General features: G+C 46.0%; 3 protein-coding genes across 5 annotated transcripts; 1 reads left to right on the top strand and 2 right to left on the bottom strand.

Moving 5' to 3' along the window:
• Positions 1–8482: 8482 nt before the first annotated feature.
• Positions 8483–18958, bottom strand: LOC120300647. Of its 2 annotated transcripts, XM_039326942.1 has the most exons (6): positions 18589–18958; positions 17356–17497; positions 16634–16694; positions 13747–13834; positions 10564–10982; positions 8483–9069 (listed from the first exon to the last, which is right to left on the bottom strand). In XM_039326942.1, the coding sequence occupies exons 2-6, from the start codon at positions 17460–17462 to the stop codon at positions 8662–8664; spliced, it is 1083 nt and encodes a 360-aa protein (XP_039182876.1). In that variant the 5' UTR covers positions 17463–17497; positions 18589–18958; the 3' UTR covers positions 8483–8661. The 2 variants fall into 2 exon arrangements, with proteins under 2 accessions (XP_039182876.1, XP_039182877.1); XM_039326943.1 differs by lacking the exon at positions 17356–17497.
• Positions 18959–21957: 2999 nt separating this feature from the next.
• On the bottom strand, positions 21958–33334 carry ZGPAT (zinc finger CCCH-type and G-patch domain containing). 2 transcript variants are annotated; one of them, XM_039326952.1, is made up of 8 exons: positions 33005–33334; positions 32360–32471; positions 31140–31894; positions 29490–29623; positions 28272–28430; positions 26015–26146; positions 24515–24932; positions 21958–22547 (listed from the first exon to the last, which is right to left on the bottom strand). In XM_039326952.1, exons 3-8 carry the CDS (start codon positions 31751–31753, stop codon positions 22409–22411), a joined length of 1596 nt encoding a protein of 531 aa, XP_039182886.1. In that variant the 5' UTR covers positions 31754–31894; positions 32360–32471; positions 33005–33334; the 3' UTR covers positions 21958–22408. The 2 variants fall into 2 exon arrangements, with proteins under 2 accessions (XP_039182886.1, XP_039182885.1); XM_039326951.1 differs by lacking the exon at positions 32360–32471.
• A 207-nt stretch (positions 33335–33541) lies between these two features.
• On the top strand, positions 33542–57861 carry ARFRP1 (ADP ribosylation factor related protein 1). Its single transcript, XM_039326956.1, has 8 exons — positions 33542–33698; positions 37846–37945; positions 38937–39024; positions 41306–41388; positions 43140–43221; positions 44512–44582; positions 52008–52108; positions 57145–57861. Exons 2-8 carry the CDS (start codon positions 37853–37855, stop codon positions 57230–57232), a joined length of 606 nt encoding a protein of 201 aa, XP_039182890.1. The 5' UTR covers positions 33542–33698; positions 37846–37852; the 3' UTR covers positions 57233–57861.
• Positions 57862–70095: the final 12234 nt, after the last annotated feature.

Raw genomic sequence — 70095 nt, forward strand, 5'->3', positions numbered from 1 at the left:
ACGGCTTAACGATCTAATTGCACCTGCCACCTAGAAGCAGATTGCCTATAGATGCAGACTTTATAGGGACAAACATAATAAACTACGGTGCACATTTATTCAGAGCACGGTAAAATTAAAAGAGATAGTTGTATAAATGTATTAGCAATTCATACGTAATTGAATAATATTTGCATTACATATAAAATTGTAGCCTTTTTATTTTCACGGGTAGTTCTTGACTTACAGTCATTCGTTTAGTGACCTTTTGAAGTTAGAAGGGCACTGAAAAAAAGCAACTTATGACCATTTTTCACACTTACGACCATTGCAGCCTCCCCGTGGTTAGTGAGAATTCGGTTGCTTGGCAACTGACCTGCATTTACGACGGTTGCGACCTTCTAACAAGCAAAATCAACGGGGAAGCCAGATTCACTTAGCAACCCGTGTTACTGACTTCACAACGGTGGTGATTCATTTAACAACCGTGTCAAGAAAGGTCGTAAAATAGGGCAAAATTTCACTGAATAACTGTCTTGCTTAACGACAGAAATGGGCTCAATTGCAGTCATAAGTCAAGGACAGCCTATAGTAGCCCTTTCCTAGGGATCTACAGTTTCCACCCACCCAGCCCTACATCAGCCATTTTCTATCTTTTTTTAGGGATAAGGTCACAACGATTTAAATGACCCAGAATTCTTACAATTGCTTAAGTTCTGCAAATTACTGTTAGAAGGTGCTACATTTGTGGTGGGTACCTTGTTAATTTTAATGTTTTCATATTCTTGGTTTTATGGTATTGTAAACCACCAGGAGTCCTTTTGGATAGTGAGATAGGCGGCATATCAGTAGTGGCATTCAGCCGGTTCACACCGGTTTGGCAGAACCGGTAGCTAATTTTTTGTTGACTTCGGCGAACCGGCTGAAGCCCTAGCCCCTTTTTGGCAAGGCCCAGAACAGACCGCCAGAAGTGCGTGGATGCAACTTCTGGAAGTCCATTCTGGGCCTCAGAGGCCTGGGGGAGCACTCCCAGGCCCAGAACGGCCCACCGGAAATGTGTGGATGTCACTTCCGGAAGTCCATTCTGAGCTGGGGAGGCCCACCAGGCCGAAAACGGCCCACCGGAAGTGCGTAGATGCCACATCTGGAAGTCCATTCTGGGCCTCAGAGGCCTGGGGGAGCACTCCCAGGCCCAGAACGGCCCACTGGAAATGCGTGGGTGCCACTTCCGGAAGTCTGTTCTGAGCCAGGGAGGCCTGCCAGACCCAGAACGGCCCACCGGAAGTGCGTAGACGCCATTTCCAGAAATCTATTCTGGGCCTCAGAGGCCTGGGGGAGCACTCCTAGGCCCAGAACAGCCCACCGGAAATGCGTGGATGCCATTTCTGGATGTCTGTTCTGAGCCAGGAAGGCCTCCCAGGCCCAGAACGGTCCATTGGAAGTGCGTGGATGCCATTTCCGGAAGTCCGTTCTAGGTCTCAGAGGCCCAGGCCCAGAACAGACTTCCGGAAGCGGCATCCACACAGAGAACCAATTGTTCAGGTATTTGAATCCCACCACTGCGGCGTATAGATTGAATAATATATTTAATAACCGCATTTTGTTTGGTTTCTGTTTTCTTCAACCACAAAGCTCATCTCCAAAACATTCTTCTGTACAACAGAATATATTTAGCTGAATTAATTCAATTCCAAGTCTTCTTCACAAGAACACTTCTTTTTTTTTCTTCCATATATATATATTCCATATATGTTCTATATATTACTCAAACTCTCACGTCTGTAACCTTTAACTGGACAAAATGGCATATCATAGGATGAAACTTTTTGTACCTGAGGGTACCTCAAATGGGCTAACGTACAGAATTGCATCCCAAATGCATTCTGGTTTGTGAATAAAGGGCGACCAGAAACGGAGACCAAAACCATTTTAAGAAAATGTCTGTGGAGATTCTCAGTCATCCAGCTCCTGGTGATCCCAAAGGTGATTTTTCAAAAGGCAACTGGACTTCATTTTTTTCCTTGAAGACATTTCGCTTCTCATCCAAGAAGCTTCTTCAGTTCTGACTGAATGGAGGGAAGGATGGAAGGAAGGATTTATATTTGCAGTCATCTCGTTGTTAGTACTCTCTCTGAGAGCTGTTGAAGCCACTTGGAGATTTATCTGTGCCCTCAGGGTTTGGAATTTTAAGAAAATCAGCCAAGCTCTTTCACCCAGCCCAACTCACACCATAGGGTTGTTATTCTCAATAATTGGAGGTTTATTTTAGGGCAATTTTTCTCAACTTTAGCCACCTGAAGATGTTTGGACTTCAACTCCCAGAATTCCCCAGCCAGCATGGCTGGCTGGGGAATTCTGGGAGTTGAAGTCCACACATCTGCCAGTGACTAAGGTTGAGAAACAGTTTTAGGTGTTTAAGGCGCCCTCTGGTGGCAGGTGTCCCAAACTGCCTGCAGAATTTTCACTGTTCCTTTCCAGTTGATTTCTCCAGGTTTGGGATGCAGTCCCATAGCACCCCTGGATCAAATTAGAAGCCCTAAAATGGATTTAGAGTAGTGTGTCTCAACTTCAGCCGCTTTAAGATGGGTGGTCTTCAGTTCCCAGAATCCTCCAGCCAGACATCACTGGAAAATCCAAATCTTGATGCATAAAATCCTTTAAAGGGGACGTTCAGTGTCTTCAGTTGCACCTGGAAACAAACTTAGCCAGCAATGCAGCTGTCAAAGCAGAGATTTGGTATTTAATTCGTCAAGCTGCTTTTAAAACAAGCAATCTCTAGGGGTATATCAAGCTAAGCACGGTATAGAAGTCTCATAAATAAATAAATAAATAAGCACCACCAGGTGGCGCCAGATACCCTCAATGGATTAGCTCTGAATTTTTTTTTTATTATAATTCAGTAATTCTTAAGGACTACCTGTATTTATTCACTGTTTTATCTTTACCTTTTATCTTTATTTTTGTTTTATGCTGCCCAAAATTGCTTTGGGTGAGATGTGCAAGTTTTTAAGAAGAGACTGGACAGCCATTTGTCTGAAATGGTATAGGGTTTCCTGTCTGAGCAGGGGGTTGGACTAGATGACCTCCAAGGTCCCTTCCAACTTTATTATTATTATTATTATAGATAAATTCAAGAAAGTCCTCGACTTATGACTTATGACTGCAATTGAGCCACAAGCCCGTCTTTAAGTGAAGTGCTCCATTTTACGACCTTTCTTACTGCAGTCATTAAGTGAATCACTCGGCTGGTAGCCACACGGCTGCTAAGTGAATCTGGCTTGCCCTTTGACTCTGCCACCGTCATAAATGTGAGTCGATTGCCAAGTGTCTGAATTTTTTAATCACGTGACCCTGGGGAATGCCGCAACGGTCATAAGTGTGAAAGATGGTCACAACTTCGAATGGTCACTAAATGAATTGTTGTAAGTCGAGGATGACCTGTAAAGTAAAATAAATCCTTTTCTCCTCAGTCTAGTTGGCTGCTTCTTCAGCTTTTGAACTCCTGGGTGTCCTTTTTTGAGATTGCGGTGACTGCACAGTGTTGCTGGGAAAAAAAAACCCATGCCAAAAATACAGCTGTGCAGGTTATCGCATCTCCGCCTGCAAACTTTCCAGCACCGCAATTATCATTTGGCGCCCAAGTTTCACTCTGCGGTATTTGAGCTTAACATTCTCTTCCCCTTTTATCCCCCAAAATAATTTTTCAGCTTTTCAGCTGGCTGCTTCACCCTGCCTTCCCCCTCCAAGTCTCACTCAACTTTCCACCAGTCTGTAATTTAACATTTATTTGGGAAAAAAGCAATCACAATAGCACTTACATACCTCTTCACCATGCTTTACAGTCCTCTCTAAGCGGTTTACAGAGTCAGCATCTGGGTCCTCGTTTTTACCGACCTTGGAAGGACGGAAGGCGGAGTCAACCTTGAGTCGGCCAGGATCGAACTGCTGGCAGTGAGCAGAGTTAGCCTGAAACACTGCATTCTAATCACTGTGACACCACGACAAACGCACACAGTGGCGGGAAGCGCTGATTCTTTCTACTGATCAGAGCTGGCCGAGAAAACAAGCTTGTTGAAGCAGGTTTGGGAGCCACCGTTCTGAGCTACCCACTGGACTACACCCCCCCATCCTCCCCAGCCACCAGAGACAAGGAGGGCTGGTTCGAGATGGGATGATTGGCGGCCCAAATCACGGAGGCTACCAAAAGCAGAGCGACATATGTGTGTGGACAGTTTATCAGAAGCACGCAATCATTCTCGGGTCTGGTCACGCAGCAGTCAGTGGTTATGGCATGTCCTGCCTTTGGGATTTGAATTTTGTTGACCTCAAGCTTATAAGCTTACGTGTTAAAACAGTGGGAGCGAACCTATGGCACGCGTGCCAGAGGCGGCACTCCGAGCCCTCTCTGTGGGTACTTGCACCGTCGCCCCAGCCCCACCTCCCCCTGTGGCCCCCTCCTCACCAGCAGCCCCCCCCAGAGGAGAGTCACCCCTGAGCACAGCTCACGCGGAGTAGCTCAGCCAAGGACATGGCAGCTGGGCAGCGGGGGACAAGACTCCGCCCTCGTGCCCTGTCGCGCGCAGATGATGCTGCGGGGTGCAGGCGGAGGGCCTGGCCACCATGGCGCTGCTGGGCCACCTGGGCAATCGGTGGAGGCAGTGGGTGGCCCTGTGGACGGGCAGAGCTGGGGTAGGTTGGGAGCGGGTGGGACGGGGCGGAGTGGGAGTGGAGCGGGGGCAGGCGGGGCATTTTTGGGGCACTCGGTCTCTAAAACAGTGGTTCTCAACCTGTGGGTCGGGACCCCATTTGGGGTCGAATGACCATTTCACGGGGGTCGCCAAACAACGCAGTCCGCCATTTTTTTCCCCCTTTTCCTTAGCTGTGCTACTCCCTTTTATTCTATTGGCTTTTGAAAGCCAATAGAATAGACTCTCTTGAATAGAGTCTAATTCTATTGGCTTTCAAAAGCCAATAGGAATTGTCCAGGCTGTCTCTGCCCTGCTGAGCCCGCCAAAAATCCCATTCTGCAAACGGTGCTGCACCAGTTGAGTAGTCCTCGACTTATGACCGGTTGAGTAGTCCTCGACTTACGATCGGTTGGGGGTCGCGGCATTAAAAAGGTTGAGAACCACTGCTCTAAAAGGTTCGCCATCACTGTGTTAAGATAATACGCAGGTAGTCCTCGTTTTATGGCCACAATTGGAAGCAAAACATTTATGTTGCTAAGCAAGGCGGTTAGTGAGTTGCACCCAAGTCCTCGTCTTACAACAGTTCATCCCGTAACCGTTCAAAGTTACAACAGCCCTGAAAAAAAGGGACTTAATGACCGTTTTTCTCCCTTGTGACACTTGCAGCATCCTCCGTGGTCCCGTGATTTACATGCTCGACAACTGGTTCGTATTTATGACGGTTTGCAGCATTCCGGGACCTTCAGAGAGAATCGGGATCCATCTTAGTTGCTTGGATTGGACGTTTCTCATTTTTATTTACACCGGGGTGTATTTTAAGTATCACGTGATCCCCTTTTGCGATCTTCGGACCAGCCGAGTCAATGGGGAAGCCGGATTCACTTAACAACGGGTGACTCGTTGAGCAACCGCAGCGATTTCCTTAACGACGGTGGCCAGAAAAGTTGTAAAATGGGGCAAATGTCACTTAGCAAAGTAAAATCCCGGGCTGGTCATGAGTGGAGGACTACCTGTAGGCAACCGTTTTGTTAAGCAAATCACTGCACCTGTTAAATAAATCACATTGTTGTTAAGCACATCTAGCTTCCATTTATCGCAGTGGTTCTCAACCTTTTTAATGCCGCGACCCCCCAACTGGTTGTAAGTCTAGGACTACTCAACTGGTGCAGCACCGTTTGCAGAATGGGACTTTTGGCGGGCTCAGCAGGGCAGAGACAGCCTGGACAATTCCTATTGGCTTTTGAAAGCCAATAGAATTAGACTCTATTCAAGAGAGTCTATTCTATTGGCTTTCAAAAGCCAATAGAATAAAAGGGAGTAGCACAGCTAAGGAAAAGGGGAAAAAATGGCGGACTGCGTTGTTTGGCGACCCCCGTGAAATGGTTGTTTGACCCCAAATGGGGTCCCGACCCACAGATTGAGAACCACTGATTTATCGACTTCGTTCATTAGAAGCCAGCCAGGAAAGTTGCAGATGAAGATCACATGACCCTGGGATACTGCAAAAGCCGTAAGTCTCTTTTTTTCAGTCTTGTTGTAACTTTGAATGGTGCTAAACTCATGGTGGAACAGCTTGTGTCACAAATGAAGGTGAATATATGTGTCCCAGGATAATTTTTCTGGGATCCAATCTATGTCAGCCGATCACCGGGACTGGAAGTTTAATAATAATAATAATAAAATTGGAAGGGACTTTGGAGGTCATCTAATCCAACCCCCTGCTTAGGCAGGAAACCCTATACTATTTCAGACAAATGGCTGTCCAGTCTCTTCTTAAAAACCTCCAGTGTTGGAGCATTCACTACTTCTGGAGGCAGGTGGTTCCACTGGTTAATTGTTCTAACAGCCAGGAAGTTTCTCCTTAGTTCTAGGTTGCTTCTCTCCTTGATCAATTTCCATCCGTTGCTTCTTGTCCTGCCTTCAGGAGCTTTGGAGAATAGCTTGACTCCCTCTTCTTTGGGGCAGCCCCTGAGATACTAGAAGACCGCTATCATGTCCCCCCTCCTCCTTCTCTTCATTAAACTAGACATACCTAAGTCCAGCAACCGTTCTTTGTATGTTTTAGCCTCCAGTCCCCTGATCATCTTTGTTACTCCTCTCTTCACTCTTTCTAGAGTCTCAACATCTTTTTTACATCGTGGCGACCAAAACTGGATGCCGTATTCCAAGTGTGGCCTTACCAAGGCCTTGGAAAGCGGTATCAACACTTTGCGTAATCTTGATTCTATCCCTCTGTTAATGCAGCCTAGCACTGTGTTGGCTTTTTTTCCGCAGCTGCAGCACACAGCCGGCTCCTATTTAAGGGATTGTCCATTGTTTAGTTTTCCCAACATTTTGAATTGTGCTGGAGCCCATCCTCCGGCAACTTCTCTCCATTGGAAGAGAGGAGACCCAAACTCATTGGTCACCTCCCATTGCCATGAATGACATACATTCAATTTCCCAGCTACAAAGATTGTTGGCCGAGCAAGCACAAAAACAGCCAGGGAAATGATGGAAGGCTGGGAAAGGGGTCCCTTGTCAATCAACGGGAGTGCTGATGTAACCCCCCCTGCTTATCAAGGACTTAGGAACCAAGGCCTTGGCAGCACAAGGAAACAACAGCCAATCACCTGCCATCAACACACCAATCAATCAATAGGAAGGCGCCACCTAAATACGAAGCATAGAATAGCCCAAAGCACATATTCTGCTAGAGACAGAAGAAAAAGTCTGAAAGCTTGGAACTGGTGACCCAGATTGGATCCTGGAACGGCTTATCCTCAGAAGTTGTGGGTGCTTCTTCATCACCAGAAGGCAAGACAAGAAACAAAAGAGAATGGAAATGAATCAAGGAGAGAAGCAACCTGGAATGAAGGAGAAACTTCCTAACAGTGAGGACAATTAACCAGTGGAACAGCTGGCCTCCAGATGTTGTGGGTGCTTCATCACCGGAGCTTTTTAAGAAGAGACTGTCTGAAATGATATAGAGTCTCCTGCTTGAGCAGGGGGTTGGACTAGAAGACCTCCAATGTCCCTTTCCAGCTCTATTCTGAAAGATGCTTTGATTTGAGCTATACTTTCCAAAGCACCAGAAGGCAAGACAAGAAACAAAAGAGATGGAAAGGAATCAAGGAGAGAAGCAACCTGGAATTAAGGAGAAACTTCCTAACAGTGAGGACAATTAACCCATGGAATGGTTTGCCACCAGAAATTGTGGGCGCTCCATCACTGGAGGTTTTTAAGAAGAGACTGGACAGTCACTCATCTGAGATGGTATGGGTTCTCCTGCTTGAGCAGGGGGCTGGACTAGAAGACCTCCAAGATCCCTTCTTGAGCAGGGGGCTGGACTAGAAGACCTCCAAGATCTGATCTCTTCTCTTCTCTTCTCTTCTCTTCTCTTCTCTTCTCTTCTCTTCTCTTCTCTTCTCTTCTCTTCTATTCTACTCTACTCTACTCTACTCTACTCTATTCTATTCTATTCTACTCTACCCTACCCTACCCTACCCTACCCTACTCTACCCTACTCTACTCCACTCCACTCCTTCCAATTCCATTCCATATTTTCTATTCTATTCTATTCTATTCTATTCTATTCTATTCTATTCTATTCTATTCTATTCTATTCTATTCTAGTATCACCTCAATGTTTCTCTAGTATCATCTCAACCTATAGTCCTTGACCCATGCATAACTCCCATCTGGGTGGAATTAAGGAGAAACCTGGAATTAAGGAGAAACGTCCCGACAGTGAGGACAATTAACCAGTGGACCAGCTGGCCTCTAGAAGTTGTGGGTGCTTCATCACTGGAGGTTTTTAAGAAGAGACTAGACAATCACCTGACTGAGATGGTATAGGTTCTCCTGCTTGAGCAAGGGGCTGGACTAGAAGACCTCCAAGGTCCCTTCCAGCTCTATTCTGATTGATTGATTAATTGTAAGTTGAGGACTATCTGTATTCTTTTATGGGTTGGAACCCAGGGCCCGTGGACTCGTGAAAAGCCCTGACAAAGAGTCAGCTTTCCAGGTGTGATGTTCTACCTCTGCCTTGCCCCTGAAAGGTCACGTGGTCGATGCTTTCGTAGAAATTTTCAGTCACCGTATTCTTTTTGGCCTTTTTTGGTTTCTTCTTCCCCTTGTTCCAGTAAGTGTCCACAGGCTCATAAGCCGGCTCAGCCATTGGCTGGCTTGCAACCTCGGGCCAGGATTCGCACGGCACAGATTCATAGTAAGGCTCAGTAGCGGTGGAGAGCACTGAGGACTGGAAACTTGCAATGCCGTTGGATTCCTGATTGACTGTTATCCCCTGGGGATGGCCTGACTTCACCTCTGCTTGGGGGTCTCTCTCTTTGCCGGGCCTTTCAGAGCGTTCGCCTTTCTTCTTCTTTTTCTCTTTGCACACCACCGAGTACATTTCTTCGATCTGAAAAAGAAAGAGCCCAGGTAGTCCTCGTTTAGGGACGGTTAATTCTGGTCATTAAGTGAAACACTGCCATTTTATCATCTTGCTCCAGCCTTTTTGTTTTCGCTTTATGAACCTGCTGGAAATTTACACATCAGGGTGTTTCCTCAGCAAGGCTCTAGAGCACTGGGTCTCCAGATGAAGACTTGTGGACTTCAACTCCCAGAATTCCTCAGCCAGCCATGCTGACTAGGGAATTCTGGGAATTGAAGTCCACAAGTTCAAGTTGTCCACAAGTTCAACTCAGGGGCTGCCCCAAAGAAGAGGGAGTCAAGCTATTCTCCAAAGCGCCTGAAGGCAGGACAAGAAGCAACGGATGGAAACCAATTAAGGAGAGAAGCAACCTGGAACTAAGGAGAAACTTCCTGACAGTTAGAACAATTAACCAGTGGAACAACCTGCCTCCAGAAGTGGTGAATGCTCCAACACTGGAAGTTTTTAAGAAGAGACTGGACAGCCATTTGTCTGAAATGGTATAGGGTTTCCTGCCTGAGCAGGGGGCTGGACTAGATGACCTTCAAAGTCACTTCCAACTTCATCATCATCATCACTATTACTATTACTACTACTACTATTTATTATTATTATTATTATTGATCATCGCACAGTCAGCCAAATGTTCAGACTGGATTTGGCATTTTGTCTACCTATCGAGTCCTTACCCAGGACCTGGGATAGGCAGATGTGGATGTTTGATGGTATTACAGGTATCGTAGCAGGATGGAAGCAGTTCCTAGCAAGGCCTCCTTTTGCAATTGACTAATAGCGAATTTGTCAATGCCAATGGTGTTCAAGTGGTGCTCCAGTTGTTTTGGGATTGCACCCAAGGTGCTTATTACTATTGGTACTACTCTTGCTTGCTTTTGCCACAATCTTTCTATTTCTATTTATAGATCTTTGTATTTTGTTATCTTCTCCAGTTCTTTCTCGTCTATTCTGCTGTCTCCAGGCACTGCCACGTCCACTATCCAGACTTTTTTGTCTTTTTTATCGACAATTGTTAAGTCCGGGGTGTTATGTTGCAGGTGCTTGTCTGTTTGAATTCTGAAGTCCCAGAGCAATTTAACTTTATCATTTTCTATGACTTTCTATCATTATTATTATTAGTAGTATTAGTATTAGTATTGCTATTATTGCTACTGCTGCTACTGGTGCTGCTGCTGCTGCTGCTGCTGCTGCTACTACTACTACTACTACTACTACTACTACTACTATGTCCAGAATTCTTCAGCCAGCCGTTCTACAACAGAAACTTCAGGCTCAGTTGCGGTCATAAATCGAGGACCACTGGTCCATTGAATAAATGAATAAATAAATGATGACTGGTCCCTAAACTAAAGGCCATCAGGGGAGGACTAGTCCTACTCAGAGGGTGCTCAGGAGAGGAGATCTAACCGCCATTCTTGGACAGAACAAAAACATTTCTCTTGAAGGCCACTGAAAAACATCTCCTACCGCTTTCGTTGGTGGAGGAGGCCACATTTTGGCGGGAAGAGGCATCTCTTGAGGTTCCTCCATCTCCACCCAGGTTTGTTTGCCGTCGGTCTTCTTCATCCTCTTCTTCTTCATCTTCTTCTTCACAACACATGCATAGCTGGGTCCAGCTGCTTGTGCCTGGTAGCTCGGGACGTTCTCCGCTATCTTATCCGCTGCCGGATGACCGTTCTTGCTTTCTTCTCCCTCGACTTTCCTGGATTCACACGGGGTCTCCTCGCCTCGTTTTGGAAAGCTCAGATTGGAGTAGGTCATCCCAGGAGAAGGCGGGAGGGTGGAAGGAGGAGGAAACTGAGGAAGGATGAGGAAACTGCAGCCGCCCAACGTGCCGCCATCTTTGTTCGACGGGTGAGGGAGAGTCAGAGGGGCTGATCTAATGACTGCAAAGGGAAACACACGGAGGGTTTAGGACAGGGGTCTCCAAACTTGGCAACTTTAAGATTTGTGGACTTCGACTCCCAGAATTCCACAGCTAATCTATGCTGGTGGTGGTGGGGAATTCTGGGAATTGAAGTCCACAAAGTTAGCTGGCTAGGGAATTGTGGGAACTGGTCCCCAAGTCTTAAAGTTGACTGGCTGAGGAATTCTGGGAATCGAAGTCCCCAAGTCTTAAAGTTGGCTGGCTAAGGAATTCTGGGAATCGAAGTCCCCAAGTCTTAAAGTTGGGTGGCTGGAGAATTCTGGGAGTTGAAGTCCCCAGGTCTTAAAATTGGCTTGCTGAGGAATTCTGGGAACTGAAGTCCCCAAGTCTTAAAGTTGGCTTGCTGAGAAATTCTGGGAACTGAAGTCCCCAAGTCTTAAAGTTGGCTCGCTGGGGAATTCTGGGTGTTGAAGTCCCCAAGTCTTAAAGTTGGCTTGCTGAGAAATTCTGGGAACTGAAGTCCCCAAGTCTTAAAGTTGGCTCGCTGGGGACTTCTGGGTGTTGAAGTCCCCAAGTCTTAAAGTTGGGTGGCTGGAGAATTCTGGGAGTTGAAGTCCCCAAGTCTTAAAGTTGCCCAAGTTAGGAGACCCCTGATCTAGGACCAGCACATTTCGGGTCCCTAAAAAGGGTCTTTGGCTGCCTCAAAAGAACAACCTAAGACCTCATTTGAGGTTGAACAACCTGTTTATTTTTTTTTTTCTGCAGCCCTCATCCTAAAATGACTGGCTCTTGAGACGGGAAACCCACAACAATTAACAGAAACTTGGCCGAGTTTTTAAAAAGAAAAAATTCACACACACACACACACAAACATGCCAAAGGAACAGGAAACCCGCAACAATTGTAATAGAAATTTAACAAACTTTTTAAAACAAGCCCCCCCCTCTCTCTGACCTGTCCCCTCCTGCCCCCAATCCCAATAAAGATAGTCCTCAATTTAACAACCATCCGTTTAGTGCAGTGGTTCTCAACCTGTGGGTCGGGACCCCATTTGGGGTCGAACGACCATTTCACGTGGGTCGCCAAACAGCGCAGTCCGCCATTTTTTTCCCCCTTTTCCTTAGCTGTGCTACTCCCTTTTATTCTATTGGCTTTTGAAAGCCAATAGAATAGACTCTCTTGAATAGAGTCTAATTCTGTTGGCTTTCAAAAGCCAATAGGAATTGTCCAGGCTGTCTCTGCCCTGCTGAGCCCACCAAAAGTCCCATTCTGCAAACGATGCTGCACCAGTTGAGTAGTCCTCAACTTACGACCGGTTGAGTAGTCCTCGACCTACGACCGGTTGGGAGTCGCGGCATTAAAAAGGTTGAGAACCACTGGTTTAGTGACCGTTCAAAGGTACAATGGCACTGAAAAAAGGCAACTTATGACCGGTCCTCGCATTTATGATGCTTGCTGCATCCCCGTGGTCACATGAAGAAAATTCCGACGCTTGGCAACCGCACACATTTAGGACAGTTGCAGGGTCCTGAGTTCAAGTGTCGGTCCTTTTGTGACCTTCTCAGATGGCTTCCGATAAGTAAAGGGAAGGCTGGACAGCCAGATTCACTTAACGACCACGTGATGCACTGAACAACGGCAGTGATTTTCTTAACAACCCTGGCAAAAAGCTTGTACAATCGGGCGTGATTCGTTCAACAACTGCTTTGCTTAGCGAGAGAAATCCTATTCCAGCTACGGCCATAAAGTGAAGACCATTTGTAGGAAACCTGTTTCATGGAGAAACGAACTCGGGGAACTCCCAAAACTCTTCCCAAATTCTGATCTGCCTCTTGTCTTCTCTCCCTAACCCAGGGGTAGGCAACTTTGGCTCTTTTATGACTCATGGACTTCAACTCCCAGAATTCCTGAGCCAGCCACACTGAGGGAAAAGGGAGAGGTTTCCAAGCTGAGCCAGGCTGGCCTAGGAATTCTGGGAGTTGAAGTCCACAAGTCATAAAAGAGCCAAGGTTGCCTACCCCTGGCCTAGTCCATTGTTTCTCCATCTCAGCAACTTTAAGAAGTGTGGACTCCAACTCCCAGAATTCCTGAGCCAGCCACACTGAGGGAAAAGGGAGAGGTTTCCAAGCTGAGCCATACTGGCTCAGGAATTCTGGGAGCTGAAGTCCGCAAGTCATAAGAGAGCCAAAGTTGCCTAGCCCTGCCCAAATGCCTGAATTTTGATCACGTGACCGTGAGGAAAAAAATATTTAAATATTTAAATTAGGGGTCTTCAAATTTGGCTCTTTATGACTCGTGGACTTCAACTCCCAGAATTCCTGAGCCAGCCATGCTGAGGGGAAAGGGAGAGGTTTCCAAGCTGAGCCAGGCTGGCTTAGGAACTCTGGGAGTTGAAGTCCACAAGTCATGAACGGGCCATAGTTCCCCCACGCTGACTCAGGAATTCTGGGAGTTGAAGTCCACAAGTCTTAAAGTTGCCAAGATTGGCGACCTCTGGTCTAGGCCATGGGTAGGCAACCTTGGCTCTTTTATGACTCGTGGACTCCAACTCCCAGAATTCCTGAGCCAGCCACGCTGAGGGGAAAGGGAGAGGTTTCCAAGCTGAGCCATGCTGGCTCAGGAATTCTGGGAGTTGAAGTCCACCAGTCATGAGGGGGCCATAGTTCCCCCATGCTGGCTCAGGAATTCTGGGAGTTGAAGTCCACGAGTCATAAAAGAGCCAAGGTTGCCTACCCCTAACCACCCGCCCCCCGATTCTGAGAAGAAACCGTCCAGCTACTTACTTGCATCCCCTGAATCGCTCCCGCTGCTGGGCTGCAGGTTGGGAACTGAACCTCCGAGCGCCAAGGGTGCCATCGGTCCTGTCACAGCCTGCAAAATGACAAGGAAAGCCGGTGATGCAAGGCTCAGAAGCAGGAACCCTCAAGGGAGCCTTCCTGGGACTGGAATTCTGTGCGAACATGTCTCTGGGGTGCTTCCCCCTCTTATCTTTTCCTCTACAACCACAACCCAGTGAGGTAGGCTGGCCAGAGAAAGAGAGTTGGCTGGCTCAAATTTCCCCCGGGTGAGCTTCTATAAGTCTATGGGAGAATTAGAATCCAGATCTCTCTGCGCCTAATCTAGCATCTTCTTTCACTAAACCAGGCTCTATTTTGATCTGAGATAGGAGATAGGAGAGAGAGTGGTGGGATATAAGTAGACAATATAGGCAAATAGATGATATAGATCAGTGATGGTGAACCTTTTAGAGACCGAGTGCCCAAACTGCAACCTAAAACCCACTTATGTATTGTCAAGTGCAGGGTAGTGTGGCCCATTGTCTGGGCATGGCCAATTGGGTGGGCGTGGTTGCAATGTTAATGGAAGAACTGGGTGGGACTAAAAAGTTCAATCAATCAATTCCAACTTTGCGAGTTCTTTTTTTTTTCCACAAGAAGTTGAAATTAATTGATTGAACCTTTTTTTTTTTTTTTTTTTTTTTGCACAAGGTGGTGGAGTCCTAAAGCGAAAAGGTTTTATAAAACCCAGCTGAAGGCCTAGGACTGGGGCAACGGCGCGCGTGCCCACAGAGGGGGCTCCGAGTGCCGCCTCTGGCACCCGTGCCATAGGTTCGCCACCACTGATATTGATAGAAGATAGGTAGGTAAATGATAGATTGGTAGACAGATAATATATTATAGAAGAGATTGATAGATAATAACTATGAAATATTGAGAGACAGAAAGAATTAGAAAATAATAGAGATAGATATAATAGAAGATGGATGGATGGATGGATGGATGGATGGATGGATGGATGGATGGATGGATGGATAGATGGATATATGGATAGACGGATAGACAGATAGATAGATAGATAGATAGATAGATAGATAGATAGATAGATAGATAGAGATAGAGATAATAGATATCTAGATAGATATAATAGAGATGATGTAGATATAGATCGATGATAATTAGATAGCTATCAAAATACCAAGAAATAGAAAATAGATATGAGATAATTAGATAAAGATATAGATAATAGATATCTAGATAGATATAATATAGAGAGATATAGATACGATAGATCAATGATTAGATAGATAGATGATAGATAGATAGAAATGAGAGAGAGAGAGAGAGAGAGAGAGAGAGAGAGAGAAATGAGAGAGATAAATAAGAGAGAGATCAATAGAAGAATATTGTGAAGAGAGGGGGAAAGAGGACGGAAGATGTCTTCTGTCTCATATTTTCTCTATGTTTCTCAACCTTGGCTCCTTGAAGGTATCTGGACTCCAAACCCCAGAATTCCTCAGCTAGCCGCACACCTTCAAGTGGCCCAGGTTGAGAAAGATCACTATGGCAACAGCTGTGAGGTTGAGTGCAATAGCTGGAAAAAACAAAATGGTCACACAAGATAAAATCCTCTCTCTCTTTCTATTTTTTAAGCCTGCCCATGAGGGGGTCCAGAAGCATTCTTGTAAATAAAAACCATGCTAGAGACATACAGAACATAACACAGATATCACAGTCTTACAGAATAATAAGAGCTGGAAGGTCATCTAGTCCAGTGTTTCTCAACCTGTGGGTCGGGACCCCATTTGGGGTTGAACGACCATTTCACGGGGGTCGCCAAACAAGGCTGTCCGCCATTTTTTCCCCCTTTTCTTTGGCCACGCCTCTGGCAACCGGTGATGTATAAGTGGTTGGGGGTCACCACAACATGGGGAACTATATTATGGGGTCACGGCATTAGAAAGGTTGAGAACCACTGATCTAGTCCAACCCCCTGCTCAAGCAAGAGACTCTATATACCATTTTGGACAAATGGCCGTCCAGTCTGTTCTTAAAAACTTCCAGTGTTGGAACATTCACCGCTTCTGGAGGCAGGTTGTTCCACTGGTTAATTGTTCTCACTGGCAGGAAATTTCTCCTCAGTTCCAGGTTGCTTCTCTCCTTGGTTAGTTTCCATCCGTTGCTTCTTGTCCTGCCTTCAGGAACTTTGGAGAATAGCTTGACTCCCTCTTCTTTGGGGCAGCCCCTGAGATACTGGAACTCTGCTATCCTGTCCCCCCTCGTCCTTCTCTTCATTAAACTAGACATACCCAATTCCAGCAGCCTTTCCTTATATGCTTTGGCCTCCAGTCCCCTGATCAGCTTTGTTGTTCTTCTCTGCCTTCTTTCTAGAGTCTCAACATCTATTTTACATCGTGGTGACCAAAACTGGATGCAGGATTCCAAGTGTGGCCTTACCAAGGTGTTATAAAGTGGTATAAGGTATTCAGGTGATCTTGATTCTATCCCTCTGTTAACGCAGCCTAGCACTGTGTTGGCCTTTTTGGCAGCTGCAGCACACGGCTGGCTTATATTGCTGGGACAGTGCTTTGCAGCACCTGCCCCCAATTTATTCTGTTTTTTATATTTTATTATTCCAAAGTTTGTTTATCTGTCACGCTTAAATCAGGACAGGGACAGAGAATATTTTACTAAAGAGGATTCTAGCCCTCATGAACACCCAGAGAATGTAATAGAACAAGGGTCTTCCAACTTGGCCCTTTTATGACTTGTGGACTTCAACTCCCAGAATTCCTCAGCCAGCGTGCCTGGCTGAGGAATTCTGGGAGTTGAAGTCCACAAGTCATAAAAGGGCCAAGTTTGAAGACCCTTGTAATAGAAGATGTGCACTTACAACTTCATCAACCAACTCTTGTTCATCGTCATCCTGGGAAGGAAGGTCACTCTTATCTTTCCTAAATAATACAAAAAGAGGCAGAATTAATTGCCGGATAGTTTCATTGTTTAAATTCTCTACGTTTTTGTTATCCTAGTCCAGAAAATCAGACTGGAATATCTACTCAATTCAAGTGGACATTGCAACAACACATTCGCAAGACCCAAAATAGTTTTTCCCCATCTGGGCATTCTCCAGCCAACCTGACTTTTACAATACAAGAAGTCCTCGACTTACAGCTACAATGGAGCCCGCTATTTCTGCTGCTAAGCGAGACGGTGGTTAGGTGAATTTGGTCTCCCTTTACGACCTTTCTTGTCACAGTTGTTAAGGGAATCGTTGCAGTTATTAATTTAGTAACACGATTGCTAAAGGAATCCAGCTTTCCCCACTGATTTGCTTGTCAGAAGATCGCAAAAGGGGATCACATGACCCCGGGGCACTGCAACCGTCAGGAGTACAAGTCAGTTGCCAAGCATCCTGATTTTGATCACGTGACCCTGGGGATGCTGCAACGGTCGTAAGTGTGAAAAAGCACCATAAGTCACTTTTTTTCAGTGCCATTGTGACTTTGGACGGTCAGTAAGCAAGAGATTGTAAGTCAAGGACTAGTTTATGTGGTGCCACCCACTGCTGTGTACAATTGGGAGGTTCTGGCCAAAATTTGCTCCAGGGTTTACCTTTTGCAGACTGCACAGAAAGCCACAAAACAGGCAGAGAGCAGAGACAGCCCAGCGATGAAGAAGAGGAACCCGCCCACCGGTCCTTCCTCAAAGGCAGACGCCATAAACAGGAGGCTGCAAAGCTGCTTGTCACAGGAAACTGTGGACAAAGAGAAAAAACACCAGGCAAGCACTGAAATACAGGTAGTCGAATAGAATGGAGCTGGAAGGGACCTTGGAGGTCTTCTAGTCCAGCCCCCTGCTCAAGCAGGAGAACCTATACCATCTCAGACAGGTGACTGTCCAGTCTCTTCCTAAAAACCTCCAGTGATGGAGCACCCACGAGAATAGAATAGAATAGAAAATATAAAGTAGAATAGAATAGAATAGAATAGAATAGAATAGAAGAATAGAATAGAATAGAATAGAATAGAATAGAATAGAATAGAATAGAATAGAATAGAATAGAATAGAAAATATAGAGTAGAAGAATAGAATAGAATAGAATCTGGAAGGGACCTTGGAGGTCTTCTAGTCCAACCCCCTGCGCAGACAGGAAACCCTAGACCATTTCAGTCAAATGGCTGTCCAGTCTCTTCTTAAAAACTTCCAGTGTTGGAGCATTTACCGCTTCTGGAGGCAGGTTGTTCCACTGGTTAATTGTTCTCACTGTCAGGAAATTCCTCCTTAGTTCTAGGTTGCTTCTCTCCTTGATTAGTTTCCATCTGTTGCTTTTTGTCCTGCCTTCAGGCGCTTTGGAAAATAGCTTGGCTCCCTCTTCTTTGGGGCAGCCCCTGAGATATTGGAAGGCTGCTATCATATCCCCCCTCATCCTTCTCTTCATTAAACTAGAACTAGACCTACCCAATTCCTGCAGCCATTCTTCATATGTTTTAGCCTCCAGTCCTCTATAATCATCTTTGTTGCTCTTCTCTCTACTCTTTCTAGAGTCTCAACATCTTTTTTACATCATGGCGACCAAAACTGGATGCAGCATTCCAAATGTGGCCTTACTGAGGCTTTGTAAAGCGGTACTAGCACTTCACACAATCTTGATTTGATCCCTCTGTTAATGAAGCCTAGGATTGCCTTGGCTTTTTTGGCAGCTGCAGCACACGGCGGGCTCACATTTAAGGGATTGTGCACCAGGACTCCCAAGATCATAAACCCAACCTAGAAATGGACCAACGGGACTTCCCAGAAGTGAAGAAGACCCGCAGCCATCTTGTAGTGCTCAAAGAGGCAACTTACTTCACCGTTTAGGAGTAGCTGGGAGCCAAAGTCATGCTTGCGATCATGTCCTACTGGGGGATGGCCATTTCTCATAGAGTTTCTCCCAGGTGGACCTTCTCCTGGGCGTCCTTCAAGCCAGACCTCCAGCTTCTGCTTGCAGCTGCTCGCAGCTCTCTCTTGCACCGTTTTCCTGAGAAGGTGTGAAGAGCACCAGCCAAAACAGCGGCGCAGTCAAAGATAAGGGTTGGTTTCCTGCCTACGCCACGCAATTGCAAAGCTGCCTTTGGAAACCAAAAACTGAAAAACACAACAGATCTGGCCAGTAGGTGGGGAGTAAATCATATATACCTTGGAGAATGTCTGTGGAGATTCTCAAGTCATCCAGGTCAGGGTTGTCCCAAAGGAGCTTTTTCCACGAGGCAACTGGACTTTCTTTGTTTTTCCTTTGAAGACGTTTCGCTTCTCCATCCCAGAAGCTTCCTCAGCTCTGACTGGATGGTAGGGGAATGGAAGGATTTATACTCCTTGCAGACAGCTGGTCATTTGCCTTCTTTTAGAGGGTCGTTGAGGCCACCTGGAGGTTTACCTGTCACTTGAATAATGCAAATGGGTGTGGAGCCTTCTTGGAACTGTTGAAAGTGTTGAACTACAACACAGTCCTTTCAGCAGTACCTTGGAGGTCATCTAGTCCATCTCCCTGCTCAGGCAGGAAACCCTATTCCATTTGGGACAAATGGCTGTCCAGTCTCTTCTTAACAACGTCCAGTGTTGGAGCATTCACATCTTCTGGAGGCAGTTTGTTCCACGGGTTAATTGTTCTGTCAATTCTTCTCTCCTTGCTTAGTTTCCATCCGTTGCTTCCTGTCCTGCCTTCAGGCGCTTTGGAGAATAGTTTGACTCCCTCTTCTTTGGGCAGCCCCTGAGATATTGGAACACTGCTATCATGTGCCCCCTCCTCCTTCTCTTCATTAAACTAGACATACCCAATTCCAGCAACCATCAAGCTGTTCTCCAAAGTGCCTGAAGGCAGGACAAGAAGCAACAGATGGAAACGAAGAGAAGCAACCTGGAACTAAGGAGAAACTTCTTGACAGTTAGAACAATTAACCAATGGAACAACCTGCCTCCAGAAGCGGTGAATGCTCCAACACTGGAAGTTTTTAAGAAGAGACTGGACAGCCATTTGTCCAAAATGGTATAGGGTTACCTGCCTGAGCAGGGGGTTGGATTTGATGATCTCCAAGGTCCCTTCCAACTTTATTATTATTATTATTAAACTGAGGACCGATTCATGTTCCCAACCATTTTCATCAGCATCCGACTGTTGATGGGCTTTGTTCCTTCCATGTTGCCAATGTACATTAAAATAAAAAAAAGGAAGGAAAGTAGAAAAGTTCACCGGTGCATTATATTCAAAATGAGAATCTTCCCAATTGGGGAATGAGAACAGCGAAGAAAATTGTGGGGTTTTTTTTTTTCATCTCAAAACAACAAAAAACAAGAGGCCAAGAGGGTCTTTTTAGCAGTTGCGATGGGAATTTGAATTGCACAAACTGCTTGCTGAGATAAAAGGGGGCGAGGGGGGAAACCGCAGTGAGCTATTTTTTTTCCGCTCGAGACGATGCTCGAAAAGGAAACGTGCCCAGGAAACGCGCACCGCGATAACAAGAGTTGCTGCGGTGCGCGACTCCATCGTTGCTCTTTGGCTGCTGCCGATGCCCTTGCTGAGATCTAGCAGCTGCCTCGTTTGCAATAACAGAATGTATAGAGTCCTCGGCTTACATCGGTTCATTTAGCGACCATTTGAAGTTACGACAGCACTGAAAAAAAAAGGACTTCTGTCCGTTTTTCACACTTACTACTGCAACATCATGCGGTCTAAATTCAGACGTTTGGCATCTAGTTCGTATTTATGACGGTCGCCGTATCCTGGGGTCACGCGATCCCCTTTGGCAACTTTCTGACAGGCAAAGTCAATGGGGAAGCCAGATTCACTTTAATGACCCACTTTACAACTGTCATGACTTATGACCATAATGGGCAGGTTTTATTACGGTCGTACTTTCGAGGATTACCTGTAGCTGGAATCAACAGTTTTCAAGTGACCAGAAAGAACTGGTAGAGCCAGTTTGGTCAAGGGGTTAAGGCGCCAGGCTAGAAAACAGGTGAGGTGGCGAGTTCTAGTCCTGCCTTACCCATGAAAGCCAGCTGGGTGATTTTGGGCCAATCGCCAGGAGACAGTGAGTTCTAGTCCCGCCTTAGGATGAGTGTTGGCTGGGTTACTTTGGGCCAATCCAAGGGAGACGGTGAGTTCTAGTCCCGCCTTAGGGATGAAAGCCGGCTGGATGATTTTAGGCCAATCATTGGGAGACGTTGAGTTCTAGTCCCGCCTTAGGCACGAAAGCCGGCTGGATGATTTTAGGCCAATCACTGGGAGACGGTGAGTTCTAGTCCCGCCTTAGGGATGAAAACCGACTGGGTGATTTGAGGCCAATCATTGGGAGACGGTGAGTTCTAGTAGTCCCGTCTTAGAGATGAAAGCCGGCTGGGTGATTTGAGGCCAATCACTGGGAGACGGTGAGTTCTAGTAGTCCCGTCTTAGAGATGAAAGCCAGCTGGGTGATTGGGGGCCAATCACTGGGAGACGGTGAGTTCTAGTCCCGCCTTAGGGATGAAAGCCGGCTGGATGATTTTAGGCCAATCATTGGGAGACGGTGAGTTCTAGTCCCGCCTTAGGCATGAAAGCAAGCTGGGTGATTTTAGGCCAATCACTGGGAGACGGTGAGTTCTAGTCCCGCCTTAGGCATGAAAGCAAGCTGGGTGATTTTAGGCCAATCACTGGGAGACGGTGAGTTCTAGTCCCGCCTTAGATATGAAAACCGACTGGGTGATTTGGGGCCAATCACTGGGAGACGGTGAGTTCTAGTAGTCCCGTCTTAGAGATGAAAGCCAGCTGGGTGATTGGGGGCCAATCACTGGGAGATGGGGAGTTCTAGTCCCACCTTAGGCATGAAAGCCGGCTGGGTGATTTTAGTCCAATCACTGGGAGATGGTGAGTTCTAGTCTCACCTTAGGCACAAAAGTCGGCTGCGTGACTTTGGGCCGGTTCCCCCCCCCCTCTCTCAGCCCAACTCATCTCACAGGATTGCTGTTGTGGGGGAAAACTAGGAGGAGAAAGATACGTTTGGATTATGTTCACCACCTGGAGTTGTTTGTAAATAGTAAACAAATGACCAAATAACGGAAAAGAGGCCTGGCCCCTGGGGAAAGAGGTATTGTGTGTTGTGCCAGCTTGAAATGTGGCGCAATCTAAGGACTGCTTTCTGCAAGGAATATTGTTGCGCCTCCTGCTGGCCATGTAGATTAACATCAGTACAAAAAGCCCAAGGGTTTTTCCTCACTTTATTTCTCTCTGTTCTCCAGGCTAAGAGGGGAGAAAAAGAGGCCACCAAGCAGTCCCAGAGAAGTCAAGAACACTCCCCCCCCCCAAAAAATGGGCACAACCCAGCAAAGGGATGGGCAACTTTTAAACAGGGCTGGCTTAGGAATTCTGGGAGTTGAAGTCCACGGCTCGTAACACTGCCGCAATTGCTCACGCCCGTCACAGCGGAAAACCTTCCCCACCAACCACATCAGATCTGAATCTGCTGTGGATATTTGGGGAGGTTTTCTCTGAAGGGAAAAAGCAAAGTGGTCCACCTTCCGTGCCCCCCAGTTCAAATCCAACGGGAGAGAAGGGGATCCAAGAAGACAGGAACTAGTTTCCATGTAGCAGCTCCTCTGCAGCCATCTTGAACTGAAATAATCCCTTTTTCACAGGCACCTGAGGGGCAAAAACCTAGAACTCGGTCATCTTTTTGTGCGTGTCGGCTTTCTTCTGCTCTTGCTGCAGGCTCGCCTCCAAAACCCGCAGCTCGCCCAGCTTCTTGTGGGCCCCCGACAGCTTCTCTTCCAGCTTCGCTGTGGCCACCGTGTGCCTAGGAATCAAGAACAGAGAATCAGGAGCGGAAGGGCCATCTCTGGCTTACGACCGCTCGCTTTGCGCCTATTCAAAATGAGGACTTAAAAAAAACCCCGAGGACTCGTGACCTGGATTCGAACTGCTGACCAATGGGTCCCTCTGGGCTTCCCGCGAACCGAACTTCGGACGCTCGGCCACAGGGCTGCGTTTACGGCTGTGGGCAGCATCCCGTGCTCGTGCGGTTACATGTTATGATCGTTTTTTGCCCCCAAAACTGGAATTTATGGCTTTGGCAAAATTGTACCCGTCGCAAATCCTTGGTTTGCTTAATGACCGCAATGTTCACTTAACCACCATCGCAAAAATAAAAATAAAAAAATGTAGCAATAGCAATAGCCCTTAGACTTATATACCGCTTCACAGTGCTTTACAGCCCTCTCTGAGCGGTTTAGAGAGTCAGCCTATTTGTCCACAACGATCCGGGTCCTTGTTTTATATATCTTGCAAGGATGAAAGGCTGAGTCAGCCTTGAGCCGGTGAGAATCGAACTGCTGGCAGTCGGCAGAGTTAGCCTATAATACTGCATTCTAACCACTGCACCGCCACCCTCTCTCTCTCCCTTTCCTTCCTTCCTTCTTCCCTCCCTCCCTCCCTTCCCATTCCTTCCCTCCATCTTTCCTTTCCTTCCTTCTTTCCCTCCATCTCCTTTTCATCCCATCCCATCCTTTCCTCCTTCCTTCCCTCCCTTCGTTTTCCTTCCTTCCTTCCTTCTTTCCATCCCATCCCTTCCTTCCCTCCATTCTCCTTTCTTTCCATCCCATCCCATCCCTTTTTCCTTCCTCCTTCCTTACATCTTTTCTTTTCTTCCCTTCCTTCCCATCTCCTTCCTTCTTTCCATCCCATCCCTTCCTTTCCTCCTTCCTTCCCTCCCTTCTCCTTCCTTCTTTCCATCCCATCCCATCCCTTCTTCCTTCCTTCTCCTTCCTTACATCTTTCCTTTTCTTCCCTTCCTTCCCATCTCCTTCCTTCTTTCCATCCCTCCTTACTCCTTTCTTTTCTCCTTTCCTTTCCTCTCCCCTTCCTTCCTTTCCTCCATCTCCTTCTTTCCATCCTATCCCTTCCTCCTTCCCTCTCTTCCCTACTTCTTACTCCTTTCCTTTTCTTCTTCCTTCTCTCCCTCCCTTCTCTTCTCCTTTCCTTTCCTTTGTTTTCCTCTCCTTCCTTGTCCCCTCCCCTCCCTCTCTTATTTCACAACACCTACTGACCAAATTAGCTTCGCTCTCCGGTTTGCACAATATGCCAAATCACAAACCGGCTAGCCCGCAAAAACCTCCATCCCGGCGAGCGGCAAACAGAGTCCGCAGGTCGGGCGAATCCAACCTCTGGACCCAGGTCCGACCTGGCTAAGGGCCTACACCAGTGGTTCTCAACCTGTGGGTCGGGACCCCATTTGGGGTCGAACGACCATTTCACGGGGGTCGCCAAACAACGCAGTCCGCCATTTTTTTCCCCTTTTCCTTAGCTGTGCTACTCCCTTTTATTCTATTGGCTTTTGAAAGCCAATAGAATAGACTCTCTTGAATAGAGTCTAATTCTATTGGCTTTCAAAAGCCAATAGGAATTGTCCAGGCTGTCTCTGCCCTGCTGAGCCCGCCAAAAGTCCCATTCTGCAAACGGTGCTGCACCAGTTGAGTGGTCCTCGACTTACAACCGGTTGAGTAGTCCTCGACTTACAATCGGTTGGGGGGGTCGTAGCATTAAAAAGTTTGAGAACCACTGGCCTACACTAAAGGCAGAGACATGAGTGGCCCCCGCCACCAACCGTGGTATGGCTTTCCCGACCACGGACTCATGCACGCTTGCTTGGCCTACGTGGGACGACCCGGGAGACAGGTGTTAATCTGCCCCCACCCCGCCAGGATCAGCGGCGAAGAGCACGTCAGCCGGACGAGCCCTCTCCGCCGACGGAGGCGCTCTCCTTACCGCCCCACGTTGCGCGCCAAGGCCTCGCGGATCCCCCGTATGTCCCTCTGGGTCTGCTCGATTTTTTCCACGGTCTGGAAGAGGCGGACGCTGAGCGCCTTCTTGGTGGTCTTGCTGGCGTGGTAGAGCTCTTTGCTGGTCCTCTCCAGGGGGGGGAGCGTCCCTGCCAGCTGCCCATCAGCATCCTGGCCCTGAAGCTTCTCGTTCAGAAAATCAAAGACGTTACGCGGCTTCGGCTTCTGCTGCCGGAGCCGGGCCGCGTTCTTTCCTTTCGCCCTCCGTTTCCTGGCCTTGGATGGATCCGACTTCCCCTCCTTCTTCCTCTGCAGGATCTCCGCGCACTGGTCCAGCGATTTCCCCTTGGGGAGCACGACGGCCAATACCGGCTCAACCCTACCCTCTGAATTTTTGCCCAGACCTGCAAGGGTAAGAGGGAAGACAAGATGAAAAAAGCAGTTGAGACTCTAGAAAGAGTGCAGAGAAGAGCAACAAAGATGATTAGGAGACTGGAGGCTAAAACATACAAGGAACAGTTGCTGGAATTGGGCATGTCTAGTTTAATGAAGAGAAGGACGAGGGAGGGGGACAGGATAGCAGCCTTCCAGTATCTCAGGGGCTGCCCCAAAGAAGAGGGAGTCAAGCTATTCTCCAAAGCACCTAAAGGCAGGACCAGAAGCAACGGATGGAAATTGACCAAGGAGAGAAGCAACCTGGAACTAAGGAGAAACTTCCTGACAGTGAGAACAATTAACCAGTGGAACAACCTGCCTCCAGAAGCGGTGAATCCTCTAATACTGGAAGCTTTTAAGAAGAAACTGGACAGCCATTTGTCCGAAATGGTGTAGGGTTTCCTGCCTGAGCAGGGGGTTGGACTAGATGACCTCCAAGGTCCCTTCCAACTTTATTATTATTATTATTATTATTATTATTATTATTATTATTATTATTATTATTATTAATTTAGAACCAAATATTTTTTTAAAAAAATAGAAGGGGGTAATCTAGACATTGGGTATTTCTAGTTTAATGAAGAGAAGGACTAGACAGGCAACATGATAGCAGTCTTCCAAATTCCAATATCTCAGGGGCTGCCCCAAAGAAGAGGGAGTCAAGCTGTTCTCCAAAGCGCCTAAAGGCAGGACAAGAAGCAACCCATGGAAACTCATCAAGGAGAGAAGCAACCTGGAACTAAGGAGAAACTTCCTGACAGAGAGAACAATTAACCAGTGGAACAACCTGCCTCCAGAAGTGGTGAACGCTCCAACACTGGAAGTTTTTAAGAAGAGACTGGACAGCCATTTGTCCGAAATGGTATAGGGTTTCCTGCCTGAGCAGGGGGTTGGACTAGATGACCTCCAAGGTCCCTTCCAACTTTATTAGTATTATTATTAAGGGCGCGTGTGTGCAAGAAGAATCACAGCTGAGGCATCCATTGGAGGGGAGAGCGTCCCTGGGGGTGTACACCTTGTTTCTCTCTCCCTCTCCCAGACCCACACTTACCTTTACCAAGTTCGTAACCCATCTGAGCCATAAGTTTGGAGCCAATGCCGCGGGTGTGGGCTTCCCAGCTGCCGAAGGACGAAAGGCAAGTGGACGTCCCTTCTCCGTTCTCCGTGATGCTGCAATCAACGACTGGACACAGGAGGGAGAGAGAGATTAGAGGCAGAAAGCAGCATTCTGGGAGTTGAAGTCCATCCATCTTAATAGATGCCGACTGAGGAATTGTGGGAGTTGAAGTCCACCTATCTTAAAGCATGCTGACTGGGAATTCTGGGAGTTGATTTCCACCCATCTCAAAGGATACTGGCTTGGGAATTCTGGGAGTTGATTTCCACCCATCTTGAAGGATGCTGGCTGGGGAATTCTGGGAATTGATTCCCACCCATCTTAAAGCATGCTAGCTGAGGACTTCTGGGTGTTGAAGTCCACCTATCTTAAAGCATGCTGGCTGGGGAATTCTGGGAGTTGAAATCCTCCCATCTTAAAGGATGCTGGCCGGGGAATTCTGGGAGTTGATTTCCACCCATCTTAAAGCATGCTGGCTGGGGAATTCTGGGAATTGACTTCCACCCATCTTAAAGCATGCTGGCTGAGCAATTCTGGGAGTTGAAATCCTCCCATCTTAAAGGATGCTGACTGGGGACTTCTGGGAGTTGAAATCCTCCCATCTTAAAGCATGCCGGCTGGGGAATTGTGGGTGTTGACGTCATCAGTGCTAGAAGCAAGTGGGGTTTGTGGAGAGGAGGAGGAAGAGGATTGTGGGGTCCTTGGTGCTCTCTGAGCTTGGTGGTTTTCGGGTAGACGTTGCATGACCCAACTAGGTAACATCATCAGGGCTACGAGGGAGTGGGGTTTGCTCTCTGTTTATGTATAAGTGGCTGGCCCTGTCAATGTTGGTGGGAGTGTTCTCGGCGGTGCCTTGAGCAGGCTGTTGCTTATTGTTTGATTGTTTGACTGAGTTCTCTGCTTAAAGAAGTGGCTAGTTTTGCAAGTTCTCTGTTTCAGGCTAAAAATGCCCTCTGTGCATGAACAGAGAAGGTCAGCCTTTGGGCCCCACGTCCCAAGGGATCTGGTGCCCTTCCTCCGAAGACAAAACTCAAGCCACCTTGTAGAGCCTCAATGGCACCGTGTTTAGAATGCAGCACAGGCAGTCCTTGCCTTACGACAGTTTGTTTAGTGACCGTTCGAATTTACGACGGCACAGAAAAGTGACTTATGACCATTTCCCCCACTTACGACCACTGCAGCATTCTCCCCGTGGTCACGTGATCAAAATTCGGCCCCCTGGCAACTGATTCGTATTTATGACGGTCGCAAAGTCCTGGGATCATGTGATCCCCTTTTGCGACTTTCTGACAAGCGAAGTCGACGGGGGGGGGGGGGGGAATCCAGATTCGCTTTATAGCTTAACAACTGCAAGGGTTCACTGAACAAAGGGGGCACAACTCAGTTAACGACTGCCTTAGCAATGGCAATGTTGGGCTCCACTGTGGTCGTAAGTCGAGGACTCCCTGTAGGGTGGCCAAAGAGGGATTTGGAAGGTACAAGCAGCTGATTAGGAGCAAAACACAATCTTGCCCACATTGTGGAAAACCTTTTGGGGAAAGCATACAGTAGAAATGCCACCTTTGGTTATGTTTCCACCCATTTTTCTTCTAATTTCTTTATAACTGTAGCCTTGTTCACTTAATAATTCTATTTTGCATCGCTTTCTGGGCAACCGGTCAACTCTTTGCACCATGACTTTAATTTTATTACATTTTACAAGCTCACTAAAGGAAAGAACACAAAAAACCCCAGCCAACTGGATAGCAATCACATAACACTGACAAATGTCCTCCTCTCAGCTTCAATAACTGAATCCTGCTGTGATCTGATTGGCTCATGGCCCAAACAAGATGACACCCGATTGGCTCTCCAAACTCTCATGCTCATTGGCTACAATCCGATGAAGGAAAGCTACCTGAGATCAACCTAAGCAAGTTGTGTTTCCTTTTTCTGGTTATTTGGCTGTAACTTTTCATAGAACACAGTTCAGATAATTGAACAAACTTTGTTGCATTACATTCTTGATTAAATGATCTTTCCATTGATATAAAATTTTATGGTACTACCCCCCCCCCCAAAAGTGGTGTTATTAGCCATCAAACCTCAAAAATACACTTTTCCCAAAAGGTTTCCACAATTTTGGCCACCACTGCATGTGCAGTAACTACAGGGCACTGGAAAAGTCAAAAAAAGTTGGAGTATCTTTTACCTTTAGCGTACCCAGCGCTATCCAACTCATCGCCTTCGGACTCTGAGGAAGAAGAGGTCTCCTCACTACGGAGTGGAGGGATGACCCCGTCCCCTTCCACCATTGCCTCCTTCAGGAGCAGCGAGTCAAATTTCACCGTGTAGTAACCGTTGTCAATGTCTAAAAAAGGAGAATCGAGATTATTCATTTTATTTGCCTTCTGCCTTAATTATCGCTATAAATCACTCAAGGTGGTGTATATATATATGTATGTATGTATGTATGTATATATACATACATACAACCAAAGACCTACATACAAACACCCGCGAAAACCTCAGAAAACAAGTATGTATATACATATATACATGTGTGTGTAGGTCTTTGGTTATTCGGGTTTTCTCCCGCGTCAAATTGGAAGTGTCTTGGCGACGTTTCGACGAAGTCTCATTCGTCATCTTCAGGCTGGTGTTTTCGGCTTCATGCTTCTAGGAGCAATGTGTGATCGTAACTGTTTCTTCCTTTTAAATGCCAGTGGGGGTATGAACTGATTGGATGAGAGCTTGGCTGTGTTCTGATTGGATGGAGGTGTGTTCTGATTGGTTAGGAGCTTGGCTCCCGCCTACCAGCCATTTGGAAACCCGCCCTTATTGACAAACGAGTCCCTAACACAAAGAATGACACCAGACCCACACTCACAAATGCCACACAGGATGTCACCACCACACGTCCATGCAAAAAGCAAACCCAAACCAGTGTCCAAGGCTCTTCATACAATGAAACCCATAGGGCAGGGGTAGGCAACCTTGGCTCTTTCATGACTCGTGGACTTCAACTCCCAGAATTCCTGAGCCAGCATGGGGGAACTATGGCCCCCTCATGACTGGTGGACTTCAAGTCCCAGAATTCCTGAGCCAGCATGGGGGAACTATGGCCCCCTCATGACTCGTGGACTTCAACTCCCAGAATTCCTGAGCCAGCATGGGGGAACTATGGCCCCCTCATGACTCGTGGACTTCAACTCCCAGAATTCCTGAGCCAGCATGGGGGAACTATGGCCCCCTCATGACTGGTGGACTTCAACTCCCAGAATTCCTGAGCCAGCATGGCTCAGCTTGGAAACCTCTCCCTTTCCCCTCAGCGTGGCTGGCTCAGGAATTCTGGGAATTGAAGTCCACGAGTCATAAAAGAGCCAAGGTGGCCTACCCCTGCTCTAAGGCATGCCGAAATCAACCTCACCTGTGATTTTAGCAGCATACCAGATCCCATCCTGGTGCCTCGCCAGGCAGGCCGAACCCACAGCTAGACCACTGAGGTCCGGCTCTTCAAAGGGATGCAGTTCCTCAATGGATACCACCTGCCCGTGGGAAAACCTGCCAGGAAGAGAGAGTTTTGGTCATAAACACCTTGGTTTCAAAACACTACATCTTTATACGGGTAGTCCTCAACCACAACTGAGCCCAAAATCTTTGTTGCTAAGCAAGACACTTGTTAAGTGAATTTTTGCCCCATTTTGCCACCTTCCTTGCCCCCGTTAAGTGAACTCTTGCAGGTGCTAAGTTACTAGTTGTTGTTAAATAAATTTGGCTTCTCCCATTGAATCTGCGTGTCAGAAGGGGACAAAAGGGGGTCACGTGACTCCAGGACAGGGCAACCGTTGTAAATAACAGGTCTTATATTAATTTTTGCTCCAAAGGACCCATTAGGGCTTATTTTCTGGCTAGGGCTTATATTCGGGGGAATACGGTACTGAATGCGTCCCTCTGGCTGATAATATCTTAAGTGGAGCTTATTTTTAGGGGTGGGGCTTATATTGCAATCATCCTGAAAAATCATCTCCGGTTGGGTCTTAGTTTTTGGGGAAACATGGTATGTGTTGGTTGCCAAATGTCTGAATTTTGATCACGTGGCCAAATTGAGGACAACCTGTAGAGCAGTGGTTCTCAACCTGTGGGTCGGGACCCCATTTGGGGTCGAACGACCATTTCACGGGGGTCGCCAAACAACGCAGTCCGCCATTTTTTCCCCCCTTTTCCTTAGCTGTGCTACTCTCTTTTATTCTATTGGCTTTTGAAAGCCAATAGAATAGACTCGCTTGAATAGAGTCTAATTCTATTGGCTTTCCAAAGCCAATAGGAATTGTCCAGGCTGCCTCTGCCCTGCTGAGCCCGCCAAAAGTCCCATTCTGCAAACGGTGCTGCAAGTTGTCTGCAGTGAAGGCGAGCTGTCTGGAAGTTTCCACCCCTCCCTGCTGAGCAACTACTAAAAATGTAAGTAAAAGAGGGCCAGGGGTGGGAGGTGGGAGGCCGGTGGACGCAGGGAGGGTTGCTGGCGTGTGTGGGGCCCGGCGGGTGCCTTACCTCCCTTGGGCTGGGCCAGCTGATGGCCCAGCCGGTGGTCGGCCTGTGCCGTCTCTGCCGCTTGCCAGCTACGCCTTGGCCGGCACAGGGGGTGGCACCACACATGCGCGGCGCTCCCAGGCAGGGAAAGTCCTCAACATATAACCGGTTGGGTAGTCCTCGACTTATGACCGGTTGGGTAGTCCTTGACTTACGACCGGTTGGGGGGGGCGCGGCATTAAAAAGGTTGAGAACCACTGCTGTAGAGAGATGTCCCAAGCAGCAAAACAGTAGAACAGTAGTCTCATCATATAGATCAGGGGTCTTCAAACTCGGTCCTTTTATGACTTGTGGACTTCAACTCCCAGAATTCCTCAGCCAGTGTGGCACGCTGGCTGAGGAATTCTGGGAGTTGAAGTCCACAAGTCATACAAGGGCCAAGTTTGAAGACCCCTGATATAATTGTCCCCACAGGATGTTGCCTGCCTAACGAGACAAGTGCCTCTTGCATATATCAGGAACCCTACCCCTTACCAGTTGATCTACTTACCGGCAATTCTCTTTAAATCGACACTTGTCATCCAGGAAAAAGGGGCACGGCTTTAAAGACTTGTGAGTTGGGTAGAGGTAGAGCACTCTAACTCCGGGCCCTCCATCTTCCAAGCACTCACTACCTACGATCATAGCATTGTGGTACTCCAGGGTTCCCCAGGAACTGTAGTAAGGAGCTTTCACTTTCATTCCACTAGCTATTTCTTCCTCCTCCTCCTCCTCTTCCTCCTGTTCTTCCTCTTCATCACCCGTTCCATCTCCGTCCTCCTGCGTTGTGAATGGACCATCCTCTTCGTCTATTTGTGCAATGGCTTCCTTAAAAGCAGCATATTCGTCATCGGTGTTTGGATGGCCAGCTTCTCCAGGGCTCTGTTGAGGATGAGTGGATGAAGGCGTGGAAAGCACCTCCGGGTCCAAAGTTGAGCAAAGCTTGCTTTTTTTCACCGACAGGAGGCTGGCTTCAGTCAGTTCGATCAGCTGCCTTAAATCAGCCTGCAGCTGGATTAGATCAGCCTGTTGTGTTGGGTCCAGCCCAGCACCTAAAGCCAGGTCCACTTGCTCCAACTGAGCATTGTAAGTCTGAATGGCTGTTTCCAAGCTCTCCTCATCCATGGCTGGGCTCCTTCTTGGAGAATTCAGTTCATTTTCAGCTTAACAGGTAACCAAGAAATACAATATTTGTCCAACAATACGGGCTGCCCACTTTAGTTCATGGCTGGTGTTCGTTTGTTTTTTATATCCAAGCTTATCTCACTGCAAGAAACACAGATAATTTTATGTTTATACTAATTTGCAGTAAAAGCTTCAAACATGCTGTACAATGGCATCTAAGACCTTGAGTCGGTTACAAAGCAATATTACAGGTAGTTCTCAACTTACGACCACAATTGAGCTCAACATTTGCTAAGGGAGTTGCACCCCTTTATCCCTTTTGTCACATTTCTTAAGTATATCATGTAGTTTGTCAGCAAACCTGGCTTCCCCCACTGACTTTGCTTGTCGGAAGCCAGCTGGGAAGGTTAGAAATGATATCACATGACTCCAGGACAGTGCAACTGTCATAAGTACATGCCAGTTGCAAGCACCCAAATTTTGATCACCTGGCCATGAGGATGCTGCAATGGTCGTAATTGTGAGACCTGCTCCTGAGTCATTTTTTTTCAGCGCTGTTGTAGATCCAAGTGCTTACTAAACAAATGGCTGCAAGTCAAGAACTACCTGTATCAAAGAATTATGAAGACATCTGAAAAGCACCAAGGTATTTGTTCTGTCTTCTTAAAGAGGCAGGAAATTTGCAGTAAAATGTGCCCCCAGTGTTATGAATCCTGTCCTAAGGGGAACAAAAGACATGAAATGCCTTTTCAGGAAAGAAGGATCAACGTTTCAAAGAAAAACCAAGTTAGAAAATCCGATAGCATTTTTTTTTTGGTCAGAAATCAGGTTAAGAAAATCCAAATAGTGTCGATTAAAAACTGCAACCAAGGTATAACTCCCCCCCCTTCTTCTTCTTCTGCTACTGGTGCGCCTTTTAATGAACAGCCAGTGAAATAATTCCTGATATGAAGGGATTAAAAAGCATATTTTTAATTTCAGCACAGAAGCAACGGCAGTAAAAAAGAAGTGGCAACTCCAACTTGCCTCTGTGTAAGGAGAAAAAAATAGATGATTTTTTTTCTTTTATTGTTCTGGGCAGGGAGCTTGGGCTTCTGAGTCAGGCAGAAATTCAACCGGGAAAGCTCCAGCCCCCCCCCCAACAGGGATGGGTGGGAAGGATTTGCAAGCAGGGAGGAAGATGCCTCCTTCCAAGCTAGACCTTTCGTTTGCAGTTAACTCAGACCAGAAAGAGGGAAGTCTCAGCCCCACCGAAAGCACTGGACTCATCTCCCATCATCCACAGCCATATGGATCCCCTAGGATAGCGGACAATTGGCGTTGCAGTCCCGAGCTTCTGGACGGGGACCGACGGGAGACTTGCGAAAGCTCTCGCGCGCCACCCAAGCGAGGGAAAGCGATTCACCGGCACGACCTCCCCGCCCGAACGACGGCCAGCTTTTCCCCTTTTAGCCCCCGAGGACCGCCATGATGGTCGCGCCCCCGGCCCGAATCCACCTCCGCTTCCGGTCTTCTACAGAGGCTTCCATGACCATAGAGAGAAGCCGACCGGAAATGGCTCCGCCTCCCTCTTCTTTCCTTCCTTGTCCATGGTTCCTACCCGGCGAAGCCGACCGGAAATGGCCCCTCCTCTTTCTCTTCCCCCCCGCCTTGTTTATGGTTCGTGTCCGGCGAAGCCGACCGGAAGTGGCTCCGCCTCTCTCTTATTGCCTTCCCTGTCTATGGTTCCTGCCCGGCGGCGCGGGAGAGGGCGCGGCGTGGTGGCGCAAAGGCTCATGGGGATTGTGGTCCTTTACAGGCAGGGGAGGCCGTCGCCGGCGGGGACGGAGACTCCATTTCCCAGGCTACCCCTGCGCATGAGCAGGGGGGACTGAGGAAGAAGCCCATAAGGAAGGCGGCGAGCAGGAGCCGTTAACCGAATTCGCCCCCCTTTGTAAAGTGCCCGGTAAGTCTCTTCCAGTGCCGACCGGTGGGGAAGTCATCTGGGTGGGTTGGACCCAGAGGCGGCTTGTTGAGGTTCCTCGGGCAAAGGAACTCTGTGCATGCTCAGGGGCTCCCTTGACACTTCCCAGCAGACGTTGGGCGGCCCATACATTTACATAAATGATAACGATAATAGCAGAATATATCCTGCTGGGCTAATGTTTTATGTTCCCCTTCCAGTGGGATCTCCTGGTGGTGTCCTATCCAAATATTTATGGAGGGAGGTAACCTTCCCCTGTTTAGATGATCTCTTGGTTCTCCCACTATTGTGTAGCCGCTTTGTTGAAATAGGAATGTCGGGGGAGAGATTTCTATTCATGCTGCCTCAAAGATAGGATATAAATGTAAAACACTCTTCACATGCTCAGGAGCTCTCTTTGTCTTGGTATGGGGGGTACCTGCCTGGTATTCTAATGCATGGAGTGATGTGCCCTTTTCTAAAGGAAGTTGGAAGGATTCAGGCTCCGAATTCAGCCTAGCCCAGCTTCCCCTCTCCCAGCCACTGAAAGAAAAAAAAAAAGCTCTTTTTTTTCATTTTTGCAGGACCTAAATTTCAGTAAGTCAGGGTTCCCCCCATGCACAGACACCATTATTTGCTAACCTTCTGAGAAACTGCAACTTTAAAAAAAAGGAATAATGCATTATGCAAACAAAATTAGTTTATTAAAGTCTTAGGCCAGGACAAGCAATGTGTCCCATGTATGCTTTGTAACACTTATAAATCCATCTTGTTGTTGTTAGTTGCGAAGTCGTGTCCGACCCATCGCAACCCCATGGACCACGTTCCTCCAGGTCTTCCAGTCCTCTACCATCTTCTGGAGTCCATTTAAGCTCACGCCTACTGCTTCAGTGACTCCATCCAGCCACCTCCTTCTCTGTCGTCCCCTTCTTCTCTTGCCCTCCATCTTTCCCAACATCAGGCTCTTCTCCAGTGAGTCCTTCCTTCTCATTAGGTGGGCAAAGTCCTTGAGTTTCAACTTCAGGATCTGCCCTTCTAAAGAGCAGTCGGGTTGATCTCCTCCAGGACTGACCGGTTGGATCGCCTTGACGTCCAGGGGACTCGCAGGAGTCTTCTCCAGCAGCATAGTTCCAAGGCCTCAGTTCTTTGGCGCTCCGCTTTTCTTATGGTCCAGCTTTCACAGCCATGCATTGCAACTGGGAAAACCATGGCCTTGACTATACGGACTTTCGTTGGCAGGGTGATGTCTCTGCTTTTTAGTATGCTGTCTAGATTTGCCATAGCTTTCCTCCCCAGGAGCAAGCGTCTTTTAATTTCTTGGCTGCAGTCCCCATCTGTGGTGATCTTGGAGCCCATCTTAAAAAAAAGTAAAAGGTAGCTCCTTCCAGCTCTGATGACTTTGTAGACCAGCTTCACAACTTTAAGCTATCTTGAATTCAGCCTTCAAATGGATGCTAAAAAAAGGCCTGTTTGTAGTGTTCCAGCATCATGGGTTGGAAGCTGTTGATTCTGCCTTTCGGTTGTATTTTAATTATATTAGTTTACCATTTTGTTTGAAAACCAACTCTGACCAGTATACAATTGAAGTAGTGTAAACCCTAAGAAAGCAGACAAAACACAGATGGTCCTCAGCTGTAATTCCCTCTGGAATTATAGTTGTAAATTGTCATGGTCAATAAGCAGGTCATCACACGTCCACGCCTAATTTTAATAACCCTTTTTTGGCAGCAGTCATTAAGCAAATGCAATAGTTGTTAAGCAAATGCCAGAAGCCATTTTAAAAATGTCAAAAATTGCAGCTTCTCCGTAAAAACCCTCTTTTAAGGGTTCTAGATTAGAGGTACCCATCCTTTTGGGCACCAGGAACCGGTTCTGTGGAGACAGGTTTTTCCGTGGACCAAAGGGTGCATGATTTTGTATGCTGCCTGCATCCCACGGATGGGGCTTTGCTTGTTTGTGCGGACCAGTTGCTGGCATGCAGTGGTCCGGTGCACAGACCAGGGGTTGGGGACCCCTGCTATACCCTATACATTTATATTTTATGGCTCACGTAAGCCATCTCTTATCTTTAAACGCATCCTAAACACTTTCCCCCAAACAAATGCAACGTTTGTTTTCTAATCGTAGTAGAAGCTGAAAGTCAATGAGCATCTGAGCAGTGACGAACCTAAACGAACGCCGGCAGCGTCTCGCTTTCCAGACATAGGGGGAAAAAAAAGACTTTGAAATATATATAATTCCCCCTCTCTCCCCTCCAATTTCGACAAAACAACGTGGGCTGTGTTCAGATGCCGCATCTATGAAAGAAGCCACATCTTCTGGTTTAGAAAGCTGAATTATATTTTTTCATATACTGTGTAGGTGAGGCCTGCTACACAATAAGAAAACCACACCACCTGCCATGGGACCTTTTCTTCCCCATTAGGGTGCCGTTGTGGTTTTCCGCACCCTAAAGAGTGAGAAAGACACAATGATGAACTGAGTGATTAGCTGCATGCTGAGGGATTAAAATGTTAGGCTGGTTGTAACCATGAAGTATTTACAATTTAGCTCAACTGCTGATGACTGCCAGATCCATTCCTGCTGTTTTCTGAGCAGTGAGGCAACAATTGTGTTATTTCTGCTAAATCTGCTTTGCAAGGGAGATTCTAGCCTTGGGTTTTTCTTTTTCTTTTTTTTAATTAATTTTCTAATTTTACATTTAAATATTTGAAAAGCAATGTGGTGGCTGAGTTGGTCAACAATTCAATAACATACAAATATTCTTTACAATATCTTTTCTGATGGTTCCCTCCTGCTGATATGGGCCAACGCTTAGTTTTTCAAGGCCAGTTGAAAACTGGTAGCTGCTGCCACCTGTTGTACATGCTTCGATCATGTGTACGGTACTCTGGTTTTATACACATAACGTCTCCCTCAAGTTTGCACTTCACACTTAGTGGAAGGGTCCATGTAGCTTCCTTGACAGCAACGTAGAATTGGTTTTACTACCAATTTTTCTAGTGTGAAAAAGGTAGGCCTCTAAAATTACAGAAGAGATTATAGGCAGTCCTCCATTTATGACTGCAGTTGAGAACAGAATTTCCGTGGCAGAGGAAGGCAGTTGTTAAGTGAAAGGCACCCAATTTTACTACCTTTGTAAGTTGTGAGTTGTCAGTTATAATACCTGTATAATCACTTTGGACCAAGAAAGGCACCAGAAAGTGGGAGAATGTAAGTTCTAGTCCTGCTTTAGGCATGAAAGCCAGCTGGGTGACTTTAGGCCAATCACCAGGAGACGGTGAGTTCTAGTCCTGCCTCAGGCATGACAGCCGGCTGGGTGACTTTGGGCCAATCACCAGGAGATTGTGAGTTCTAGTTCTGCCTTAGATAGGAAAGCTAGCTGGGTGACTTTGGACCAATCACCAGGAGACGGTGAGTTCTAGTCCCGCCTTAGACATGAAAGCTGATTGTGTGACTTTGGGCCAATCACCAGGAGATTGTGAGTTCAAGTTCTGCCTTAGACATGAAAGCCGACTGAGTGACTTTGGCCCAGTCACCAGGACATGGTGAATTCTAGTCCCACCTTAGATGTGGTTGACAGTGGGATACAAATAAATAAATATAAAAGTAGCACAATACTCTGCTCACATAATATCTTAGAACAGTGGTTCTCAACCTGTGGGTCGGGACCCCATTTGGAGTCGAACGACCATTTCACGGGGGTCGCCAAACAACGCAGTCCGCCATTTTTTCCCCCTTTTCCTTAGCTGTGCTACTCCCTTTTATTCTGTTGGCTTTTGAAAGCCAATAGAATAGACTCTCTTGAATAGAGTCTAATTCTATTGGCTTTCAAAAGCCAATAGGAATTGTCCAGGCTGTCTCGCCCTGCTGAGCCCGCCAAAAGTCCCATTCTGCAAACGGTGCTGCAACACCAGTTGAGTAGTCCTCGACTTACGACCGGTTGGGGGTCGCGGCATTAAAAAGGTTGAGAACCACTGTCTTAGAAAGTCTTGGGAAAATAACCATCGCATCATTTGGTGAATCTCCAATAAGTCTCCGTTTCTTTTCATTTACGAGGAAAATTTCTGCCTAGGTTTGGACCAGGAAGCAGTATCAGGGAAAAACAGAGATTTTTTGGCTGACCAAATTTTGTCGTCTTTGTTTACAGGAGCACAATGTACACACTGCTTTCCGGGCTTTACAAGTATATGTTCCGGCGAGATGAATACTGCATCTTAATCCTGGGATTGGACAATGCTGGAAAAACGGTGTGTATCTAGGCTTGTTCGTAGGAACGGGAAAAATCTCCCCAGTTCCTCCCCTTCTCCGTGCTTGTGTTGGTTTATTCCTAGTCATAACTTCTGCAGAAGCTGTGAATGCTCCAACACTGGAAGTTTTTAAGAAGAGATTGGACATTCATTTGTCTGAAACGATATAGGGCAGGGGTAGGCAACCTTGGCTCTTTTATGACTCGTGGACTTCAACTCCCAGAATTCCTGAGCCAGCCATGCTGAGGAGAAATGGAGAGGTTGCCATGCTGAGCCAGGCTGGCTCAGGAATTCTGGGAGTTGAAGTCCACGAGTCATAAAAGAGCCTGGTATAGGGTTTCCTGCCTGAGTAGGGGATTGGACTAGATGACCACCAAGGTCCCTTCCAACTTTTATTATTATTATTGATCATTGCACAGTCAGCCAGATTTTCAGACTGGATTTGGCATTTTTGTCTGCCTATCGAGTCCTTCCCAAGGACCTGGGATAGGCAGATGTGGATGTTTGATGGTATCACAGATCTCGTCGCAGGATGGAAACAGTTCCTAATAAGGCCGCCTTTTGCAATTGACTCATGGCGAATTTGTCAATGCCGATGATGGTGTTCAAGTGGTGCTCCAGTTGTTTTGGGATTGCACCCAAGGAGCCTATTACTATTGGTACTACCCTTGCTTGTCTTTGCCACAATCTTTCTATTTCTATTTGTAGCTCTTTGTATTTTGTTACCTTTTCCAGTTCTTTATAATTATTCATTATTACTATTACTATTATTATTAAATGGTTATTAAATTATTCTTAATTTAACAATATTATTTAACTATTTATTATTATTAATAAATTGTTCTGAGACGACAAGGTTCCTTTTTGCTTAATCTCAAGGTCCTGAATTTGCAGTAGTTTTTTTTTTTCTCAGTTCCCCAGCAGTCAACAAATACAAACAACTTGAGTTTTGTTTTTTTCCTTTTCTTTCTTTTTTTTCTTCTTCCTCCAGACCTTTCTTGAACAGACGAAAATGAGATTCAACAAAACCTACAAAGGGATGAGTTTATCCAAAATCACAACCACTGTTGGTTTGAACAGTAAGTTGATCCCGATTGCGAGCGAATGCGAGTTAGTGATGTCAACATCGTGGATTGGCATTACACAAAGCTGAGGTGGTCACCCAACAGATGCTGAAGAGACAAAAATTTAACCCAGTCAATATGCATTCATATTGAGGGGGAATCTCTCTCAACTGTGGGGTCCTTGGTGCTCTCTGAGCTGGGTTGTTTTCTTGCAGACGTTTCATGACCAAACTAGAGAACATCATCAGTGCTAGAGGGGAGGGGAGTTTGTGGAGAGGAGGAGGTGGAAGAGGAATGTGAGGTCCTAAACCACTGGGTTGTTTTCTTGCAGACATTTAATTACCAAACTAGGGAACATCATCAGTGGTAGAAGGAGGAGGAATAGGACTGTGGGGTCCTTGGTGATCTCTCAGCGTGGTTGTTTTCTTGCAGTCATTTCATGACCCAACTAGGTAACATCATCAGTGCTAGAAGGAAGGAGGTTGGCATGCCCTGTCATTTTGTGCTTCCTTGACTAGACCAGGGGTAGGCAACCTTGGCTCTTTTATGGTTTGTGGACTTCTACTCCCAGAATTCCTGAGCCAGCCACACTGAGGGAAAAGAGAGAGGTTTCCAAGCTGAGCCATGCTGGCTCAGGAATTCTGGGAGTTGAAGTCCACGAGTCGTAAAAAAGCCAAGGTTGCCTATCCCTGGCCTAGAGGCACAGAAACATGCCTGTGTAGATATGGCGGCCTGCTTTAGTGACCCACATAATATATAATCGTAATTCCAGGCTCAGTTAGGGGCATCTGCTAGAACAGGGGTAGGCAACCTTGGCCCTTTCATGACTCGTGGACTTCAACTCCCAGAATTCCTGAGCCAGCATGGGGAAACTATGGCCCCCTCATGACTCGTGGACTTCAACTCCCAGAATTCCTGAGCCAGCATGGAGGAACTATGGCCCCCTCATGACTCGTGGACTTCAATTCCCAGAATTCCTGAGCCAGCATGGCTCAGCTTGGAAACCTCTCCCTTTCCCTTCAGCGTAGCTGGCTCAGGAATTCTGGGAGTTGAAGTCCACGAGTCATAAAAGAGCCAAGGTGGCCTACCCCGGCCTAGACTATTGTTTACTGTTTGATTGTTTGTCTGAATGGATAGTTCCTTGATTCTCCCACCAACCCTGACAAGGCAAGCCACTTGTATACAGGCAGTCCTCGACGTATGACCACAATTGAGCCCATCAATTATGTCGCTAACCTGGACAGTTGCTAAGTGAGTTTGGCTCCGTTTTATGACCTTCCTTGCCGCAGTGGTTAAGTTAATAACACGGTTGTTAAGTGAACCCACCTTCCCCATTGACTTTTGCTTTGTCAGAAAGTCACAAAAAGTCGAATTTAAACACCCCGGGGATAAACACACGCCGGTCATCCGACAACAATTAAAAAGTTAAATAAAAATGATAAATAAATAAGAAAACTGAACACAACATTTCAGACGGCAGAGATGATGGAACTTTAGGACTTTTTTCTGCCGTAAGTTTTTGTTTTGTTTTGTTTTGTTTCTATGTTTCTACCACAGATTGTCCTCGACTTACAACAGGTCATTTAGTGGCTGTTCAAAGTTACAACGGCACTGAAAAAAAAGGGATCATTTTTCACACTTAAGGACTATTGTGACACACACCCCCACGTGGTCAAAACCCAGATACTGGCCACTGACTCATATTTATGACGGTTGTGTCTTGGGGGGGGTCACGTGATCCCCTTTTGCGACCTGGTGCTGGTCCATGGACCCGGGGTTGGGGACCCCTGGCACACAGGCAGGGTCCACCGTTGAGCCAAAAATTTATGTTGCTGGGTGAGAAATTTCTGAAGTGTGTTTTGCCCCATTTTACGACTTTGCCACAGTTGCTAAGTGGATCACTGCAGTTGTCAAGTTACTAACCTGGCTGTTAAGTGACTCTGGCTTTTCCGTGGACTTTGCTTGTTAGAAGGTCGCAAAAGGGGATCACAGGAATCTGGGACAGTGCAACTGTCAAGAGTACAAGTCAGTTGCCAGACATCTGAATTTTGATCACGTGACGACGGGGATGCTGTAACGGGGGCATGAAAAACGGTCATAACTCCCTTTTTTTCAGTTTGCAACTTCAAACGGTGACTAAACGGACCGTCGTAAGTCAAGGATTCCCTGTATATCCAGAGCTCTTCAGACCTTCTGTTGCAGGCCTCTGTTTTAGACTGAGGAGACCCTGAAGGAATTAGTCGTAATGCAGAAAAAAAACAACGTGCGCACTGAATTGTCTGTTTATATCTCCTAGTTGGCACCATAGACGTTGGGAAAGCTCGGCTGATGTTTTGGGACCTTGGGGGACAGGAAGAGCTTCAGTCTCTTTGGGACAAGGTAAGGTGGAGAGATACGACTACAGAACGCTACGGTCCTTAAAACAAGTCAGTAGTGGATTATGGACGCCATTTTGATGACACCGGACATAAATACCAGTTTCATAAACTACGCTGTAAAAAAGATGCTGAGACCCTAGAAAGGGGGCAGAGAAGAGCAACAAAGATGATCAGGGGACTGGAGGCTAAAACATATAAGGAAAGGTTGATGGAATTGGGTATGTCTAGTTTAATGAAGAGAAGGACGAGGGGGGACAGGATAGCAGTGCTCCAGTATCTCAGGGGCTGCCCCAGAGAAGAGGGAGTCAAGCTATTCTCCAAAGCACCTGAAGGCAGGACAAGAAGCAATGGATGGGAACTAATCAAGGAGAGAAGCAACCTAGAACTAAGGAGAAACTTCCTGGTAATTAGAACAATTAGTCAGTGAAGATGTGAATGCTCCAACATTGGAAGTTTTTAAGAAGAGACTGGACATCCATTTGTCTGAAATGGTATAAGGTTTCCTGCCTGAGCAGGGGGTTGGACTAGATGACCTCCAAGGTCCCTTCCAACTATTATTATTATTATTATTATTATAAACATTCTCGTGTGACTGTTGGACGCTGCAAGTGGTGGTAAATGTGACCCAGTTGCTGTGCCGCTAGTGTTCAGTCACGTGACCACAATGGGAGGGGGCAGAACTGTCGGAGGTTTTAATCCAAATCCAGATAGGACTGTTCGAAATTCAAATGGCCACTAAACAACCGATTGTATGTTGATCACCTACCTGTGTACAGTTTCCTTTAGGGGTGTTGAAATATTGGCTCTTTCCAGTCCATTAGCTATTGAGATATTCTCCAGATATGTTGGCATAGCTTAGTTAGATATTCACTATATTAATAAATTAATAAGTCTAACTAAGTTATTAGTAGATGTTTGAAATGGTATAGGGTCTCCTGCTTGAGCAGGGGTTGGACTAGAAGACCTCTCAGATCCTTTCCAGCTGTAGTCTGATTAATTTTACTGTTACTGGTTTCTTGACATATTTGAGTGGTTATTCCATATGGGTAATGACTGGAGTGCTGATCTAACAACATTTTAATATTAGAGGTTTTTGTAAGTAGGGAGTATCTTCTAAAAGGCCAGGGGGTCCAACCGTGGCAACTTTAAGACTTATGGACTTCAACTCCCAGAATTCCCCATGCTGGCTGAGGACTTCTGGGAGTTGAAGGCTTCAGGTCTTAAAAGTTGCAGACTGTTCTAAGTTATCTTGAATGTTGATGGCTCTATTCTTTCTTTGAATCTGTCTCTCTTCTCCTCTCTCTCTCTCTCTCTCTCTCTCTCTCTCTCTCTCTCTCTCTCTCTCTCTCTCTCTCTCTCTCTCTCTCTCTCTCTCTCTCTCTCTCTCCCCCTGTGTCTCTTTCATTTGTCTTGACTATGCTGTGCAGCTTGCCAAGATGATTCTAGGCAACCTACACTCATACCATTAAAATACCGCATATATCATTAAAAGAATAAATAAGAACCCTACCTTTGAAACTCAGCACACATTTCATTTTCAACCTTTAACACTTTTATTGTTTATGGTACTACTTTTCGGTTTTAATCCTAAGGCATGCTTTAATGTAGATTTGCATTAAAGAATAGAACGTAATATGGAAGCAAAGTCCAGAAGGAACATTGAAGACGTTCTGAAGGGTTGCGACGTAACGCGTGAAAGCTTAATGCTTCCTTAACCCACTCCGGTTTCTTTTGCTCTTTATGTGGCCTCAGTATTATGCAGAGTCCCACGGTGTCATTTATATTATCGACTCCACCGATGAGGAGAGGCTGTCGGAATCCAAGCGAGCTTTTGGTAAGTGTGTGTGTGTGTGTGTGTGTGTGTGTGTGTGTGTGTGTGTGAAAGAGAGAGCATGAATGTGCCTTTGCTAGCAGAGGAAACAACAGCAAGCATTAAATCCAGACCTTGGAGCTTTAACATGTCTGTCTTCAGGAGTTACTGTTTTCCTCCCTGCAACGAGGGAATTCAGTTGCAGAAATTGCCAACAGCCAGTTTGGTGTAATGGTTAAGATGTTGGCCTAGGACAGTGGTGGCGAACCTATGGCACGAGTGCCAGAGGCGGCACTCAGAGCCCTCTCTGTGGGCACGCGCACGGTCGCCCCAGTCCTAGGCCTTCAGCTGGGTTTTATAAAACCTTTTCACTTTAGGCCTCCGCCGTCATGTGCAAAAAAAAAAAAAAGGTTCAATCAGTCAATTTCAACTTCTCGCGGGAAAAAAAAAACGATCTTGTGAAGTTGGAATTGATTGATTGAACTTTTTAGTCCCACCCAGTCTGCCGTTACCACCGCAGGCATGCCCACCCAATGGGCCACGCCCACCCAATGGGCCACACCCACCCGGCACCCGACGATGCATAAGTGGCTTTTGGGTTGCAGTTTGGGCACTCGGTCTCTAAAAAGTTCGCCATCGCTGGCCTAGGAACAAGGAGATGGTGAGTTTTAGTCCCGCCTTAGGCATGAAAGCCGGCTGGGTGACTTTGGGCCAATCACTAGGAGATGGTGAGTTTTAGTCCCGCCTTAGGCATGAAAGCCCACTGGGTGACTTTGGGCCAATCACCAGGAGATGGTGAGTTTTAGTCCCGCCTTAGGCATGAAAGCCGGTTGGGTGACTTTGGGCCAATCACTAGGAGATGGTGAGTTCTTTAGCTCTGAAAGTCAGTTAGGTCGGAGGTCCCCAACCTTTTGGGCACCAGGGACCGGTTCCGTGGAGACAGGTTTTTCCGTGGGCCAGAGAGTGCGTGGTTTTGGGTGCTGCCTGCATCCCGCGGATGGGCCTTTGCTTGTTTGTGCGGACTGGTTGCTGGCATGCCACAGCCCGGTACCGGTCCACGGACCCGGAGTTGGGGACCTCTGAGCTAGATGACTTTGGCCCAGTCCCTCTTTCTCAGCTAAGCCCACCTTACAGGATTATTGTTGTGGGGAAAATAGTACTATGCATGTTTGCTATCTTGACTTATCTATAAAGCCGGGATAAAAATCGAATAAATAAATAAATACGCATGCCATCTTGAAACCTTATTTTCAGAATATATTTTGACCAGTCTGGCCTGGATTTTTGATATTTTTCTCTTTTACTTCTTGACAGAAAAGATGATAACCAATGAAGTTCTGGAAGGTGTTCCTTTGCTGGTTCTCGCTAACAAACAAGATACAGAGGTGTGATTTTTTTTTAAAAAAATTATTGTTTTCTAAAGCATACCCATATCTATTTTAATAGATCCAAATTGCTTTTCTGTCCACAAAAAAAGAGTATCATGGATGGATGGATGGATGGGTGATGTGTGTTGTGTATAATTAACACACCCACCTTTATTTTTTAATTCTGTATGCCACCCTATAAATTGACTGGGTGGCCATAGAAGGGGTTTTTTGTTTTTGTTTTAAAGGAAGTAAATATTACACAAATGAAGAAGTAGAACGTGTCGAATAAAGCAGAAGCCAAATGGCTTTTCATTGAATGAACTAAAATAACCTTATTTTTTTCTGGTGGTTTTCTTAAAACGTTGATACGCAATCTGTGGTTGGTTTAATGTAGAAATCGCTGGAGACTGTTTCCCGTTTTACAGTTCTTGTACGTCTCTCACGGATTCTGTATTACACCCAATGATTCCCTCGATCAAACGTAAACCTAAGGGAAGACTCAAGAAAAAAAGCAACAGTTTTTTCTTTTGAAGCCTTGACAACCGTCAGGTCTACAGATAGTTTTTGATTTATGACCAGAGTTGAGACCCGGAATTTTCAGTTGTTGAGTGAGGCGGTCATTCGCAGAGATGCTCCATTCAACGATCACAATCCCGGCACTTCCGGTTGCAGTCGTTATCTCTTGGGACGTTAAGCATATAGAACAAAAGAATTGCCTGCTGGGAGTTGAAGTCCACAAGTCTGGATTAGACAGATTTACCTGAACCTGTTCAATCTCTGCTGTTGCAGGAACAATTGGAAAAAACGTTGATCAGAAACCTCGGAACTGCATTATCAGCCATCGTGAATAACCTCTAGGGGTGCTGCCTCAAAGATTTAATTCACCTTAGGCCAGGGGGTCTTCAAGCGTAGCCCTTTTATGACTTGTGGACTTCAACTCCCAGAATTCCTCAGTCAGGCACGCCTGGCTGAGGAATTCTGGGAGTTGAAGTCCACAAGTCATTAAAGGGCCACGTTTGAAGACCCCTGCTTTAGTGAGATGTTGCTATGTTGGATTATAATATATGCACTTTTTACTGTGAACTTAATAGCTGCCGTGGCAGGTGCTGTCCCCTAGGGGGTGCCGGTCCTTCGTTGAAAATGCACATGACCGTTCCGTGCCAGGAAGAACGTGCCATTAGCCGTTGTGTGTGCCGCTTCTCACATTCTTGCACCATGCCAGGCCCGTCGAGTTCGTTCTTTATGTACCACCAAACATACGTGGAGAAAGGAAGAAGTGGCTACTGTTTCCTAATATTTAAACATCCAAATACATCGCTCTGAGGGTTGTGTCAGCCGCGCCTGTTGACTCAGGACGAGGCATCAAGTCTGTTGGCTTGCACAATGCAGCAGGCACGTAGCTCACCTTATATTATCATTTTTAAGACCGTGGCCTCTTCCAGGTGTTTTAAGCACTAGAAATTGACCCCGCACAAACTCTGTAACGTCTTTGAAATTTATCTGGAAAAGTCTGCAGGATTTACAAGTAAAAAGTGTCAAGCATTTTTGGTGCTCGGTACAGGTAGTTCCTCAACTTAACAGCGGTTCATTTAGTGACCAGAACTGCAGCAGCATTAGGGGGAAAAAAAGGGACTTAACGACCGTTTTTCACACTTACGACCGTTGTAGCAGCCCCACGGTCACGTGATCAAAATCAGGACGCTTGGCAACTGACTCGTACTCCTGACGGTTGCAGTGCCCCGGGGTCACAGTGATCCCCTTTTGCAAGCAAGTCAATGGGGGAAGCCAGATTCACTTAGCGGCGGTGTTATTAATTTAACAACGGCGGCGGTTCACTTAAATGTAAGGGAAGTCGTAAAAAGAAGGAGGAGGAGGAGGAGGAGAAGGAAGAAGACGAGGAGGAGGAGGAGAAGAAGAGGAGAAGGAGAAGGAGGAGGAAAAGAAGAAGAAGAGGAAGGAGAAGAAGAAGAGGAAGGAGGAGGAGGAGAAGGAGAAGAGGAAGGAGGAGGAGGAGGAGGAGAAGAAGAGGAAGAAGAAGAAGAAGAGGAGAAGGAGAAGAAGAAGACGAGAAGGAGAAGAGGAGGAGAAGAAGAAGAAGAAGAAGAAGAAGAAGAAGAAGAAGAAGACGAAGAAGAAGAAGAAGAAGAAGAAGAAGAAGAAGAAGAAGAGGAGGAGGAGGAGGAGAAGAGGAGGAGGAGGAGGAGGAGGAGGAGGAGGAGGAGAAGAAGAAGAAGAAGAAGAAGAAGAAGAAGAAGAAGAAGAAGAAGAAGAAGAAGAAGAAGAAGAAAGAAGAAAGAAGGAAGAAGGAAGAAGGAAGAAGGAAGAAGAAGAGTGTTCCCGGACCTTCAGAGAAAAGATGGGCCTTTCCGGGTTCCACCAATGGATGAGTAAAACTGCTTTCGTGTCTTCCCACGTTGTCATGCTTTAAACATTTGTGATCTAACTTCACATGAATCTTTTGAAAACAGACATTGGGTTACTAAAGAATTTCAGAATCGTGTAAGGTTGTTTAAACGGACCGGTTTGGGTGGTGTCTTAGGAAACGCTGATGGCTTTCAAGTTGAGGTTTGGCCCATGCTGCTGTTGTGTAAACGAAGGGGTTGTGAGTCACTTCTCGCTCATGATGACATTTCAAAGGCCAGGGGAGAAGTTACTATCCCTTCTCTCCGTTTCATGTTTTTTCTTCAGCGCTGTTTATGACTGAATCCTGCCCTTTTCCCTCGCATTTGAATGTTTAAATCACAGGCAACACGCCATGAGCGAACTGAGATCCTTAGTGGATTCCAGATACGACTATGCACGGATAGTCCTTGACAAACAAGCACTCATTTAGTGACCGAAAAGACACTGAAAAAAGTGACTTATGCCTGTTTTACATACTTAACTACCATTGCAGGTCACGTGATCAAAAGTCAAGAGGCTTGGCAACTGACTCACATTTATGACGGTTGCCGTGTCTCAGGGCCACATGACCCCCTTTTGGGAGCTTCTGACAAGCAAAGTCAATGGGGAAGCCAGATTCACTTAACAACCGGGTTACTCACTTAACGACTGCAGTGGCAACCCAAGTGGTAAAATGGGGCAAAACTCACTTAACAAATGTCTCACTTAAGCTACAGAAATGTTGAGCTCAGATGTGCTCATAAGTCGAGGACTGCCTGTTTACTGCCCCATGCTGCTTTCCACCCCTCTCTAAGCGGTTTACAGATTCAACCTATTTGCCCCCCAACAATCTGGGTCCTCGTTTTACCGACCTCGGAAGGATGGAGGGCTGAGTCAACCTTGAGCCGGTCAGGATCGAACTGGTGGCAGTGGGCAGAGTCAGCCTGCAATTCTGCATTCTAACCACTGTGATGCCATGACAGAGATAGATAGATAGATAGATAGATAGATAGATAGATAGATAGATAGATAGATAGATAGATAGATAGATAGATAGATAGAAAGATAGGTAGATAGAGATAGATAGATAGACAGACAGACAGACAGACCTCTCTGAGTGGTTTATAGAGTCAGCCTCTTGCCCCCAACAATCTGGGTCCGCCGTTGTAACTTTGAACGGTCAGCAAATGAGGACCACCTCTCCTGGAAATGCTTTGGTGCAAGAGTCAGTTCTGTCAATGGTGTCAACATCGGATGTTTTTGCATTGACAACAGATGAAAAATGTAGCCATCTTTTTCCCTTTCGCTTTTAGAGTTCAATGATGCTGGGAGGGGGAAGGGAATGTGAACGAGAGTCCAGCTAGATATAACAACACTGAACTTAGGGTGAGAATCAAGGTTATTATTGAGCCCAGAGCTGATAAAGAATTGGTGGGCTGGAGAGCTGGGGAGAAAGTCGTGGCTTCAAGCTAATTGGGGAATGTGATTTATGACGGTTAACTGGAGGAGGGAATTGTACTTTGATACTAGGTGCTCAGGAGAGGGGAATTTAGTTTTTGGCTTCGATTATGTAAGTGCCGATATTATGCTTCTCCAGTGGTTCTCAACCTGTGGGTCAGGACCCCATTTGAGGTCGAACAACCATTTCAAGGGGGTCGCCAAACAACGCAGTCCGCCATTTTTCCCCCTTTTCCTTAGCTGTGCTACTCCCTTTTATTCTATTGGCTTTTGAAAGCCAATAGAATAGATTCTCTTGAATAGAGTCTAATTCTATAGGCTTTCAAAAGCCAATAGGAATTGTCCAGGCTGTCTCTGCCCTGCTGAGCCCGCCAAAAGTCCCATTCTGCAAATGGTGCTGCACCAGTTGAGTAGTCCTCGACTTACGACCGGTTGAGTAGTCCTTGACTTACGACCGGTTGGAGGTCGCGGCATTAAAAAGGTTGAGAACCACTGTACTACTCAAATAAAAGATCCTTTAAGGTAAACAACGCCTCGAAGTTCTTTTGAAGCGTTTCATCTGCTGGAACCGTGACAAATGGCTTATTTCGGGAAAGTTTTGCTTTCTGTTGCCATTTCTTAGAATTCAGCCGGTTTCTGAAAGCATCTTCTGACTTTGCAAGTGAAACCTTTCAGCCGCCTCCTCCTTTGTTCCCGTCCTTCCTTGGCATCGCTGCTCTCGGCCTTGTGCCAGTCTGCCATTTATTTGCTTTTGGTTTCCGTACCTCTGTGTTCCATTGCTCTGTGCCAGGCTTTCAAAGCCCAAGGAGTTGCTTGAATTGAAGCCATGAGCAACATGGAGTGTCGCGCGTCACGGCTCTCCATGTTCGGCATTTGGAAATTATTTATGGGGTTTAATCCCCAGAAGTGACAAAACAGCTTTAGAGTAACCGAAGCGGTGTGAAGATAAATGAATGACTCAGTTTTTTTAAAAAAATGTTTTTATTATTTTTCACCATACACCATACCCAAACAAACTTCTGTTAAAAGAAAAGATTTATGTTTATGTATTTATAACATAAACATAAATCTTTTCTTTTAACAGAACAGTACTATGTTTTAAGCATGCTTTACATCTTGTTTACATTTTATGTACATCAATAATTATGTCTTTTCTTTTCTCTGTTCTAGCCAATTATAACATTTATTCCAAATTTCATAAAATTCTGTCGCCTCCTTGTCTTTTAATTCTAATGTAAGTTTATTCATTTCTGCGCATTCCAAGATTTTGTACATAATCGTATCATTTGTGGGAATATTTTCACTCTTCCAGCATTGAGCATATGCTATATGAGCTGCAGTCAATATGTGTATAATGATATGTTGGAGTTGTTTTTCCATCTTTAAATTTATTTAATGACTCAGTTTTAAGGAGAAACATGTTGATTTCTACCCAGAATGTACGGAATCTTGCAAAATGAATGCATGAGGAATCCTTGGTGGTCTCTCAGCTTGGCTGTCTTCTTGCAGACGTTTCCTTGCCAAGCTATGTAAGATCATCAGTGCACTGATGATGTTCCCTAGTTTGGTAATGAAACGTCTGCAAGAAAACAACCAAGCTCAGAGAGCACCAAGGACCCCACAGTCCTATTCCTATTCCTCCTCCTCCTCCTCCTCCTCCTCCTCCCCCTCCTCCTCCCCCTCCTCCTCCTCCTCCTCCTCCTCCTCCTCCCACTGATGTTGTTCCCTAGTTTGGTAATTAAATGTCTGCAAGAAAACAACCAAGCTCAGAGAGCACCAAGGACCCCACAGTCCTATTCCTCCTCCTCCTCCTCCTCCCCCTCCTCCTCCTCCTCCCCCTCCTCCTCCTCCTCCTCCCACTGATGTTGTTCCCTAGTTTGGTAATTAAACGTCTGCAAGAAAACAACCAAGCTCAGAGAGCACCAAGGACCCCACAGTCCTATTCCTCTCCTCCTCCTCCTCCTCCTCCTCCTCCTCCTCCTCCTCCTCCTCCCCTCCTCCTCCTCCTCCCACTGATGTTGTTCCCTAGTTTGGTAATTAAACGTCTGCAAGAAAACAACCAAGCTCAGAGAGCACCAAGGACCCCACAGTCCTATTCCTTCTCCTCCTCCCACTGATGCTGTTCCCAAGTTTGGTAATGAAATGTCTGCAAGAAAATAACCCAGCTCAGAGAGCACCACAGTTTACTCCTGCGCCACCAATAATTCTCTTCTGTTGGTCTTGCTCAGTTTCTCAGACATAATGGATTATATTTCCTGCTGCCTCTAAAGGTATCATGCATGTGGAAACTCCAGCAGATGTTCTCTTCATTGATGGTGACACTTGATAAAATGTCCATCTCAGTCCTGAAGGTTTTGAGGACCGTCTCTTTGGGGGGGTTCATCATCATCATCAAGTTGGAAGGGACCTTGGAGGTCATCTTGTCCAACCCCCTGCTCAGGTAAGAAACCCTATACCATTTCGGACAAATGGCTGTCCAGTCTCTTCTTAAAAACTTCCAGTGTTGGAGCATTTACCGCTTCTGGAGGCAGGTTGTTTCACTGGTTAATTGTTCTCACTGTCAGGAAGTTTCTCCTTAGTTCCAGATTGCTTCTCTCCTTGATTAGTTTCCATCCATTGCTTCTTGTCCTGCCTTCAGGGGCTTTGGAGGATAGCTTGACTCCCTCTTCTTTGAGGCAGCCCCTGAAATATTGGAACACTGCTATCATGTCACCCCTCATCCTTCTTTTCATTAAGCTAGTTACTAGACATCCCCAATTCCAACAACCGTTTCCTTACATGCTTTAGCCTCCAGTCCCCTGATCCTCTTTGTTGCTCTTCTCTGTCAGAGGTCTTTCAAGCTGCTCGTTGAGAGAGGTTTGTTGAATACAGATTAGACAAAATCTGGCTCAAAAACAGTAGCTGTGAGAGTCCCAGTGGATGAGCCCTTAAACATGAGCCAGCTGCATGCAGCAGCAGCCAAAAAACCTAACACAATCCTTGATTGTATAAACAGAGGCATAGAATCAAAATCAGGTGAAGTATTTATACCGCTCTATAAAGCTTTAGTAAGGCCACACCCGGAATACTGCATCCAATTTCGGTCACACAATATATATTAAAAAAAAAATGCAGAGAAGAGCAACTGAGATGATCAGGGGACTGGAGGCTAAAACGTATAAGGAACAGTTGCTGGAATTGGGTCTGTCTAGTTTAATGAAGAGAAGGACGAGGGGGGACAGGATAGCAGTCTTCCAATATCTCAGGGGCTGCCCCAAAGAAGAGGGAGTCAAGCTGTTCTCCAAAGTGCCTGAAGGCAGGACAAGAAGCAACGGATGGAAACTCATCAAGGAGAGAAGCAACCTGGAACTAAGGAGAAACTTCCTGACAGTGAGAACAATTAACCAGTGGAACTACCTGCCTCCAGAAGCGGTGAATGCTCCAACACTGGAAGTTTTTAAGAAGAGACTGGACAGCCATTTGTCTGAAATGGTACAGGGTTCCCTGCCTGAGCAGGGGGTTGGACTAGATGACCTCCAAGATCCCTTCCAGGTCCATTCCGATTCATTGATTGAATAGATTTGCCAAAAATGTAACTCTTAATTTCTCTTCCTCCTCCAGAACTGCATGTCGATTCCCGACATCAAGACGGCCTTCAGTGACTGCATCAACAAAATTGGGAAGAGGGACTGCTTGACCCAAGGATGTTCTGCCCTCACTGGGTAGGTGGGGAGCCTGTCGGGGAAAGGCAGCCTGGGGGAGATGCTGGAGAGAGCTGGTAAAGAGATGGTCAACTTACTCTTAGGACCCCTACTCCAATAGCATTGGCCTGGATTCTAGAAGAACCTAGAACCCAAGAACGTAAGGCTCGGAAGGGGCTTCGGAGGTCCTCTAGTCCAACCCCAACGATCACGTGAAGTATTAATACCACTTTACAAGGCCTTGGTAAGCCCACACTTGGAATATGGCATCCAGTTTTGGTCACCGTGATGTAAAAAAGATGTTGAGACTCTAGAAAGAGTGCAGAGAAGAGCAACAAAGATGATCAGGGGACTGGAGGCTAAAACATATAAGGAAAGGTTGATAGAATTGGGTATGTCTAGGTCAGTGGTTCTCAACCTTCCTAATGCCGCGACCCTTTAATACAGTTCCTCATGTTGTGGTGACCCCAACCCTAAGGGCTCTCCAAGTGCGCACCGACGCCGCCCACTCACCCACCGCGCCTGGGGCTCAGCGCGCCTCGCCTGTCCTCGCCTCACTTCCGAAGGTCGCCGACCTGCCCGGCTCCAGTGGCCGGGGAGGGCGGGCAGGAAGGCCGCTCCGCCCAGCCTGGTTGGAGAAGCACCCAGGTGGGGAGAGGGAGAGAGAGAGAAAGAGAGAGAGACAAGAGGGCGACATGTGTTTTCCGATGGTCTTAGGTGACCCCTGTGAAAGAGTCGTTCGACCCCCAAAGGGGTCACGACCCACAGGTTGAGAACTGCTGGTCTAGTTTAATGAAGAGAAGAATGAGGGGGGACATGATAGCCTTGTTCCAGTATCTCAGGGGCTGCCCCAAAGAAGGGAGTCAAGCTAGAACTAAGGAGAAACTTCCTGACAGTTAGAACAATTTTTTAGAAGCGGTGAATGCGCCAACACTGGAAGTTTTTAAGAAGAGACTGCACAGCCATTTGTCCGAAATGGTATAGGGCAGTGGTTCTCAACCTTTTTAATGCCGCGACCCCCAACCGGTCGTAAGTCGAGGACTGCTCAACCGGTCGTAAGTCGAGGACTACTGAACCGGTGCAGCCCCGTTTGCAGAATGGGATTTTTGGCGGGCTCAGCAGGGCAGAGACAGCCTGGACAATTCCTATTGGCTTTTGAAAGCCAATAGAATTAGACTCTATTCAAGAGAGTCTCTTCTATTGGCTTTCAAAAGCCAATAGAATAAAAGGGAGTAGCACAGCTAAGGAAAAGGGGGGAAAAAAATGGCGGACTGCGTTGTTTGGCGACCCCCGTGAAATGGTCGTTCGACCCCAAATGGAGTCCCAGCCCACAGGTTGAGAACCATTGTTATAGGGCTTCCTGACTGAGCAGGGGGTTGGACTAGATGACCTCCAAGGTCCCTTCCAACTTTATTATTATTATTATTATTATTATTATTATTATTATTATTAACCCCCACCCACGGCAGGAATACACCACTGCAGCATCCCAACAAATGACCATCCAATTGCCATTAAGTAGTGGACGTAAGTCTGTTACAGTAGTTCATGACTTACAACAGTTCATTTAATGAACGTGGGAAGTTACAACTGCACTTGGAAAAAAAAAGGGAACCCGGGATCGTTTTCAGGCTTAACAACCGTCGCATCGTCCCCGGGGTCACGTGATCCAAATTCAGACGCTTGGCAACTGACTCGTATTTAGGACGGTCGCAAAATCCCGGGGTCACGTGATTCCCCGCTTGCGACCTTCTGGCAAGCAAAGTCAATGGGGAGAAGCCAGAGTCACTTCACAACTAGATTACTAACTGCAGCGATTCAGTTGAGAACAATGGCAAGAAAGGTCGCAAAGCGGGGCAAAACCTCACTGGACAAATTTCTCACTTAGTGATGGAGACCTACCTGCGCTCCTTGCAGCAGCCCCCTGCTGAACAGCTCTCATCCTTTTAAAATACTATATCCAGCTATAAAATCTGCTCCAATAATAATAATAATAATAATCATCATCATCATCATCATCATCAAAGAAGCTGAAGAAACAGTGGACCACCTGGTAAGCTGTTGCAAGAAGATTGCACAGACTGACTACAAGCCGCGGCATGACAAAGTAGCAACAGTGGTGCATTGGAAGATCATTTGCCTGTAAGCAAAAACTGGTGGGATCATAAAATAGAGAAAGTCATAGAAAATAATAAAATTAAACTGCTCTGGGACTTCAGAATTCAAACAGATAAGCACCTGCAACATAACACCCCGGACTTAACAATTGTCGATAAGAAAGACAAAAAAGTCTGGATAGTGGACGTGGCAGTGCCTGGAGACAGCAGAATAGACGAGAAGGAACTGGAGAAGATCACAAAATACAAAGACCTACAAATAGAAATAGAAAGACTGTGGCAAAAGCAAGCAAGGGTAGTACCAATAGTCATAGGCTCCTTGGGCGCAATCCCAAAACAACTGGAGCACCACTTGAACACCATTGGCATTGACAAATTGCAAGTCAATTGGCGGCCTTACTAGGAACTGCTTCCATCCTGCGACGATGTCTGTAATACCATCAAACATCCACATCTGCCTATCCCAGGTCCTGGGTAAGGACTCGATAGGTAGACAAAATGCCAAATCCAGTCTGAACATCTGGCTGACTGTGCGATGATCTATAATAATAATAATAATAATAATAATAAAAAGTTGGAAGGGACCTTGGAGGTCATCTAGTCCAACCCCCCGCTCAGGGAGGAAACTCGATACCATTCCAGACGAATGGCTGTCCAGTCTCTTCTTAAAAATTTCCAGTGTTGGAGCATTTGTACAGGCAGTTCTCGACTTACGACCACAACAGAGCCCCAAATTTCTGTGGTTAAGCGAGACCATTGTTAAGTCAGCTTTGCCCTATTCTTCAATCTTTCTTGCCACTGTTGTTAAGTGAATCGCCGCAGTTGGTAAATTAGTAATGTGGCTGTTAAGTGAATCTGGCTTCCCCCATTGGCTTGACTTGTCAGACGGTCGCAAAAGGGGATCTGTCAGCGTGCACAGTCTTATTGCACGAGATAACCCAGGAATAAACACAATAAACAGTGGCCTATAGTAAATGGTGGTTTATCTTACGCTATCTACAACAGGGGTGTCAAACTCAATTTCACTGAGGGCCGCATCAGCATTGCGGTTGCCCTCGGGGGGGCGGGTGGGTGCGGTCTACTGGGTGGGCATGGACAGAGTGTGTGTGGCCTACTGGGTGGGCGTGGACAGCTCTACATCGTTCCCTTCAAGGGTGCCTGTGGGGGCCTGGGCAGGAGTGGGACAGATCTGAGGGTCTCTGGCAGAAGGGGGTGGGACCGGGGCAAGAGCCAAGGCATGGTCCATTTCTTCATTCCTCAGAAAGGGTGACACCTCCGCAGCATGCACCCAGGGGGCGGGGCCAATGCAGCAGGGGCTGCTTCCTCGCTGTTTCTGGATGGCCTTGTAGAGCTAAGTCTGAATACGTTTCAGCATAGATGGCCACCAGAAAATTGTACATTGGCTCCCGGCCGGCCTTGGCCAGGGCCAAGGCAGCGGGGTCCATTCCCTCACTGTTTCCAGGATGGCTTCGCAGGCCACATGAAACTACTTCGCAGGCCGCATCCGGCCCCCAGGCCTTGTGTTTGACATATCTGATCTACAATATCATACACCAGGAACAACATACATATACATGCTAATGCAACAGGATCCAACATAGCACAATTAAAGCAGGAAACAGAAGAGAGAGACCACATCACCGGAGCCTTCCTTTTATACAAAGAAAGGCTCTTAAAGAGACACAGACCCTGCTGAGTCATTTCCATCCTTGCATCTTACATCACATAAGTTGGTTAGCTGTTAAATCAATACCTTGACAGGGTCACATGACTCCGGGATGCAGCAGCAGTCGTAAATGTGAGTCGGTTATCAAGCATCTGAATTTTGATCACGTGACCCTGGGATGCTGCAATGGTCGTAAGTGAGAAAAATGATAATAAGTCACTTTTTCCTGTGCCGTTGTCACTTAGAACGGTCACTAAACAAACTTATGGTGATCCGATTCATTTGCAACTGTGCTCACTGCGCTCTTCCTTGGGCGCAGAAAAGATCAGGCAAACATTTCATCACCAAACTTGCTAACGCTGTCAGGGCACTGGTGATGTTACCGAGTTTGCTAACGAAAGGTCAGATGCTGAGCTGTAGAGCAATCTCAATGCTGGAGAGTCGTGTCCACCTGCCTACATGGAATATGCGTATTTATTTATCAAATTTAGGTCCCACCCATTATAAGTAACTCTGGACAGGTTACGGGTAGTTTGAATGTAGATACATGAAAACTGGACGCTCCTGGTCAGGGAAGGCCAGAAATCTAGAACAGGGGTCCCCAACCCCCGATCTGTGGACCGGTACTGGGCCATGGCATGCCAGCAACCAGTCCACACAAACAAACAAAGCCCCATCCGTGGGATGCAGGCAGCACACAACCATGCACCCTCCGGTCCACAGAAAAACCTTTCTCCACAGAACTGGTTCCTGGTGCCCAAAATGATGGGGACCTCTGATCTAGAACCCTTAAAAGAGGGTTTTAGGGAGAAGCCCTCTCTAAAGCAGGGGTCCCCAACCTATGGTCCACAGGCGTGGCCCACTGGCCACCAGGCTGCAGGACAGGCTGTGTGTGTGTGTGCACACACTCACTTGCACTAGCACCCGCGGACCTGTTTGTGCATGTGCGGGGCTAGCAGCAGCGGTGGCTAGCCCCTGTGTGCATGTGCAAATAGGGCCACTAGCACACATGGGTTGCTTGGCCCGTTTGTGCTTGCACATGGTGCTAGCAGAGTCAGTGACTACCCCTGTGCGCATGCGCAAATGGGACCGCTAGTGTCGTTCGGGTGCGCGGGCAGTCCTGTTTGTGCGCGCGGGCACAAATTTCTCAGCTGCTCCCTTTCCTTACGGGCCGCCAGCATGAAAAGATTGGTGAGCTCTGCTCTAAAGACTAGGACCATCTCACAGATGATTTGGAAGTCATGCCGGACCCTTCTGTGTTTCTCTTTCTACAGAAAAGGCATCCACGAAGGGATCGAGTGGATGCTAAAGTGCGTGCTGAGGAACATTCATCGTCCCCCGAGGCAGAAGGACATCACCTAGGAGAACCACCCAGCGGTCGCTGTGCCGGACACTTTGGCCCTGCCCAGAGACTCTTTGCCTCGTTCTCTTCCCTCTTGTTTCTCCTCCCCTCTCTCTGTCCCTCAGGGAGACTCCTGGGACCCCCGAATCGAAGACACGTTTGTCCCCGCCTTGGGGTCTTGCAAGAGGCCTCATCCATCGGGAAGATCTGGGACAGGACCTCCTTTCCTTCGTGCTCTTTCCCGCCTCCTGAGCATGGAGTGGGATGGGGCGATTGATGTTCCACATAATGCACAGGGGCGCGTCTCTCTCTTTTTTGTGTGTGCAAAACTATCAACCTGTTGGGTGGGGGGGGGAGGTTGAAGACTTCTGGGTCTACTTGATCAAATGGAGCCACGGAATACGGGAGATCCCGTTTCCCAGCGATCTTCTGGGTTGTTCCGTAATCTGATTTTGCACTTGGGTGGAAAAGGACAATCGGCAGTGGGGGAACGGACTCTTATGGCAAATGTACAGCTCACAAATGCTGCAGTTGGAGAGAGAGAGAGAGAAAGAAAGAAAGAGGGCTCACTGCCGGAACACTCTATCCAGTTTTGTCCCCTCGGTTCCTAGATTTGTGCACAGGATTAAAACTGATTTCTTGTCTTTTCTTTTCTGGTCTGTGGTTTTTCTCTACGGTGTAGTAGAAGAAATAAAGAGCCCAGGGCCAGGACTCATTGAGGGAATGTTCTGTCTCTGGTCGTGGAATGGGACAACTCGCCCGGGACAATTCAGCCATTCAATTTAATTATTTAAAATAATTTTAAAAACGATTTTAATTTGTGTCGTATACATTTCATTTTTGCATCTTTTCTTTAATGATTCTGTTCTACTATTTCTTTGGTATTAGTGTAGCTCTTGTCCCGCAGCAAGTTGTAACAACAACAACAGCATAATAACAACAACAATAATAACAACAACAAACTAATGCCATGAAAGCAAAGACAATCCAAATTGCTGACTTTGCAATGACGAAGTTGAAACTGTTTCACATCTAATATATGAGTGCAGCCAAATCGCACAAACTGACTACAAAGCTAGACATGACCGAGTTGCTAAATTAATCCACTGGGCATTGTGTAAAAAGTACGACTAGCATAGTGAACCTCCCCCCTTTCCGTATGGGCCACTCCACAGTCCAGTACATCCACCAATCATTTCTGTTCATTTTTTTACGGAAACCAACCAGCCACGCTAGCCCACCGGCTCGACGCATCCTTGGGTTGGAGCATTGTCCCACGGGAACTGATGATGTTGAGTTGCAATTGCCCCCCAACCAGTAGAGTTCAAATACCTGAACAACCGGTTGTCTTATTTGATGCAGGCCTGGGCCTCTGAGGCCTAGAACGGACTTCCGGAAGTGGCATCCATGCACTTCTGGCGGGCTGTTCTAGGCCTGCGAGGCCTCTGAGACCTAGAACGGACTTCCGGAAGTGGCATCCATGCACTTCTGGTGGGCCGTTCTAGGCCTGGGAGGCCTCCGAGGCCTAGAACGGACTTCCGGAAGTGGCATCCATGCACTTCTGGTGGGCCATTCTAGGCCTGGGAGGCCTCCTCCAGGCCTCCGAGGCCTAGATTAGACTTATGGAAGCCAGCCAGTTTTCCGAATGCAGCAAAATTTAGCTACCGGTTCTACTGAACCGGTGCGAACCGGCTGAATCCCACCACTGCCCCCAACTTGCATTCCATCTCCCCCCCCCCGTCCTTTTTCTTTTTTAAGAAAATTTTATTGATTTTCTAGTTTTACATAAATATTTGAAAAGCAACGTGGCGGCTGGGTTGGTGAATAATTCAATAACATACAAAATATCTTTAGTACAGGCCTCAAACTATTACAATAAATATTTCCTTTCTTTTCCCCTTGGTATTTATTGTCTCATATTTAAATTAATACAATTCTTATTATATCGATTAAATAAAAATAAACTTTCTTACATTTATCAATAATTTTTAATTTATAATATCCTAGTTGTTTTAACATTCAATCTTTTTAGACAATCAACGTCCTGGTTAGTTTTTCCCAATTTTTAGTTTCCCATTAATATTTAAATTTAATGTTTAATATTTATAATTTCCAAGTTTTAAAGAATCCCATTTCCCTTTATGACAATTCATCACAAGATCTAATGTTCAGGATACAGGTCTTATCTATTTGAATTGTCACCATATTATATCAATTAATTAATAATACAATATAATATTCTTGTTTTCTGGTAATTTCCAAACATCTCAAATTTAGTAACCAAAATTTCTCTTATTTCAACAGTTAATACTTCCTCTCTTTTTCTCTTAATATCTACTATCCCTTTTCTTGGTCAAGCTGCAAGCCAAACGGGATGTAGATGGAAGAGCGATTCAGTCTTGACAGTTATAAATTGAGGGCTACCTGTACATACAAAGTAAAATGGAGGACATTACACCTCGTTTATATGACGGCTTTGCACTTTTTAAAAAAAATCCTGGGGCCTAATTTTCAGTTTGCCAAATCCTGCAGCTCACTGAATTACTCTTGTATTTGATGGGATGCCTGGCACGCCAGAGTAAAAAATAATAATAAAAAGAATCTGGGGTCTGCCAAACCAAATATAAGCATGTAATTCTTTTTTTTTCTCTTATCCTTATTACACAGAGTGTGTCACCCTTTTTTTCATTCAGCCTAATCTAGCATGAGTCATCCTTTTTTTCTCAGATTTAGCTCCTTTTCAGTTTACTCCCAAAATAAAATAAATAAAATACTTCCGTCGTTCCAAACGCATCAGTTTCCTATCAAATGAATGGGGAAGTCTGGAAGGCCAAGAATTAGCTTGGCCTGGGAACCTGAATTATAGTATCGTGGAAATTTTAATTTCTTGCCAAGGCATTTTTTTCAGCGACCGTCTTACAGTCTGAACTGGTTTAGTCTATCGTGCTGACCGTGTTACAAACAAAAATCTCTTCCCTTCTTGGGTCATTCTGGATGACAAGTACAGTCGTGGCCAAAATTGTGGAAATCTTTTGGGAAAAGTGTACAGTAGAAATGCCACCTTTGGTTAAGTTTCCACCCATTTTTCTTCCAATTTCTTTATATCTGTAGTTTTGTTTGCTTAATAATACTATTTTACATCGCTTTCTGGGCGACCAGTCAACTCTTTGCACGATTACTTCAATTTTATTACATTTTACAAGCTCACTCAGTGAAAGAACACAAAAAACCCCTATAGCTTTTCATAGAACACAGCACAGATAATTGAACAAACTATGTTGCATGACATTCTTGATTAAATGATCTTTCCATTGATATATAATTTTATGGTACTGCTACAAAAAAAGGGGGTGTTATTAGCTATCAAAACTCAAAAACACATTTTTCCCAAAAGGTTTCCACAATTTTGGCCATTACTGTAGCTCGGTTTCAGAACTGGATTCTAACAGCATCTTATTTTGAGGTCTGAAGCAGGCTCAGTTAGCCCCCCAATGAGGTATCTGTTCTGTTAGGTTTTCCAAGGAGATCTTTAGTGAACATTTGCTTCAGGTGTAGACAGAGCCCAACGTAAAACAAAAGCTGCTTCTGCAGAATTCAGGGTTGGTTCAAGAAAAAAAATTACAAGCTTATTTTGATGTAAGCTAACACTCAAAAAGCACTCTGAAAAGAAAGCTTCCAATTCAAAATAGAACCAAAATCAGGTGAAGTATTAGTACTGCTTTATAAAGCCTTAGTAAGGCCACACTTGGAATGCTGCATCCGGTTTTGGTCACCACATTACAAAGAGAGACTTTGGAAAAAGTGCAGAGAAGAGCAACTAGGAGGATTAAAGGCCTGGAGATTAAAACGTATGAAGAACAATTGCAGGAATTTGGTATGGTTAGGATTAGGGGAGACGTGATAGCAGTATTCCAGTATTTGGGGGCCTGCCACAAAGAAGAAGGGGACAACCTATTCTCCAAAGCACCTGAACGCAGGACAAGAAACAATGGATATGTGGGAAGTCAGCTCCCCCCCCCCAGAGAAAGAAATATTTTTGGAAATATTTAAAAGGCAGAATATATTTCCCTAAAGGATTTTAAAGGCAGAACCACCACCACCCCGAAGTGTCTCTGTCCCAAACAGAAACCAAGTTTGCAAAATGCAGATGATAATCTTGTCAGAAAGACTGGAGTCAGGAAACTGGGATTATGAAGAAAGATCCCTAGAATCAACACATCAAAAAGCTAAGAGTCATCAGCCCCAGCCCCAGGGAAGCAGGATATGACCCTTGGAACATAATAGGATTAACCCCCACCATCAGGATACCAGAACGGCACACTCAGACTCAGGTTAAAGTTCATGCCACAGGAACAACTCCAAACAAAAGGCTCAAGAAGGTATAAAAACCCACTCCCTACATGTGCGCTCTCTCTCTCTTTTCTTCCAGAGCCACCTTTCTGTCTGGCTCTCCTCTTCAGTAAACTGCAACCTTCTTTCTAAAGCAGTCGCCATGTTGTTTATTCCCGGCTTGGACTGAACCACGATGAAGACTTTTCTTTCAACAGATGGAAACCAGTCAAGGAGAGAAGCAACCTGGAATTAAAGAGAAACTTCCCAACAGTGAGGACAATTAACCAGTGGAACACCTTTGCCTTCAGAAGTTATGGGAGGTTTTTAAGAAGAATCTGGACAACCACTTGTCTGAGATGTTATAAGTTCTCCTGCTTGAGCAGGGAGTTGGACTAGCTAGAAGATCTCCAAGATCCCTTCCAGCTCTGTTCTAATTCAAATGTTTGAGCTACCTTGGCAAACAAACAAACAAACAAACAAACGCCTTGCTGATGCTGGATCAAGATAATAGGAAAGGAAAAGAGCTCTCCCCCCCCCCCGCAGGTAATGACTAAATATAATATATTGTGTTCCAGATGCCAGGGAAACTCAATGATGCAGTTTCAAAAAAATCTCAAAAGGGTTTGGTAGATCTCTAGCAAAGGATTTCAATAGGGCCATAAAAGGAGAATTACTAAATCAAGAGAAATGGGTTACGAAGCACATTGGTGCTCTGGCTTACTCCAAATTAGGTTTTTTCTGATGCTGGATTTCTGTGATGTTCCAGGAAAATTTGCCGTCTTAGAGCACGATTACGCAGACAGCACTCTTGGGTTTCTTAGTAATGTCTCGGGAAACTGAATGGGACTGAGCGGAAATAGCAATTGTGTGGATTTTGAATTAGAGCAGACATGTCAAACACAAGGCCCAGGGGCCAGATGCGGCCCGCGAAGTGGTTTCATGTGGCCCGCGAAGCCATCCTGGAAACAGTGAGGGAACGGCCCCCGCTGCCTTGGCCCTGGCCCAGGTCGGCCGGGAGCCAATGTACAATTTTGTGGTGGCCATCTATGCTGAAATGCATTCGGTCTTAGCTCCACAAGGCCGTCTGGAAACAGCGAGGAACCAGCCCCTGCCGTGTTGGCCCCGTCCCCTGGGTGCATGCTGGGGAGGTGTCACCCTTTGTGAGGAATGAAAAAATGGACCATGCCTTGGTGCTTGCCCCGGTCCCCTCCCCTTCTGCCAGAGACCCTCAGATCTGTCCCACTCCTGCCCAGGTCCCCACAGGCACCCTTGACGCGAATGATGTAGAGCTGGCCATGCCCATCCAGTAGGCCACACCCATTCCATCCACGCCCACTCAGTAGGCTGCCCCCACTCTGGCCACATCCACCCAGCCCCCCAAGGGCAACCGTAATCCTGATGCGGCCCTCAGTGAAATTGAGTTTGACACCCCTGAATTAGAGAAATCAATTGTTAACTATTTTTCTTTACAAATGCAAACCAAGCAAACACGCTGTTAACCATTATGTGATTTATGTTTTAAAAACGAATGAAACTTATTAAAAAAAGAAAAGAAAAGATGGGACATCTATTTGTCTGAAATAGGAGGCTGGACCGGAAGACCTTCACTGTCCCTTTGCTAAGGTGACCAACTTTTTTACAATGAAAAGGAGGACACAAATAAATTGAAGAAAAAAATATCGTAAATAAAAAACATTTTATTCATTGCAACAATAATACAGACAACTTGCATGTGCAAAGTTTGCCAGCCGGGTGTTTTGGCGTGCTCAGCAGCAATTCCTGTTGGCTTTCGAAAGCCAATAGTGGGAGTAGCACAGCTCATGCAAAAGTTGAAAAAAAAACATCAGAAAAAAAGGTGCCAGAACGCCGTTCTGAGTGTTCTTTGAGGGGAAAAAAAGCCCTGCAGATTAGTCTTCAAATATCAAAAAGAAGGACATGAAGGAGGACACTTTTTGAGGGAGGACAGAACTTACAAAAGGAGGACAGTTGGTCACCTTACCTTTGCACCCTGTTATTCTGTTCTTTTCTATTCTTTTCATCTGGGTTTCCCTTTCAACTCTGTTTTTTCTGTTATTCTGTTCCGACTCTCCCAGATGTTGGTTGATCCGATGATCAACCAACGCAATGATCAAAGTTTGCGTGCAAAGTCTGCAGTTTTCCAGATGAGCGTTTTCCACCAGATTATAATTACATATTAATCACGATGTTAGTCATTCTTACTGGATGGCCGTACGTAATTTAATCCGGCTTCAATAGGCTTTGTGGGAAAAGGTAATTAGAAAAACTTGTAGCTTGGGCGTTTCCTGAAGGTGTTTGGTGCCCATCAGTCCAGCAAGGAGTGGAGTTTGCTGGTTATGGATGTAGAGTAGCTGGCTCTGCTGGCCTTGAACATAGAACAATAGTGTTGGAAGGGGCCTTGGAGGTCTTCTAGCCCAGCCCCTTGCTCACAATAGGAATCCTATACCATTCCAGACTTTCTTTGGATTCGATGCAATGGATACACATGATCATAGGAAAAGTAACAGAATAATAGTTGGAAGATACCCCAGAGGTCAAACAGGAAACCATAATAATAATGATAATGATAATAATAATAATAATAATAATAATATTGCAAAAGGCAGCCTTACTAGGAACTGCTTCCATCCTGCGACGATACCTTAATACCATCGAACATCCACATCTGCCTATCCCAGGTCCTTGGTAAGGACTCGATAGGTAGACAAAATGCCAAATCCAGTCTGAACATCTGGCTGACTGTGCGATGATCCATAATAATAATAATAAAGTTGGAAGGGACCTTGGAGGTCATCTAGTCCAACCCCCTGCTCAGGCAGGAAACCCTATACCATTTCAGACAAATGGCTGTCCAGTCTCTTCTTAAAAGCCTCCAATGTTGGAGCACCCACAACTTCTGGAGGCAGGTTGTTCCACTGGTTAATTATCCTCACCGTCAAAATTTCTCCTGAGTTCTAGGTTGCTTCTCTCCTTGATTAGTTTCCATCCGTCGCTTCTTGTCCTACGTTTGGGGAATAGCTTGACTCCCTCTTCTTTGGGGCAGCCCCTGAGATATTGGAAAGCTGCTATCCTGTCCCCCCTCGTCCTTCTCTTCATTAAACTAGACATACCCAATTCCAGCAACCGTTCTTTATGTTTTTTTTTTTAATCCTCCACCTTTTGTCGTACCTTCTGGTGCTTTGGAGAATAGACTGACACCCCCCACCCTTTTCTTTATGGCAGCCCCTCAGATATTGGAACATGGCTATCATATTAACTTGGCTGGGGTTGGTTTCAACCTTCCTTGACATTCCTTGCTTAGGGTATGTTTTCTTCTGCGATTGTTTAGCTGGTGCCATTTTCAATTTATCTGGGGGGGTCAGCTGCTGGGAAGAAAAATCCTCTGGATTGCTTTCTTCCTTGACTTTGAATGGCATTTTGATGGCACTTCCTAATCAAATCCAAAAATACTAGTCCAGACCAGAAGTCCCCAACCTTTTGGGCTCCAGGGACCGGTTAAGTGCAGAGAGGTTTTTCCGCAGATTGGAGGATGCGCGGTTTTGTGTACTGCCTGCATCCCGCGGATGGGGTTTTGCTTGTTTGTGCGGATTGGTTGCTGGCATGCTGTGGCCCGGTACCGGACCACAGACCAGGGGTTGGGGACTTCTGGTCCAGACAATCTCTGAAAACCTGACAAGATTCAAATGGCTTTTTTTAAAAAAAAAAAGGGGGGGGGGAGGTTATCCTATTTATACATTTTTCAGGTCTGCGATGGGGGTATCGGTCCCCCTCTGAAGACCAAGTTCCCAAACATTCCTTATCCTTGTTAGGATTTTACAATGGCACTTTACAAGGCCTTGGTAAGGCCACACTTGGAATACTGTATCCAGTTTTGGTCACCACGATGTAAAAAAGATGTTGAGACTCTAGAAAGAGTGCAGAGAAGAGCAACAAAGACGATCAGGGGACTGGAGGCTAAAACATATAAGGAACAGTTGCTGGAATTGGGTATGTCTAGTCTAATGAAGAGAAGGACGAGGGAGGACATGATAGCAGGGTTCCAATCTCTCAGGGGCTTCCCCAAAGAAGAGGGAGTCAAGCTATTTTCCAAAGCACCTGAAGGCAGGACAAGAAGCAACGGGTGGAAATTAACCAAAGAGAGAAGCAATCTAGAATTAAGGAGAAATTTAGTTTAAAACAAATAATCAGTGGAACTACCTGCCTCCGGAAGCTGTGAATGCTCTAATGCTGGAAGTCTTTAAGAAGAGATTGGAGAGCCATTTGTCTGAAATGGTATAGGGTTTCCTGCCTGAGCGGGAGGTTGGACTAGATGACCTCCAAGGTCTCTTCCAACTTTATCATTATTATTTTTGTTAGATTCGGCCTGGTCTAAAATAACATTTCTTGGCTGAAATTGCCACTGAATTGGTCTATTTGTTCAGGGATTAAAGCGTGAGGGTGGGGATTCATTCTCTGAGCTTGTGGGCTGGTTTCCAAACATTTCGTTACCAGGCTAGGTGATGGGTCCAGTGTGAGTCATCAGAGAGAAGCTTGTGACGGGTGTTGTGATGGGGAAGTTACTTCAGGTCAGGGTGGTTGAAAGGTGTGAATTATCAGTGATAATTGTGAATAATCAGATTAAGGCATTTTCCTTATTCCTTCCAGCTGTCAGTTGACTTTCAGTGACGGATTCTCCTAGGACAGGGGTCTTCAAACGTGTCCCTTTTATGACTTGTGGACTTCAACTCCCAGAATTCCTCAGCCAGGCACACGTGCCAAGGTCCCTTCCAGCTCTATTCTATTCTATTCTATTCTATTCTATTCTATTCTATTCTATTCTATTCTATTCTGTTCTATTCTATTCTGTTCTATTCCATTATCTGTCTATTCTGTTCTATTCTATTCTATTTTTTCTTCTCTTCTATTTCTATTTTACTCCTATTTCTATTCTATTCTATTCTATTCTATTCTATTCTATTCTATTCTATTCTATTCTATTCTATTCTATTCTATTCTATTCTATTCTATGTTCTATGTTCTATGTTCTATGTTCTATGTTCTATGTTCTATGTTCTATATTCTATATTCTATTCTGTTCCATTCCATTCTATTTTCTATTTTCTATTTTCTATTTTCTATATTCTATATTCTATTCTATTCCATTCCATTCCATTCCATTCCATTCCATTCCATTCCATTCCATTCCATTCTATTCTATTCTATTCTATTCTATTCTATTCCATTCTATATTCCATATTCCATATTCTGTCCTGTCCTGTCCTGTCCTGTCCTGTCCTGTCCTATCCTATCCTATCCTATCCTACCCTACCCTACCCTACCCTACCCTACCCTACCCTGCCCTGCCCTGCCCTGCCCTGCCCTGCCCTGCCCTGCCCTACTCTACTCTACTATATTCTATTCTCGTAAAAACATACTGGTTGCTGAACAACCAAATGTTGATCACATGACCATGGGAATGTTGCAATGGTCATAATAACTTTTAATGGTCCTAATAACTTTTTTCATTGTAAGTTCGAATTATCGTTCAATGAATGATAGCAGTGTTGCAATTTCTGTGGGGCTGCCCCAAAGAAGAGGGAGTCAAGCTATTCTCCAAAGCGCCTGAAGGCAGGACAAGAAGCAACGGATGGAAACTAATCAAGGAAAGAAGCAACCTGGAATTAAAGAGAAACTTCCTGACAGTTAGAACAATTAACCAGTGGAACAACCTGCCTCCAGAAGTTGTGGGTGCTCCATCAATGGAGGTTTTTATGAAGAGATTGGACACCCCATTTGTCTGGGATGGTACACGGTCTCCTGCTTAAGCAGGGGTCTGGACTAGAAGACCTCCAAAGTCCCTTCCAACTCAATTTTTCTCTGTTCTATGACTACCTGTATCATCATGCCCTTATAGCTTTTTTCTCTTGTATTATAACTTCAAGCAGTCAATAAACTAACGATTGTAAGTCAAGGGCTACCTATATTGTAGAGTTCTTTCAGGGACAGAGAAAAGAGTTTATTCCTTGAAACAGGGGGTAGAAACATGTTTGCTTTGCAACATGCTTATATTTTAAGGTAGACGAAACAAAACTGGACATTCCATGTATTTATTCGTCTGGTTTCCGCTAATAACTTCTTAGCCAACAGAGAAATGACTATGACAAATCTTTTTTTTCCACCTAACCCCAGTATCATTTCCCTGTAACACATTTTTTTCCAATATGATTTCTTACCTTACCGGGAGGAAAAAAAAACCCAGTTCAAATCCAAACAAATCATTTTCCAGAGAAATATAATAATATAAGCCTCATACATATGACTTGAACGCATTCTGACTCATGAAGGGCAGCACAGAACTTTTACCTTTCTTTGCAAAAGTCAAAGAAAGGGCAAAGCGATCCATGCGTGGAACATACAGAATACAGAACAACTGTTGGAAGGGACCTTGGAGGTCATCTAGTCCAACCCCCTATTCAAGCAGGAGATCCCATACCATGTCAGACAAATGCCCGTCCCAATCTCTCCTTGAAAGCCTCCAGTTTTCTGTTGTTTGGTTTTGATTGATTTATTAGGTGTCACACCGAGTCATTTTCAAGTCGTGGCATTCACATATACAGGCAGTCCTTGACTTAACGACTGCAATGGAGCCCAGCACTTCTGTTGTTAACCGAGACAGTTGTGAAGTGAATTTTGGCCCATTTTATCCTCTTTCTTGCCGCAGCTGTTAAGGTAGTAACAGGGAAACCTAAGACGTAAAATTGACCAAGGCATTGTAAAGTGGTATTAACACTTCACCTGATCTTGATTCTATCCCTCTGTTAATGCAGCCTAGCACTGTGTTGGCTTTTTTGGCAGCTGCAGCACACGGCTGGCTCTTGTCTAAGTGATTGTCCACTAGGATTCCCAGATCCCTCTCACCTGGATGGCTGAGAATCTCCATAGACACAGGTTGCCATGCAGCTGCTTTCTTCCGCTAACTGGGTGGCCTTGAAGCAGCATCTCAGAGAGATGCAGAAGTTTACTTTCATTTTACCCCCAGCAACCCCACTCCCATCCACCACCATCACCACCCTGAGTTAATGGCAGACTGTTACCACGAAGCATTACAAGTGCTCGTAATGCTCAATAGCCCCTCTTTGACGACCACACTCAATACAACATTTAATTTATTTTTATTTTATTTTTAAAATGTATAAGCCGCCCCACTCCCGAAGGACTCTGGGCGGCTAACAATAAAAAACACATAAAACATAAAACAAACAATGCAAAGACAGTCATCCAGAGGTCAGGTTTTATAAACCCCAGGCCTGCCGGAAAAGCCAGGTCTTAAGTAGCTTACGGAAGACCAACAGGGTGGGAGCGGTCCTAATCTCCGGGGGGAGCTGGTTCCAAAGCGTGGGCGCCATCACAGAGAAGGCCCTCCTCCGTGGCCCCGCCAAATGGCACTGCTTGGCCGACGGGGCCTGAAGGAGGCCCAGCCTGTGGGATCTAACCGGACGTAGGGAACTATGAGGTAGTAGGCGGTCTCGCAAATAGCCTGGCCCTGAGCCATATAGGGCTTTAAAGGTAATGACCAACACCTTGAATTGGACCCGAAGACCAATAGGCAACCAGTGCAGCTCATGGAGGATAGGTGTAACGTGGGTGTATCGAGGAGCACCCACTATCACTCGCGCGGCTGCATTCTGGACCAACTGTAGTCTCCGAATACTTTTCAAGGGTAGCCCCATGTAGAGCGCGTTGCAGTAGTCCAGTAATCTGTTCATAGTTTTTTTTAGGGATTCTCAGCCCACAAGTCTGCAACTACAAAGGATCGTAAACGCAAAGCCCAGCCGTGGTCCGTTGTGACTCATTCTTCTATGACTCCAGACATATAAATAACAAAAAGACAAAAATAAAGCTGTTACAGATGATTGGCTGACTGCCCTAGTTTTCCATGGTAAATTACAACAGGATGAATTTATTCTACTCACAAGAACAGTTAAAATAAATATCCTGAAAAACATCAGCATACCCACATTTGGAACGCATTAGTTCTACATAATAATCTTGATAGAAAGGGGTTGGAAAACAAGAAACCCAATCAAGGAGAAAACACGAGGAATAATCAAAACAGGAGTCACACCCCTTCTGAAAGCACATGGTCTGGTTTCAGTTAAACCCTAGCTCCTGTTCTTTTACTCATCTTTAATTAATGTTACAGCTTTTCCAAGAGATCTTAAAGCTGGTGGTATGTTTTTACTCTAGACTGGTTAGAAGTGGGGTAGGGTACTATTTTTTGGGTGAAGGATGTTTGCTTTCGTTCTTTAATGGGTTGCCCTTTGCTTTAAGGGTATTTTCAAGGATGGGAAGGAACATTTAGGGATGAATAACGGCCACAACTTAAATATTAAATCATTATGCACAAGCACAAACACAACATTATACTGACAGAAGAGAATATTTGTAGCTCCAGGTTGAATTGTGGAGTCCTTAGTGCTCTCTGAGCTGGGTGGTTTCCTTGCAGACGTTTCATGACCCAACTAGGTAACATCATCAGTGCTAGAAGGAAATA

The sequence above is a fragment of the Crotalus tigris genome, unplaced genomic scaffold (assembly GCF_016545835.1).
Source record: "Crotalus tigris isolate CLP2741 ecotype Arizona unplaced genomic scaffold, ASM1654583v1 scf7180000024347.1601321, whole genome shotgun sequence".
Taxonomy (NCBI): Eukaryota; Metazoa; Chordata; class Lepidosauria; order Squamata; family Viperidae; genus Crotalus; species Crotalus tigris.

What these genes read in the sequence shown, in the direction of transcription:
- LOC120300647 (XM_039326942.1), bottom strand. Translation starts at nt 17,462, where the DNA reads ATGGCGTCTGCCTTTGAGGAAGGACCGGTGGGCGGGTTCCTCTTCTTC. An exon ending in TTCTGTGCAGTCTGCAAAAG is followed by an intron (nt 16,695 to 17,355) that starts GTAAACCCTGGA and finishes TGTATTATTTAG; the next exon opens with GAAAGATAAGAGTGACCTTC. An exon ending in CTCCTCCACCAACGAAAGCG is followed by an intron (nt 9,070 to 10,563) that starts GTAGGAGATGTT and finishes TTTCTTTTTCAG; the next exon opens with ATCGAAGAAATGTACTCGGT.
- ZGPAT (XM_039326951.1), bottom strand. Translation starts at nt 31,753, where the DNA reads ATGGATGAGGAGAGCTTGGAAACAGCCATTCAGACTTACAATGCTCAG. An exon ending in CGATTTAAAGAGAATTGCCG is followed by an intron (nt 29,624 to 31,139) that starts GTAAGTAGATCA and finishes TCTTCCTGGCAG; the next exon opens with GTTTTCCCACGGGCAGGTGG. An exon ending in TAGCGCTGGGTACGCTAAAG is followed by an intron (nt 26,147 to 28,271) that starts GTAAAAGATACT and finishes TCCTGTGTCCAG; the next exon opens with TCGTTGATTGCAGCATCACG.
- ARFRP1 (XM_039326956.1), top strand. Translation starts at nt 37,853, where the DNA reads ATGTACACACTGCTTTCCGGGCTTTACAAGTATATGTTCCGGCGAGAT. An exon ending in TGGACAATGCTGGAAAAACG is followed by an intron (nt 37,946 to 38,936) that starts GTGTGTATCTAG and finishes TTCTTCCTCCAG; the next exon opens with ACCTTTCTTGAACAGACGAA. An exon ending in AACCACTGTTGGTTTGAACA is followed by an intron (nt 39,025 to 41,305) that starts GTAAGTTGATCC and finishes TATATCTCCTAG; the next exon opens with TTGGCACCATAGACGTTGGG.